Below are 50955 nucleotides of genomic sequence, written 5' to 3'. Positions count from 1 at the left end.
GACGGGGACTGCCGGGGCGGCGACGACAGGGACGGGGCGGCGACGTGGGCGTCGACGAGGGGTGGCGACGGGGGGCGGCGGGCGACGGGGCAGAGGAGAAGAAGCAGATGAGAAACTGAATTTTTTGATGTGTTTTCTTATATAGGATGGGCCTTTAGTACCGGTTGGAGCGACCAACCGGTACTAAAGGTCAATTTTGGCCAGGCCAAGCGGCGGGAAGCACCCACCTTTAGTACCGGGTGGTGGCTCCAACCGGTACTAAAGACCCTCCCTTTAATACCGGTTTGAGCCACCACCCGGCACTAAAGGTGGTGCGCTGGCGCAGGTGCGGTGCGTCATGTTTAGTCCCACCTCGCTAGCCGAGGGGCGTCCGCACTGGTTTATAAGCCCCAGTGTGGTAGCTCTCTCGAGCTCCTCTCCAAAGCAGGCGTACTGGGCCTAAATGTTCTATGCTGCCCTGTGGGCCTACTGGGCCTTTGCGGGCCTGCATCCTGGCCCAACAACAGGTTGAGTTTCTAGTCGTATGCAGGCCGCTGTGGCGCAGTAGGCGGGCTTTTTTATTTTCTTATTTTTTTTGCTTTATTTTTTTTGCTTTATTTATTTTTGAGTTGTTTTTTGTTGTATTTAGAGTTTCTTTGTGAATATTTTTGCTTTAGGTACAAAAAATTACAAACTTTCTATTAGGGCCGGTAGTTTACAAATTTGAATAGTTTACATTTTGAATTATTTGAAATTTGTGTGAATCACTAGTTCGTGAATAAATTAACTTTGAAAATAGATTTTCAATGATTCTTTTTTCTTATGTTTAATATTAGTGTGTTTTATCATTATATTCAATTTGGTAATGCTTAGGTTATTTAAAAAATGAAATGCCTTTGTAACGGATGAGTTTTCGTCCGAAACCCTGATACTTCGAAAGAGATTGTCCATTTTATACACGAAGTGCATCCAGTTTTTGCGGTAACCCTCTCTACTTTTTTGCACATGCTATGTGGGTGAAATTATGATACCATGCCAACTTTCAACCTTTTCTGAGTTCATTTGAAATGCTTTTCAATTTCAGGGACATTTAGCTGAAAAAATCAGTAAATGCATGAAAGAATTTGTTTGCACATAAAATTTCTTCGCGTTTCAAATGCCAAAACACATAACTACCCTAACTATTACAGAGATTCCCTCCTGGGTGTGAAACACAGAAGAAAGTGATGATAGTGAAGCCGATCACATCCCAGATCTTTGGGTGTGAAACTTTTTCTTCGCGTATGTCCCTTTGCGCCGTAGCCATGGAAAATCTTCATCATTTAACTGGATGCTCGGGTCAATATTCACTGTGAATGGAGCAATTTCATCAAACTTTTCATAATCTTCTGACATGTCTGTCTTGTCATCCACTCCCACGATGTTTCTCTTCCCAGAAAGAACTATGTGGTGCTTTGGCTCATCGTATGATGCATTCGCTTCCTTATCTTTTCTTTTTCTCGGCTTGGTAGACATATCCTTCACATAGAAAACCTGTGCCACATCATTAGCTAGGACGAATGGTTCGTCTGCATACGCAAGATTGTTGAGATCCATTGTTGTCATTCCATACCGCGGGTCTTCCGTTACCCCATATCGTGTCATATTGACCCATTTGCACCGAAACAAAGGGACCTTCAAACCACGTCCATAGTCAAGTTCCCATATCTCCTCTATGTAACCATAATATGTTTCCTTTCCCGTCTTGGTTGTTGCATCAAAGCGGACACCACTGTTTTGGTTGGTGCTCTTCTTATCTTGGGCGATCGTGTAAAATGTATTACCATTTATCTCGTACCCTTTGAAAGTCATTATATTCGAAGATGGTAACTGGGACAGCGAGTACAGGTCATCTTCAATAGAGGCGTCATGCATCGTACGTGTCTGCAACCAGCCGGCGAAACTCCTGGTTTGTTCACGTGTAATCCAGTCATCAGACCGCTCCGGGTGTTTGGAGCGTAGAAAATTCTTGTGTTCGTCCATATACGGAGCCACCAAGGCGGAATTCTGTATAACTGTGTAGTGTGCTTCAGTGAGAGAATGTCCGTCCATACATATTTTTTGATTCCCTCCTAGCGTGCCTTTTCCATCCAGTATGCCCTTATGCTGCGATTCAGGAACACCAATCGGCTTAAGGTCAGGAATAAAGTCAATACAAAACTCAATGACCTCCTCATTTTCATGGCCCTTGGAGATGCTTCCTTCTGGCCTAGCACGGTTATGAACATATTTCTTTAAGACTCCCATGAACCTCTCAAAGGGGAACATATTGTGTAGAATACAGGACCCAAAACGTTAATCTCTTCGCATAGGTGAACTAGGACGTGCGTCATGATGTTGAAGAAGGATGGTGGGAACACCAACTCGAAACTGACAAGACATTGCACCAAATCATTCTCTAACCTTGGTATGATTTCTGGATTGATTACCTTCTGAGAGATTGCATTGAGGAATGCACATAGCTTCACAATGGCTAATCGAACGTTATCCGGTAGAAGCCCCCTCAATGCAACCGGAAGTAGTTGCGTCATAATCACGTGGCAGTCATGAGACTTTAGGTTCTGGAACTTTTTCTCTGCCATGTTTATTATTCCATTTATATTCGACGAGAAGCCAGACGGTACCTTAATACTGAGCAGGCATTCAAAGAAGATTTCCTTCTCTTCTTTGGTAAGAGCGTAGCTGGCATGCCCCTGATGTATGCCGTCTTTTCCATGCATACGTTGCTGGTCCTCCCGTGCCTCAGGTGTATCTTTTGTCTTCCCATACACGCCCAAGAAGCCAAGCAGGGTCACGCAAAGATTCTTCGTCACGTGCATCACGTCGATTGCAGAGCGGACCTCTAGATCTTTCCAATAGGGCAGGTCCCAAAATATAGATTTCTTCTTCCACATGGGTGCGCGTCCGTCAGCGTCATTCGGAACAGGTTGTCCGCCAGGACCCTTTCCAAAGACTGCCTTCAAATCCTTGACCATATCATGTACATCAGCACCAGTACGGTGGCAAGGCTTCGTCTGGTGATCCGCCTCACCTTTGAAATGCTTGCCTTTCTTTCTTACGGGATGCCTGATTGGAAGAAATCGACGATGTCCCAGGTACACATTCTTCCTACAATTGTCCAAATGTATACTGTCGGTATCATCCAAACAGTGCGTGCATGCGCGGTATCCCTTGTTTGTCTGTCCTGAAAGGTTACTAAGAGCAGGCCAATCATTGATGGTCACGAACAGCAAGGCCTTTAGGTCAAATTCTTCCCCCATGTGCTCATCCCACGCACGTACACCTGTTCCATTCCATAGTTGTAAGAGTTCTTCAACGAATGGCCTTAGGTACACATCAATGGCGTTGCCGGGTTGCTTAGGACCTTGGATGAGCACTGGCATCATAATGAACTTCCGCTTCATGCACAACCAAGGAGGAAGGTTATACAAACATAGAGTCACAGGCCACATGCTATGGTTGCTGCTCTGCTCCCCAAAAGGATTAATGCCATCTGCGCTTAGACCAAACCATATGTTCCTTGCGTCATCTGCAAACTCCTTCCCGTACTTTCTCCCAATTTTTCTCCACTGCGACCCGTCAGCGGGTACTCTCAACTTTCCGTCTTTCTTACGGTCTTCTCTGTGCCATCGCATCGCCTTGGCATGCTCTTTGTTTTGGAACAAACATTTCAACCGTGGTATTATAGGAGCATACCACATCACCTTGGCAGGAATCTTCTTCCTGGGGCGCTCGCCCTCGACATCACCAGGGTCATCGCGCCTGATCTTATAGCGCAATGCACCGCATACCGGGCAAGCGTTCAAATCCTCGTACTCACCACGGTAGAGGATGCAGTCATTAGGGCATGCATGTATCTTCTGCACCTCTAACCCTAGAGGGCAGACAGCCTTCTTTGCTTCGTACGTACTCTCGGGCAATTCGTTGTCCTTTGGAAGCATATTCTTTATCATTACCAGCAACTTTCCAAATCCCTTGTCAGATACACCATTCTCTGCCTTCCATTGCAGCAACCAGTGTGGTGCCCAACTTTTTCTTGTCAGCTTCGCAATTCGGGTACAACAATTTCTTGTGATCCTCTAACATGCGCTGCAACTTCTTCTTCTCCAAATCACTTGCGCAGTTTCTCTTTGCATCGGCAATGGCCCGACCTAGATCATCAGCGGGCTCATCTGATGCCTCTTCTTCAGCTTCTTCCCGCATTGCCAGCTCAGCTTCTTCCCAAATTGTTGTATCATCGTATTCAGGGAACCCATGGCCAGGATAGCTGTCGTCGTCCTCTTCTTCTTCATTGTCTTCCATCATAACCCCTCTTTCTCCGTGCTTGGTCCAAACATTATAGTGGGGCATGGAACCGGACTTAAACAGGTGGACGTGAATGGTTCTTGACGTAGAGTAATTGTGATCATTCTTACAGACTAAACATGGACAAGGCATAAAACCATCCGCCCGCTTGTTTACCTCAGCCGCAAGCAGAAAAGTTTGCATGCCATTAATGAACTCGGGAGAGCATCGGTCATTGTACATCCATTGTCGGCTCATCTTCATTACACAACACCGAATAGACCAAATTAATACAAGTTCATACATAAAGTTCATACAAGACTTAAATGCAACAAACAAATAACTCTCTAACTAAAGAATTTAAATGCAACAACAAATGCGATCAAGATCGCAACTAAGGTAACAATTGATCCAACAGCATAATGATACCAAGCCTCACTATCAATGGCATATTTTCTAATCTATCTAATCTTCAAGCGCATTTTCTCCATCTTGATCTTGTGATCATCGACGACATCGGCAACATGCAACTCCAATTCCATCTTCTCCCCCTCAATTCTTTTCAATTTTTCTTTCAAATACTCGTTTTCTCTTTCAACTAAATTTAACCTCTCGATAATAGGGTCGGTTGGAATTTCCGGTTCACAAACCTCCTAGACAAAAATATCTATGTCAACTTGATGGGCATAATTTGTCATAAACACGAAATGCAACAACTAGTTTTAAAAGAGAGTATACCACATCTGAATCATAACAAGGACGAGGGCCGACGGGGACGGATATCAAAACCATGGCACTATGTATAAATAACAACGTACGGGTAAGATAATTATACGAGTAACTATATATCCAAATCACACAAACATCAATTTGGTAATGTAAAACATTCATGAACAAGAGGCTCACCACAAGGTGGTGCCGGCGACGGAACGGTGCGGGCGATCGACTGTGGTTACGACGGAGATTTAGAAGGCACTAAGTAAACCACACCTACATATGCAAACTAAGTGTTAGTTTTGACCACAAATTGCATATAAATCAAATACTAGCACATATATTTTCTACCAAATTACTAAACTCATAAATTAATCACTATACAAAGCATTGCAAGAGCTAATCTAGCAATGAGAGATGAAAGGACAAAGTTGCTAACCTTTGTGGTCATTTGAATGGATGGGGGCCTTCAAATCTTGACAAATTTTGGGCAAAATGTGTGATGAGCTCGAGAGGAAGAGGGGAAGAATAGAGAGGAGAGGGGAAAGGGGAAGAACAGAGCGAGCTCGGGTGGACGAAGGGTTTATGTAGGACGACCTTTAGCACCGGTTCGTGCCATGAACCGGTACTAAAGGTGCTGGAGGGGCCCCGGACTGACAACATCCTGCCACCACTCACTTTAGTACCGGTCCGTGGCACGAACCGGTGCTAAAGGTCGGACACGAACCGGTACTAATGAAAGCGGCTGGCTAGCCGTTGGAACCGGCACTAATGCACACATTAGTGCCGACTCAAAAGCAAACCGGCACTAATGTGCTTGACATTTGACCCTTTTTCTACTAGTGAGTGGTGTCTCCTAGATTGGTTAGGTGTCTCTTGGGAGCCTCCGTCAAGATTGTGGAGTTGAACCAAGAAGTTTGTAAGGGCAAGGAGATCGCCTACTTCGTGAAGATCTACCCGAGTGAGGCAAGTCCTTCGTGGACGATGGCCATGGTCGGATAGACAAGGTTGCTTCTTCGTGGACCCTTCGTGGGTGGAGCCCTCAGTGGACTGAAGTCTCCATCAATGTGGACGTATGATAGCACCACCTATCGGAACCACGCCAAAAATCTCCGGGTCTCCATTGCGTTTGCACTCTCCAAACCCTTCCATTTACCTTCATATGAAATGTTTTACTTTCCGCTGCTACACTCTTAGAAATGCATGTGTAGGTTGATTGCTTAACTTGTGTTAATTGCTAACATTTGCCCACAACTAAAATTGGGAAAAAGTTAGACCTTTATTTAGTCAAGTAGTCTAATCATCCCCCTCTAGACCTACTTTCGATCCTACAGTTCTCCAACTTTGCATCCAAGATACTCAAATAAATTTGTGAATCATTGGGCGCGTAAGGTAGGTAAACAATTTTGTACTTTCTGGCCTAAAAAATTCCTGTAAAGCCCCAAAATCATAGAAAATAGAAACTGACATTTGACACTGGATTAATAGATTAGTCCAAATAAAAATAATATAAACTGTTGCCAACATTATGTAAAACTGTATGATAATAACATGAGACAATAAAAAATTATATATACATCGGGGGCGTTTCACCCCCTAACCCCAGAACTGGGCAGGCGCTAGCTCCTCAAGCATTACGCTCTTGGCTCAAGGCCGGGTGAGGTAGCCACTAGCACAACTGGCCCTGACCCCATCGCGAGGAGGACATCGACAGCAGCAGCCCCGGTTGTGCCCTCGAATCGGCCCGGAGAGCCCCGCTGGTCCCAGATCTGAACTGCATTGAGCAGCCTGTTGGCGAGCTCCCAGGTCAAGGCGCGGTGCATCCCGGTTATCCTGGCCAGGAGCATCACCACCGGGGGGGCGCGAACTTCCATGAAATGACATGAAGGTCCTACCAGCGACACCCATGCCACCCGTAAGCCCCGGACAACCGGATCTAGCCCATCCAGATCGAAACCGCTGTCGCCATGGGCGACCACACCACGCAGTCCACCGCGTAGAGACAACCATTCGCGACCCTGCCGTTGCGTACCACGCCTGCGCGCGGCCACCACCTGACGCCGCCAATCCACGTGAGTCGTCACCGAGCATGGGGAAAGGAGAACCCGCCGCGGCTGGCGCCGGTCGGGCTTTCGCCCGGTGGCGACCTGGAGACGGAAGGGGACGGAGGCCGATGGCTCCGCGACACTAGGTTTTTCCCTCCTGGTTGCTCGCGGAAGCGTCGCACACTTCATACTTACAGTGTAAAAATACCTTTAGGAAAATATTCTTTGCTTTTCCTATGATACAACCAATGAACCAATCAGACCAAAAATATGGTACTCCCTCCGTTTCACAATGTAGTGCGCCAACGCATCCCGAGATCCAAGTTTCACAATGTAGTGCGCCAACGCATTTTCGATATAATTTTTTCTCCCGCCGCGATTGGTCTCGTTGGTTAAATTTATGATCAAAGTTAGATCTCGGAAAACGTGGATGCACTACATTGTGGAATGGAGGGAATAGTACTATATCGAAAATGCTGGAATTAAAATCTTACAGCTTTTCTATTTATGCGTTTTGGAATCTTCAAATGAAAGAGACCCTTTTCCGCAAAAAAAATGACAGAGACCCTAGGTGTAGTGTGATTGGTGATGATAGATGGACGCGGAAATATCTGCCTGCGCCAGGGCCCCGGTGAGAATCAATGAGCCGAAAGTGGTTAAATTTCTCGAAGATAAGGATGCCGTGTAAGGCAAGGGCCGCTGTGGCGAGGCTTGCATGCCGGACAACGCGATGGGATCAGGAAAATGGTCCCGCGCCTCCTTGGATGCATCTGTGGTGTGATGGTGACCTCTGAAAGCAGGAGATTTTTGCCAGTGGTGCTGCCGATATTAACGGCTCTATCATCGAAAGTCATCTTTTGATCCCGAGCTCATATGCTCCCGCATAAACAGTAAAATCGAAAAAATAGGAATTGATCCCGAGCTCATATGCTCCTGCATAATCGAAAAAATATCAAAAAAATTCAAAAAATTCCAAATTTTTTTTGGGGGAAATATTGACAAAAGTTCCAAGTGCCTGCAAAAATTCGTCGTGAAATCACATTTCTAGAAGGCATGGCAAAAAAACAAAAACAGTACTCTGAAAAAGCTACTTTCAAAAGCATTTTGAAGCATTGAATTTGTTTTTTTTGCCACGCCTTACAGGAATGTGATTTCATGATGAATTTTTGCAGGCACTTAGAACTTTTGTCAATGTTTCTTTAAAAAAAATTGAAATTTTTTGAATTTTTTTTTTCGATTTTACTATTCATGCGGGAGCATATGAGCTCGGGATCAAAAGATGACTTTCGATGATAGAGCCGTTAATATCGGCAGCACCACTGGCAAAAATCTCCTGCTTTCAGAGGTCACCATCACACCACAGATGCATCCAAGGAGAGCGCGGGACCATTTTTCTGATCCCATCGCGCTGTCCGGCCTGCAAGCCTCGCCACAGCGGCCCTTGCCTTACACGGCATCCTTATCTTCGAGAAATTTAACCACTTTCGGCTCATTGGTTCTCACCGGGGCCCTGGCGCAGGCAGATATTTCGGCGGCCCAGGTGCCGTACGTCCTAGCTGGAGCCCTCCGCTTCCACACACACATTCCAATCCGACTCGGCCCTGGTTTTTCACAGCGTGGATAAGGATGGGTGCAGTGGTCGTGGTGGTGGTGCACTGGCGCCCGTCCCTGTTTGTTTGAAAATGCTAGTGGTGGTGGCCAGGTTCACCCCCCGCATTCCTCATCTGGAATTTACCAAGTTTGTTTATGAACCGGGGGTGCGGTCCTGGATCAACGATTTTTATAAGCAAATCAGTGGGCTCGTGGATTCTCTGGTCGCCGTCTCCACGTTTTCTTTACCACCATTGGCGGCCACGAGCGAGGTGTACGGTGATTCGTCAACCCCCACGGACTCATCCATGTCACCCCCACGGACCCGTCCATCTCTTTCCCCCGCTCCCGTGAGCAGTGGAGTCCCCTCGCTCCGGCCACACTCTCTCCCTGACACCCCGACCCCTTTCCATCCACCGAGATAAACAGGAGAAGAGACTCAAGAGAGACACGAGGGAAGGCGGAGGAGAGGACGAGGCTGGTGGGGAACTGGGGATGGCGCGGCGCGGGCGTGTGGAGCTGCGGCGGATCGAGGACCGGACGAGCCGGCAGGTGCGCTTCTCCAAGCGCCGCGCGGGGCTCTTCAAGAAGGCCTTCGAGCTCGCGGTCCTCTGCGACGCCGAGGTCTCGCTGCTCGTCTTCTCCCCCGCCGGCAGGCTCTACGAGTACGCCTCCTCCAGGTGCATGCCGCTCGCCGATCCCCGCACTCTGTTTTGTTTACCTGCTCCAAGTACTTACTCGTTACTCCTCTGCAATTTCGCCCAGTAATTAGGATCGCTAGATTCGCTCCGATTCAAATGTTTGAATCCTGTTCTCCCCTTGGGCCTTGGCTTCTCGTAATTGGTAAACCAAGGCTGCATGCCTACCACCTCGTACGAACCTGCTTAGGATCTGGTCTTTGGTTGGTTTCTCACACTGCTAGTATCGGCACCACCACCTTGCACATGAGCAGGAGCTCTGCTTTCTAAGTACTCAATTACTAGATAGCAGCAGTGTTTTTTTTAAGAAACGAATAGCAGTAGTGTTTTTGGTTCGTTCGGGAGAAAACTAAGCGTGGTCTTGTACTGCTCCGTGGAAGCTTCTCTAGTGGCACTTGCTCCACCGCGCAGCCGCATGCGCCGGAATACTATGTCCGTTTTCTTAAAGTCAACTTTTTTATGTTCAACTAAGTTTATAATAAAATATGTTAACATCTACAGTCCTAAATAAAGAAAATGTAAAAAATATTGACCAATCTCGTGATCATAGTGATATTTTCTCTATAAATTTGAACAAAACTAAGAAGCTTGACTTTTCAGAAAAACAGTATACTATACTTTATATTTGGAGTGGTGCATATTTGATTGTATGTGCCGAGTGAAAGAACCAAGTTTTTTTTTAGGGGAGTGAAAGAACTGAGGGGAGTGAAAGAACCAAGTTAACGCCAAGTCTACTATACGTTCTACCAAAATGAAAACAATACTCTTTCGCTACATTGAGTGTAGTAAATCGGCATATGAGATTAAGATAAGTGACTTGCACACGTAAAAGAAACTAAGGATGTGTTTAGTTCAGTTGTGGATTCTATGAGAAAGATGTTGTGAGCTAAGAATTATGACAAACATGAAAGATATTTGGGGTTTTCTTTTGAAAAGAAGTATTACCCTCGGCGTCTACATCAAACGATACACACAGTCATTTTTATTATATTATTCAACAGAGTCCAACAAAATAAATATATGGATCAACTCAAGGCCACCTTTATGAAACCATAGTTGCTAGACGGATTGTCCCATTTTCCCCTCCTCCTCTGGCGCCCTCGGGGCGGCGGGGGAGGAATCCTAGCCGCTGGCCGCCTCTCCCCTTCCCCTCCCCTCCTCCCACTCCTGATGCCGCCAGAGGGCGCGACCGGGCGTATCTTGATCGGCGCCGGCGCCGGCGGGGATTCCTCATCCCCTCGCGCGGCAGGGGCTGGCGTGGGCCGGCGTCTTCGTGCATGGGCGCCGCGATGCGCGGGTCATGGCGGCGCGGTGGCAGGTCTGCGTGGCGGCGACCTCAGGTCTTGTCTGCGGCATGGTAGGCTACGCTAGGGCGGGGTGCGCCCGGTCATGCGCTGGTGGCAGCTGACGCAGCTGTGGCCAGATCCCTCAGGCGGCGCGGGCTGGGGCGCGTTGCGGACAGCGTGGGCCACGGTCGGCCGTCTCTGCAGTGGTCAGTGGAGGTGCCGGCGTGGTGGAGGTGGAGTTCATGCGGTGGGAGTGTGGCGGTCTCCTCCCGCGGGCTTGCAATGTACGATGTGCTGGGTTGTGTGGTGGCCCTCGGCGTTGGCGCGGCGGTGGCAGAGCATGCTGTGGGGGACGACAGAGGTGATGGCGATTGGCGTCCGGAGGTACTAGCTGCCACATGGCGGTCGGAGGTGCCGGATGCCGCGGTATTCTCCGCATCTGGATCTGGACAACCAGATCTGACGGGGCGACGCCTGCACCTCCTGGTAGTGTTGGCTGGCAGTTGGCCGCCGGCGTGGGCTGGCATGCCGGGCCAGGGGTTGACACGGGTCCCCTTGGTCGGGGCTGGTTGCTCCTTGTGCTTGCTCCGGTCACATCCGGTCATGTCGCGACGGAGTTCATGGGTTGCTTGGGGGTGGCGTCTGCTTGTTATAGAGTCAGTGTTGGGATAGTCCTTGGATGCCGGGGTGGCGGCCTCAGAAGGTGGGCTACATGGACTGCTCTCCGGCGGGCTCCGTGATGGTGGTGGTGGCTTCGACTCTTGGTCATCTGGGCGGCAAGGGGAGTGTGGTGGATGGCTCTGGCCTGCTCTTTTCAAGCGGAGGTGGTGGCGCCCAAATCTGGTTTGATGGGCTGATCTTCATCGCGGTGCCTGGTGTCTCCTAGTGGGGCAGAGGAGTTCCCAAGCGAAATCTTCGCGCTTTTGCACCGACGACGGTGACGCCTGTGGGTGCCGTTACCCTCTTGAGGACGTTGTCGCGGGCCTCTTCCCTGTACCTGGGTACCGGATGAAAATCCATGTCCACGGACTCGACAACGGCGACGCTTGGCACCGTAACCCTCTTGAGGGCGTTGTCATGGAGCTATGACGCCGGCTGTCGGGCCATGGCAATGTATTATGATTGTTCTATGCTTCATGTTGTATCTTTAGATTTTCTTTGTTAAGGGCTTCCTCGCTACCATGTACCGTTCGGCTGTGTACCTTGTTGTGTTGTTTGCTTTATTTATAAAGCGGGGCGAAAGCCTATTTCAAGAGAAACCATAATTGCTACACCTATAAGCTTGATGATGTGCCTTGATCTCGCACTAACACACATCATCTAATCCGGTCTCATCAAGCCGTCCACCGGCGAGCCGAGAGCATCAATCGGTCTAGCAGACCCTCTGCGCACACTGCATGCACACGCTCTAGAATCGGCTGCAACCATCTTCCGACATCCCACCTTCAGGGGCGATCAACGCATTCACCTTGCCAGGCCATTTTGTTGTCGACGCCACCACGTCGCCAGACAACGCCACCATCCTACACGCGTCCATCAACATGCGTCTGTCGCCGAGAACCGCCGTCGTTGCGGTAGATGCAACACCACTCCTCCTTTTGTCACCTCCACACAGTACCTACTCCAAAACGATGCCCCCAAGGAGAACGGCCTTGAAGGCATCTCCATCGTCCAATTCGGGAGACCCAGATCTAGGTTCCCCCCGGAGTAGTCGAGACGAGGTGGCGACGATTGCAACCGACGATGCCTTTGACAAGGAGACGACGCCCAAGATGCTGCCAACGTTAGCCATGACCAAGGTCGACATGGTTTTCACCAGCATTTGCACCACTCCGAACCAGTAGCTGCCCGGATCCGCGTGCAGCTACCAAAACGCTGGCAGGGAACCAACACCCCTCGCTGACCCCTCTACCGACGACGGTTCTAGGTGGAGACCAGATCCATGGCCGCCGTCGCGCCTTCCATCGCCAGAGAACACACGGGCTCCTACGAGCCATGTAGGCAAGCACTGCCTCCGCGCGACAATGGAACGTCGCCCTGGCAACCCCCATGAAAGAAATCGACACCATGGCCGCGGGGTCGAGGCGCTGCACCGATGTTGCGACAACCCAACAGCCGACCAAGTCATCCCATCTGATTGCAATGCTGTGCTCCAGTTGCCCACTTTTAGACGACCACGAGTCTAAAGATCCGCATCTCCATCTTCGGGTCGCCGTACTTGTCGAAGTCTTGCTCATTGGCGACTCCATCCATTCCGATGATCTTCCTTTTGCCTCTCCTCACGACAACACGACTAGGCTTTGACGGGTCGGTAATGAAGAAGCATTGGTCCACTTGGGAAGCCAGTACCCATGGCTCATTTTTCGCGGTGATGTTTGCGTCCGCGGTCTTGGATTTGGCTTCGGGTATAACCATGGTGGTGAAATACCGGTCTTCTTTTAGGACGCTCTTGGCCCATCTGACACGGAACATCGGGACCTTCTCTCCAGCATAGCTCAGCTCCCAGATCTCCTCGATCCTTCCGTAGTATCTGTCCTTGTCGTTACCGGTGTAGGATTCCATCGTTACCCCGGAGTTCTGATAACCATCGCTCTTCATGTCCTTTCCCTCGGTATAGAATGTGTAGCCGTTGATATCGTACGCCTCATACGTCATCAGGTTGTGCTCGGCGCCCTGTGACAAGGCGAATATGAGTTGTTCTTCCGCGGAAGAATCCTCATGTAAAGGGTACAACAAAAGCTTCTGCTTGAACCAACGCGTGAAACATGAGTTGTGCTCTTTGATTATATCTCCGTCCGAACCAACGCGTGAAACATGTAAAGGGTACGACCAAAGCTTCTGCTTGAACCAACGCGTGAAACATGAGCTATGCTTCCCTCTGGACGTGACATGTTGCGAACATATCCTTTGATGACACCATTCATCCTTTCGAATGGCATAATGCTGTGCAGGAACGTCGGCCCAAGTTGGATGATATCCTCCAAGATATGGACCAGCAGATGCACCATAACGTCGAAGAATGCGGGCGGGAAGTACATCTCAAGCTCGCATAGTATCACCACGATCTCTTCCTGTAGCCTTCTGAGTTGCCTCACGCCAACCGACTTTCGAGAGATGACGTCGAAAAAGTTGCATAGGCCAAATAGCGTTTCACGGACGTGCGCGTCCATGATCCCACGGATTGCAACTGGAAGTATCTGCGTCATCAGCACGTGACAGTCGTGAGACTTCATCCCGCTGAACTTTTGCTTCGCTGAGTCTAGGTATCTGATTATCTTCCCCGCGTAACCGTAAGGAAGTTTTACTCCTACGAGGCAGGTGAAAAACTGATCGATCTCCTCCTGACTTAGAGTGAAGCACGCGGGAGGGAAGTCATTTCCGGTCTTCTTGGCCTTTTTGCCTTTGCGACGACTTTCCGTGTCCTGCTTCGCCTCATCATCATCATCATTAGCGTGAAGCTCCTCCCTGATGCCCATTGATTTCAAGTCTGCCCTTGCTTTCGGCCCATCTTTGGTCCTCTCTGGCATGTTGAGCAGGGTACCAAGCAGACTCTCGCACACGTTCTTCGTGATATGCATGACATCAAGGCTGTGAGGCACACGGTGGATCTTCCAGTACGGAAAGTCCCAGAAAACAGACCTTGTTTTCCATACCTTCAGCAGCGGCTCTTGCGCCTTTTGCTTCTTTCCTGGCTCTGGCGCCTTTTGCTTCTTTCCCGGCAGTGGGCAATCTTTCTAATTTTTCAATAGCTCGTCTATTTCCTTGCCGCTCCTCGTACGCGGGCATCTTCGGGTTTCGGTTTCACCATCGAACAGATCCTTGCGTTTCCTCCATGAGTCATCATCGCGAAGCCACCTTCGATGTCCCATGAACATGGTTTTCGAAGACCCGGGATCTCTATCTAGCTGGCGATACGTTGTGTCATCCATGCACCTGACGCATCCAGAAAATCCGTGGACCACCTGCCCCGCGACATATCCGTAACCGAGATAGTCGTGCACCGTCGTGAGCAGTGCGGCTCTCATAGGGAAATATTCTTTCTCTGCGGCGTCCCGCGTATTGGCTGGCGTTTTCCACAGCGTGTCTAGCTCCTCTTTCAGCAGCCCCAGATACATATTGATGTCGTTCCCTGGTTGTTTCGGCCCTTCAATTAGCATACTCATGTGAATGTACTTCCTCTTCATGCACAACCAGGGGGGAAGGTTGTACATCCACACAAACACAGGCCAGGTGCTATGTGTGCTTCTCTGGATGCCAAACGGATTGACTCCATCGGTGCTCGTGCCCAGCACGATGTTCCTTGGATCGTTCCCAAATTCTGGGTGTTCGAAGTTCAACGCTTGCCACTGGCTCCCATCCTTAGGGTGACTCAGCATCTTGTATTTTTTATTTATCTCCGGATTATTTGCGTCATCTTCTCGCTTCTTCTCCTCCCTATCCGCGTGCCAAAGCAAGAGCTTTGCTACCTTAGGGTCCGCGAAATACCGCTGCAGACGAGGAGTGATCGGAAAGTACCACACCACTTTTCGAGGAGCTTTCTTCCTCTTCTTGTATCGAGTGACGCCGCACACCAGACATATGGTAGACTCCGCGTGCTCGTCCTGATAAATGATGCAATTGTTCATGCACACATGGTATTTCACGTGCGGTAAATCCAGAGGACACACGATTTTCTTCGCCTCCTCGAAACTGGTCGGGCACTTGTTCCCCTTGGGAAGACGTTCGTGCCAGAATGACATGTTCTCGTCGAAGCATGCGTCGGTCATTTTGTGTTTTACCTTCATCTCTAGAGTCATGAGCGTTACTTTCAGGCGGGTATCCTCGGGCCTGCATCCTTCATACAATGGAGTAACCGCGTCTATCTCCAGTTGATCCAGCTTGGCTTTCTCTCGGGCGGCAGCTCTTGCGTTATCCGTCTGCTTGAGAAGCAGCTCTTGAATATGAGGGTCCTGCACCCAGCCCATCGATGGTCCATCGTCGTCTGCTCCGGCATCTTCCTCATCATCATGTCCGGCATCTTCTACATGATGACTGTGTACTGCATCTACTTCGTGATCATGTCTTGGACATTCTTCGTCTTCTCGCCCGCCCTAGCCGCGGTTGTCTTGCTGCCCTTCCTCATTTCTTGCCGGCCGGCCCCCATGGACGACTTCATAATCATCTTCATCACCTTGCCACCGATAGCCATCCATGAAACCACGCAAGAGCAGGTGGTCCCGCACCTGTACGGAATCCGGGTCCATAAGGCTCCTCAGCTTGCATCTTCGACACAGACATCTTATCTTCGTCTCGTTCTTTTGAAGCATCTCGGCCTTCGCGGAGCTCAAAAACTTATTCACGATGCCTTCGGTCATCGTGCGGACCATGGTCGCCTGCGGGGTAGAGCAAAACGATATTTTAGAACCAAGAAATAATTTGGCATGACTTTGCCTAAAAATAGGACCAAAAAGAATGCATAGTGCCAAAATTCTCGCCGAAACGGAAATGAATCAACATTCCGGCAAAATATTGGCAACTATCGCATTTCAAATACCGGTACCTGCAAACACAAACATATATGCAACACCACAAACATATGCAACACCACAAACATACATAGATCTAGCTAGGCCATAAAAAGTGCATGTGCACGTTGTTGGAGGGAGAAAAAAGTAGATCTACAACATAAAGAAAGCTTTCCCCTTACTTACCTATCAAAAAGGGTAATTTAACCACTTAATTTGGATGAATCTATGGTGCAAATGAGGTGAGGAGGAGGAGGCAGTCGAGACAAGCTTGGAGGAGGAGGTGGAGAGAATGAAGTGTTGGGGAACGTAGCAGAAATTCAAAATTTTCTACGATCACCAAGATCAATCTATGGAGTTTACTAGCAACGAGAGGGAAGGAGTGCATCTACATACCCTTGTAGATTGCGAGCGGAAGCGTTCAAGAGAACGGGGTTGATGGAGTCGTACTCGTCGTGATCCAAATCACCGATGATCCTAGCGCCGAACGGACGGCACCTCCGCGTTCAACACACGTACGGTTGGGAGAGACGTCTCCTCCTTCTTGATCCAGCAAGGGGGAAGGAGAGGTTGATGGAGATCCTGCAGCACGACCGCGTGGTGGTGGAAGCAGCGGGGATCTCGGCAGGGCTTCGCTAAGCTCAGCGAGAAGGAGAGGTGTTACGGGGGGAGAGGGAGGCGCCAGGGGCTTGGGTTGCGCAGCCCTCCCTCCCCCCTCTTTATATAGGGGCCATGTGGGGGGCGCCGGCCCTAGAGATCCAATCTCAAGGGGGGGCGGTGGCCAAGGGGGGAAACTTGCCCCCCAAGTCAGGTGGGGCGCCCCCCACCCCCAGGGTTTTCAACCCTAGGCGCAGGGGGAGGCCCATGGGGGGCGCACCAGCTCACCAGGGGCTGGTTCCCTTCCCACTTCAGCCCATGGGGCCCTCTGGGATAGGTGGCCCCACCCGGTGGACCCCCGGGACCCTTCCGGTGGTCCCGGTACAATACCGGTGACCCTCGAAACTTTCCCGGTGGCCGAAACTGGACTTCCTATATACAAATCTTTACCTCCGGACCATTCCGGAACTCCTTGTGATGTCTGGGATCTCATCCGGGACTCCGAACAACTTTCGGGTTACCGCATACTAATATCTCTACAACCCTAGCGTCACCGAACCTTAAGTGTGTAGACCCTACGGGTTCGGGAGACACGCAGACATGACCGAGACGACTCTCCGGTCAATAACCAACAGCGGGATCTGGATACCCATGTTGGCTCCCACATGCTCCTCGATGATCTCATCGGATGAACCACGATGTCGAGGATTCAATCAATCCCGTATACAATTCCCTTTGTCTATCGGTATGTTACTTGCCCGAGATTCGATCGTCGGTATCCCAATACCTCGTTCAATCTCGTTACCGACAAGTCACTTTACTCGTACCGTAATGCATGATCCCGTGACCAACCACTTGGTCACATTGAGCTCATTATGATGATGCATTACCGAGTGGACCCAGAGATACCTCTCCGTCATACGGAGTGACAAATCCCAATCTCGATTCGTGCCAACCCAACAGACACTTTCGGAGATACCTGTAGTGTACCTTTATAGCCACCCAGTTACGTTGTGACGTTTGGTACACCCAAAGCATTCCTACGATATCCGGGAGTTGCACAATCTCATGGTCTAAGGAAACGATACTTGACATTAGAAAAGCTCTTAGCAAACGAACTACACGATCTTGTGTTATGCTTAGGATTGGGTCTTGTCCATCACATCATTCTCCTAATGATGTGATCCCGTTATCAATGACATCCAATGTCCATGGTCAGGAAACCATAACCATCTATTGATCAACGAGCTAGTCAACTAGAGGCTTACTAGGGACATGTTGTGGTCTATGTATTCACACATGTATTACAGTTTCCAGTTAATACAATTATAGCATGAACAATAGACAATTAACATGAACAAGGAAATACAATAATAACGATTTTATTATTGCCTCTAGGGCATATTTCCAACATGAAGTGGGGAAAGTGAGTGTGTAGGTGGCTGTCCAAAATATCTAGCTGGTCCCAGGTTACTAATGGCGCACCATCCACAAATGCGCCATTAGTAACCCTGGTTACTAATGGCGCACCAGCTGGCGGTGCGCCATTAGTAGTTTTGCAAAAACTAAAAATGATAGTAGTGGCGCACAGGGTGACTGGTGCGCCATTACTAGTTAAAACTAGTAATGGCGCACTGTGCCCTGGTGCGCCATTAGTATTTTTGGAAAAAAGAAAAAAAGTTGGTTAGTAGTGGCGCACGGGGTGACTGGTGCGCCATTAGTAGTTTTGGAAAAAAAAAAGGAAAATTTGTTAGTAGTGGCGCACCATGGCTGTGGTGCGCCATTAGTGTCATAGGGCGCACCAACACACGGTGCACCACTGCTATATAGTAGTGGCGCACCGCATGTCTGGTGCGCCATTAGTGTCCATATTATCTATAACCCTTTTCTTAGTAGTGTACATCTCAGAAACCAGAGAAGACCACATGAATAGCATCAGCTTCCTCTGGATGCATCTTTTGATATTCCAGCGACGTCCTGCCCCCATGTTATGCTCCTCTCATCGTCGCCTTCCACGATCCCCACCCAATGTCGTGCACCTCCTGACTCAGCCTGGTTCCAGCGCAAAAGGGGCCTTTAGGCTCTCCCACAGTTCTTTTTGAAATTTGTCCAACAGTCCCCCGGCAGATCCTTGGATATCTTTATCCAGGCTCTCAGGTATCCATAGATTGGTCCCAGGACCTGTTTCATGGATATCCATGAGCATCTATTAAACACAATAGCATTTCTTGCATACCATAATCCCCATAGGATTGCGGAAGTGACAAAATTAAAGTGTAGATTTTTCTTATTACATAGCCAGCGTCTAGTAATCGATTCAAAATCTACCACATCTACCTGGAAGATTCTTTTAACAATATTCCAGACATTCCTCGCTACCACACATTCAAAGAATAGATGATACACTGACTCTATCTCTTTACAGTGAACGCACTCTAAAGGTTTCGCCATCCCTCTCCTCCTTAGGTTATCACAGGTCATAATCTTGTTATGTGAAAACAGCCACAAGAACCCCTGAATTTTTGGAGGCACTTTGATGTTCCAAACAGCAGGTAGAAACACTGCTTGCACCCCCCCCCCTAAAATTTACTATAGCATATAGAGACTTAGAAGAGTACACCCCTTTCGACTCATACTGCCAGATCAAGTTATCCTCTTCCTCGCCTAAATGAGTCATCTCAACTACACTACATAAAGATCTAACCATTGCTCCATCAGATCCTCTGAAAAGGTCCTTCTAAATGTACACTTAAGCTCTACCCCATCCCACAGTTCAGCAAGAGTTTTGTTCTTTTCCTGAACCAAGAAATACAGATCCCAAAATTGGGTAGCCAGAGGAGCATTTCCATGCCAAATGTCTTCCCAGAACCTAACTGACCTCGCATTCCATATCTTCCATTTATAACCAAACTTCACAGCCTGTAAAGCCCACTGGAAGCTCTTCCAGAATTGTGATGGATGGTTATCCTGACAGCACAGGATATTAAGATTTCTAGTATTGTATTTACCATCTACCACTTTCTTCCACAGGGACCCCTCTCCTGCAATATACCTCTTAACCCATGCACCAATCAGACACAAGTTCATATCTTGTAGGTTCAGGACCCCCATACCCCCAAATTCTTTCTTCATACAAATAGACTCCCAATTAGGTAGGTGAATCTTATGAGCCCCTTCACTATCACTCCATAGGCAGTTAACCATATGAGAGTTAATCAGGTTAATAGCCCATTTGAGAAACTTAAAAAAGGATAACAGATATAATGGGTACTAGCTAGACATGCTTTAATCAGAGTAATTTTCCCTAAGGCCTCGTTTGATACAAGCGGATCGACAGGGTTTCTAGAGGATTAACCCCGCGGGGCACAGAAACCTCGCTAATCCTCGTCGGCCCATTTGTTTCACGAGGTTTGCGCAGCCCAATCCCTTCGACCCCCTTCGTTCCCCTCCTATCCACGCGGTTGTCGAGCCTCAAGGGCACCCGCGCGGAACGGGACGCGTGAGACAGAGCGTCGCCCAGCCGTTGGATCTTCAACACCCCGCCGCCGCCACTGAGAGGACGAGCCCCGCCGTCGGCACCGAGAGCAGGTGCCTCGCCGCCGGATCTTGAACGCCCTGCCGCCAGAGTGTCGACGTCCCCCTCCGCCGGTTCTTCCCGAGGAGATTCCTCTCCTCTCCTCCACTACTTCACCCCCTCTGGAAACCCTAGGGGTACGGCCGGACGCCTTCTTCCTCCCGAGGTTCACTGTGTTCTGTAGCAGTTCGCAACAGGAGTTCTTGTGACAGTTTGCTGCGTCCATCACCGGAGCAGCAGTACTTTGACACCTACTGCGTGGTTTGGTACCAAACTGAACTCGTCTAGTCGGCGGCGGCATTGTTGTGTCTACTTGTTGGAATCTCTACTTGCTAGTTATTGGTGTTGAGCTAGCAGATTATGTAGGAGTAACCCATCCATCCTGATTGGTAGGGTGTGCTCTCGACCAATGGTTGATAGAACCACCTGACTTTCTAGTCTAAGTTGGTTGTCGTTTAGGTGCGTGCATGAAAAACATCTGAAAACCACCTCACTCAACTGTTGCTCTGTACTGTATGATGATGTTTCTCTTGTTATTTTCAATCTTCCACTCCCAGTCATGAGTTGAGCTCAGTGGATTGTGATTTTTAGGACAGCTTGCTTGGTGCCATACATACATAGTTTAGTTTTCATGACTGTCCAGTGAGAGATGGTTCAGTGGATTGTGATAAGATATTGTCTATCTTGTAAAGATTGCATTTTTACATGTTTGCACTATCTTATCTGAATATGGTAATCCTTGCCTATCAAACAAGTTTTCCATACGGAGGGGATTGTGGCTGGAGGGGTTTGGAGGTTTCAAGGGGATTTGAGAGGATTGAGTGGAAGGAAGGGATTCACAAAATCCCCTGAAATTCCCACCTCCCCAATCCACTTCTACCAAACAAGGCCTAAGTGTGACAATAACTTTCCTCTCCACCCTGCAATCCTAGCCAGAATCTTATCTATCAAATATTGTAGATCCTCTCTGCTCGGTCTATTAAAATGAAGAGGTATACCCAGATATTTAATTGGGAAACCTCCTACAATACACTGGAAGATCTCAACAAAGCTCTCCAGCTCTGTGTCCTCCATATTAATTGGAACTGAGGCACTTTTATGGTAATTGATTCTCATCCCAGAAACTTGTTCGAAAAATCCACTTCAAATTAAGGGCTACTCTATGATCATTTTCTAAAAACAAAAGAGTATCATCAGCATATTGCAAGCACATGAGCCCCCCCCCCTAATAAGTTCAGGGCATAAGCCCCTAACTAAACCAGTCTGTGATCCCTTCATCAGCATCCTACAGAACACATCTACAACTAGATTAAAAAGAAGTGGGGATACTGGATCCCCTTGCCTCAGTCCTTTTCTAGTGAGGAAAAAATCACTCTCTTCACCATTTAATTTGACTCCCACAGGCCATTTTCAGTCAGACTTCTAATCCATCCCAGCCACCTGGGCCCAAAACCCCTAAGAGCTAGGATTTCATAAAGAAAATCTAAATTCACTTTATCATAAGCTTTTTCATAATCAATCTTAAACACCAAACCTTTCCTACCAATAGAGTGTACAACATTCACTATCTCATGAGTTGTAACTACACTTTCCAGAATTAATCTACCCCTCACAAAGGCAGACTGAGCTTCAGAGATCAGTCTCCCAATTATGAGGGCCAACCTATTAGTCAATACCTTAGTGAAAATCTTAAAACGGCAGTTTAATAAACTAATAGGTCTAAACTTATTCATAGTCCTAGCCTCATTTTCCTTAGGAATCAAAGTAATCATAGCAAAATTAAGCCCAAAGATATCTAATTTACCATCAAACCAAGCATCAAAGATCTTGACCAAATCATCTTTAACTATATCCCAGAATTCCTGATAAAACATAAAAGGTAAACCATCAGGTCCAGGAGCACCATCAGAGTAGGAACTAAAAACAGCATTCCTAATCTCCTCTTCAGTAAATCTAGCCTCTAATCTAGCATTTTCCTCTATAGTAACTTTCTCACCTTCAGTGAAAAAATCAGCCTTCAACGTAATGTTAGGTCTAGGCTCCCACTTGAATAGATCTTTATAATAACTCACATCAATCTTAGTCATCTCCTCATTATCTGTGACAGGGCAATTCTCCCCTTCTAACACATGGATCAACTTTTTCCTTCTTCTCTGATTAGCCACTGCCTGAAAAATATGCAGTGTTTCTATCCCCCTCTACTATATCTCTATCTCTGGAACGTTGCCTAGCTTTAATCACCTCAACTTGCCACAGCTCATGGAGTTCTTTAAGGATGTCAATCATCCTATTATGCTCATCTACAGACAACTCTCCAGCCACTCCTTTGAATTGGTCTTCTTATCTTTTTCACCCCATTGACTTGTTGACCATGTTAGGTTATTTTAATTTTGTTGTCCTACTAAGCGTGGGCTTGGACGGCTAAGTAGGACCCATAGGTAGAATTAATTATTATAACAAAGTCATCGTCTAGAAACCCTAGACACCCAAATGAGACATTTGATGAGGACAAAGACCCACGAGCCCCTTAGCACTTTCGCATAGGATGCAATTGAGATGGTGTCGGGGCGGGGAAACTTTGCTCAACACGACACCATCGACACAGTCTCTGACTAGACTAACCAAAAATCGTGTTTTTAAGGCGCCCGTAAGGCATCGCGTAGGCGACGGTTAGGCTTCAGGGCGCCCTCCAAGCTCAAGGCATCGAGCTTGCCTTAGATAGTTGTGTAAGACGTCCACCTTAACCTTTAGAGCATTTGATGCGCCCTCTTAGGCGTCCAGGTTGGCGCTCTCATACATACTGGATGCCTTGAGCTTGCCAGGCAAGGGAGAAATTTTCCCAGGCGGGAAACTGAGTCTTGGCTGGAAACAAGGGAGGATGTTTGTGCCAACATGTAAGAGGGGGGAGAGATAGAGGGAGAGATAATCTCCAATCCACACACTCCTCCCCCTCCTCTGCAGTGGCTCCTCTCCAGTAGATCTATTGCCTCCTCTCAAGCAGATCCTATTCGACAGCTCCTTCCTAGTACAGCAGCAACGAACAGCAGGCAACGGCAAGGAGCCAAGGATACAAAGTGCCAACTGCCAACATATGCCTCCCCCATCCTTTACCCCTCTCCAACCCCCTTCCCCCACCCTCCTTTGCTCCCTTTCTTCCATGTTCAGTTGTTCCCTGCTTGTTGCTTTGTTGGTTGCTCACGGCCTCTCTACAACCAGCAGCAATTGGCCTTACAAACATTGCGTAAAACTATGTATTTGCTTGATGTGGGGAGGCGGAGCTGCCACTCCTTGCTGCAGTCGGAGTGGCAGATGGATGGGAAGGAGCTCACAAGCTTGCCTACGGCCGAAAGTGCGATTAGGTTCGCCCTCTTTCCGCCTCCTGAGAACCACTACCTTTCTATTTGTGCCATACACCTCCTGCCTTTCTCTTAGCTTCATATTACTTACTCTACTCATCATTAGAAAAACTCACACACATTCATGTCCTTAAGTAGAAGGACAAATAAGAAAATTAGTGCATCATAATGTGTTAGAAAATTCCTTTTATGCGAGCAAATTCCTTTTACTTAGCTAGCCGCAAATAACTAGATTTGTACCTAAGTAGAAAACACTTACTTTACTCCGTAGATTCAAACCACTTTAGTAAAACTAAACCACTCCGTAGAACCACTTCAGTAAAACTAAACCACTCAAGAAATTTGAGTCTAAGTACTACCTATGTTTCTAAATATAAGACATTTTGCCAGTTTAAATTGAACTGCCAAAAAGTCTTACATTCAGGAACATAAGGTGTAGAAAACACTCATATTCTACTCATTGTTTAATAGAATACAATCCATAACTACATGATAGCTATCTATACTATTTGATATCCCTTATATATCTCACTAACAAATATGATTGTTGCCATCCACCCTAGTGTTGTGTGACCGGCTTTAGTCCAAGGTCCATGCCCATCCATGAAAATATTTAAAGCCAATAAATTTTCATCTACATGTAAACCCTTCTCAGGGCCTAGACCTAGGTAAATGTTTGTGTCTTTGTTGATTAGAGGAAACAGTTATTGTATGCCTATCCATATTAATGCGATATTAATATTTTAGAAATATGAAATCATCGTTGTATCACATTGGACACTACAACAACAATAACAAAGCATTTTGTCCCAAGAAAGTTGGGATATATTAGTGATGAAACCCAATAGAAACATGTGAGAACCCAAAAGGGAATACTGAAAGTACAAGTAAACAAAATGAAGGCAAGTAAATTAAGTATTTGATACATGGAATGCCGACTTCCATGCAGATATTCCAAACCACCTTAGTCGGAGTTCAACAAGCTTCAAGTTTCTTTTTATATCCTCCTGCCATGTCAGCTTTGGTCACCTTACCCCTTATATTATTTTCGCTACTCTTCAGAATTCCACTATTCGCTGGTGCTTCTACATGCTTTCATTGGATATTCCAGACCACCTTAGTCGGAGTTCAACAAGCTTCTCTTCAATCAACGCCACCCCTACCTCATCATGTATTCACTCTTCATAATTAAATCCTTTATTGTAGGGCCACGCATCCACCTTAGCATGTGCATCTTAGTGACACATTTATTGGATGTGGTGTCTCTTAGTAGCCCAACACTCTGCTCCATATATCATCACAGGTTCGTTCGATGTCCTAAAGAAATTACCTTTTAACTTTTTTCAGACCTTCTTATGACGGAGAATGCCAAATATTTGCTGCCACTTCATCCACACGGTTTGTTTTTGTGGCTAACATGCTCATCGATAACACCATAGTTTTGCAACATTGGCCCTGAAGTATCGAAATGTGCCCCTCTCAGGCACTACATGTCCCTCTAAAATAATCTCTCCCTCGAACGTAACACCTAAAGTCACACCTCATACACTTGGTCTTGGTCCTACTAAGCATAAACCACTTGGACTCTAAAAGACTGTCTCCATAACTCTAATTTCCAGATGACGACCAACCTAGTTACTTCAACCAAGACCACATCATCAACAAAGATGATACACCAAGGGATATCTCCTTGTATATCCTTTGTGACATTGTCGATCACTAAGGCAATGCATGGGCTCAAGGTTGATCCTTGGTGCGGTCCTATTGTAATTAGGAAGGTAGCATCTTGTTATCACCTGCACGAGCACTTGTCACACCGTTATCGTACATATCATTGATGAGGGTAATGTATATTGTTTGGACTTAATGTTTCTCTAGCACCCACTGCTTGACTATCCTTGGTATTGTCAAGGGGAAGTGGATACCAGACTTCTACGTGTTGCGCCTCCCGTATTCAGGTCGTAAACACCCCATATTGGTAGAGAGAGGGGCACACCCCCGAGCCATCGACTTCCATCTACATGTCATCCTAGGTTTCCTTGCAAAGGGAGATTCAAAGCATTATGACTCCAAAAATGGGACAAAGAAGAAGACTGAAGCGGTAACGGACTAAGCAACCAACCAAGATCGCAATAAATAGGCATCCACCCAACGAGAGTAAGAACATCTTCGGTTGACGCCAAGATCTACAGAAGCCCAAGGTTCGTCATATTAGCTAGCCAAGAATATCCGATCTAGACATCCCGCCTAGATCATCCACCCCAACTCAATGGGTTGACCCCAACCCATCGAACACCGTCTGTAATCAATCATTGTAATCATTTCCCATATAATTCTAGACAAGAAAAAGTAGGGCGGTGGCAGCTTGAGGAGGATGCAACTCTCCTTGTGTCCCCTCACCTGCCTGCTTTTATAACAAGAGGAGGGACCGAGGAGTCGCACCCCACAAAATGTCACACGTCAGACCTTATGCGACGTTCTATAGCGACAGTGTGGCATCCCATGCTAGTCACACCTCCCTCATTTCGACTAATCGCTTGCTACAACACATCATGATTACCACGCATAGGGAACTGGCATGAGTTTAACCAACATAAGCTTCTCCTCTCGTCGGCCAATAAGCGAGCAAGAGGGAGATAGTGGAGATCCCTCCTACCCCATAGTTGTTTGACCAATAACCGCCGGCATGGCTCGGCGCTTCATCCCTAGCGCCTGCCAAAGCGGCGCAGCTAAGGACTCATCCGGAGCTATATGCGTTTTTGCCCTATCTCATACATCACCTTGTGATCGAGCATGGCTCCACGCTTCACCCCTAGCGCCCGACCAAAGCGGCGCACCTAAGGACTCATCCAGAGCTGCGGGCATTTTCGCCCTGTCTCATACATCACATTGTGATCGAATATACTCGAACCAAGGACACCCATGCGTGCCCCCGGCAAGCCATGAGTCAGGAACCAAACTTTTCAGGTACATTCTTGTCCTGAGCATCATCTATCAAAACTCTGCCTCCTCACAAGCGCTCGCACGCCCCCCTTGATAGAACATTAGTTAGGGTTGACCCTCTCAGGCCCGCTAGACATCGTTGGGGATACTAGCGGATCCCCTCGCGTGATGAATAGTTTTAGAGCCATGTAACCTTATTTTCTCTTTGTGTTCTTTATTGAGATTTCACGCATGGCCTCCCAGCAGATAAATTGCGCGACACTTGCGGGTGCTGGGGAGGATATGATACTCGCGCATGCTTGCAAGGTCAAGGTATAGATGCGTCCCCTACCCAAGCGTTGAGTCACCCTCTTGAGTCCAATTGCCAGCAAGGCGCTCGCCGACTTGGGAGGCTAGGAACTGCGAGGCTACCCACACACGACATGGTCTGGCAGGACCAATGAGCACGAGCCCACCTATGATATGACCCTAGCCATGTAACCATAGCTCGGCCAGGTATATAAGGTGAGCTAGGGGCCTTCTCGGGGATCCAAGGCATTCTCGTGCCTCCATCTTGATCTGTCGCCGCGCCCCTCCAAACAAATATGTCGTCGCTCGACGCCACTACTGGTCTCATGAACTCTAACATCATTATCATAACTCTTACACAAAAGAAGGGAGAGGACGAGACCCTTTACGTCGCGTGCTCCTTCTCAATTGTCAGCTTCTCGGCGGCCAAAGCGTTCACCGATGACATGAGGACAGGACTGGTTGCCTCGATGAAGGAAACAACCCTTTCTCGACAGGTCTCGACAATGGCATACTCCACATCAAAAACTTTGGGTCTTCGTCCCTCAACCTCCTATATAACCCGGGTAGGAACGTCGGCAACGACACCACTGACTCGTGCCATGGTAGCAATAACAACGGCTGCAGCTATTCCTTGAACCCGAAAAGCAAAGTTGGCTTTAGATCCAGAGAAGGGCTCGAGCACTAGCTTGGACAGGCTCTCCAAGATGCTAGGAAGATCCGCACGAAGCAACTTCCTAACCTCCAACACAAAACAAAGTCCATTCGGGCGATTACATGTCGAAGTCAGGACCACATGATTGAGCCTCTGCCAGTAGGAAGAAGAGAGTTCGCGCTCAACGCGAGCTCGAGTTTTGGCTTTCTCCGCCTTCTATCTCACCTCCCGAAGCCTCCCTTCCACCTCAATGGTTTCAGCATGGATGTGAGCACATGCGACCCAAACTTCATTGGGCCACGATGAAGGAGGTATTTAACCCCCTTCACCTCACACATTGCTGCGTGATGGAGCTCAAGTGACTCATGCAAAATAACGGAAGTCACAAGGGCATAACTTGCATCCATTGATAAACCTCCTGCTCACAACGACTACATTGCAAAATGATAGAATTGTTACATCCATCGATAAGAAAGACCCCGTCATGGATCACAGATCTAATGAAGAGGACATGGGGGAGCAAGACGGAAACCCTAGGGTGATGGGAGAATAGGCAGAAGCGGGGATCAAATTTGGCTATCCCCCTTCCTCGGGCAAAGCTCAAAGAAATGGCAAAAGACATCAAGCTCCATTGGGCGGTCAAGAAACGCCTCACACATACTCCCTCCATCCCAAAATTCTTGTCTTAAATTTGTCTAAATACGAATGTATCAAGTCACATTTTAGTATTAGGTACATCCGTGTCTAGACAAATCTAAGACAAGAATTTTGGGACGGAGGGAGTATGAACAAACCGTTCAAAACAGTGATGGAAGGAGGCATCACATGCACCAACTGAATCTAGTAGAAACAAAGCAATTTCTCCATAAAGTCCAAGAGGAGAAAGCCAAGCGCGTCACCAAAATGGTCCGGCATCACTAACGTCTCTCTCGGCATTGGGAGGGCAATATTACTAGTGAGATTTGGCAGGCCAGCCGCATGGGGAGTAAACCTTAATAACGAAGCCAATGTTACCTTGGTAACTCATGATTTGGGCCACAACGAGACCCGGGAGAAAGAAGGGTATGGCTGCATGAGCTTCCTCTGCCCATGGATCCAAAAACCAAGAAGAAGGCACAAGGAGGTTGAGAGCAGCGAGCCCCAAGGAAAGGAGGTTAACCGCTTTTACTACTTTGTTAGCCGACTTCAACACCACATGTTAGCCGACTTCACATGCACAACGAGACCCGGGGGGAAAGAAGGGTCTAATGCGTTCGAACGACTTCAACACCACATAAAACTATCATGGCAACATGCCCACAACTTCATTTCGTATAATGATGGGGGCTTAGCTTAGGGAAGTGTATTTCCCCACTTCTCTGTGGTGCCTCAATTATTTGAGGAGTAATAGCCCATTTTGGTACGACGAGAGGGTCCACACCTGGGTCACCAACGTCCACATATGTCATACCCCATGTTTCCTTGCAAAGGGGGATTCAAGGGGTTTAGGACTCTAAAGACGAGTCGAAGGAGACCGAGGTGGTGATGGGCAAAGCCAGCGACTTCCATATATGCAGCAACCCATGTTTCCTTCAAAGGGAGATTCAAGGCATTCAGGGCTATTAAGACAAGACAAAGGAGACCAAGGTGGTCATGGGCTAAGCCCCCGACCAAGACCTCAATAAATAGGCATCCACCTAAAGGGAGCAAGGTCATCTTCAATCCGCGGTAAGATCTCTAGAAGCCCAAATTCACCATATTAGACCAGTCAAATATATATGATCTAGACATCCCACCCAGGTCGCCTACCCCCAGCTCGGCAAGTTGACCCTGACTTGAACGCCCTTTGTACTCAACTATTGTAATATTTTTGTCATATAATTCCACACAAGTAGCAATAGGGTTATTACTCACCGCACGAGGGCCTGAACCTGCGTAAAATTCGTGCCCCATGTCCATCAGGATAAGGTGATGTCCCACTATCGTACAAATTACGTGCGGTTATGCTTGTTGTTTGGTACTTTGCTGAAAACACCTTGAGAGCTATCTTGTCATATGCCTTATCCAAGTGGATGGAAGCCATATGTGGATCCTTCTTATGCTCCTATACCTTTGCATAAGCTGACATAGAAGGGAAATCACTTCTATTGTCGATCTCCCGGGCATAAAACCAAATTTGTTTTTTGTGGCATTTCTCTCACTTCTAGAGCGATGTTCAACCACTCTCTCCGAAAGTTTCATGGTATGACTAAGAAGCTTCATTTCTAATAAATACAACTTTGAATATCTTTTTTATTCTAAAGATAGGTACTAGTGTACTCTTCCTCCACTCTTGGGGCATATTGTTAAAAGAAAGGGCTAAGTGGCTTAATAGCCATACTACTACCATGTCCCTAAGACACATCCACACCTTTATAGGAATACCATCTGGCCTCAAATCCTTTCCTCATTTCATCATTTTCAGTGCCTTCTTAAACTCGAGCTCATGAACCTCCTCCCAAACCGCCTACTTGTGTCATCAAAGGAGTCATCTAGCTCAAGCATAATGTTCTCATTCCTACCATCGAACAACTAGTTAATGTATTCTCTCCATTTGTTCTTGTTCTCCTCATCTTTCACTATGGGTCGATTTGCCTTCTCCTTGATGCTTTTAGCTTGGTGATGTCCCTTGTCTACCTCTCACGAATTTTTGCCATCTTGTAATCATCATTTTTTCCATCCTTTGTGCTAGCCGCTGGTATACCTCATCATAGGCTTGCCTACATACTTCACTTACAAGTCACATTGCACTCTTTGTATTTATGAATGATCCTAGTGATTCTATGATGGTGCCAACTCTTGCAACACTCATTGATTTCCTTCTGGACATCATCATTCCACCACCACGTGTCCTTAGGTTCTTATTTCTTACCGTTCGTCACCCCAAACACCTCCCTGGCTACCTATGATGAGCGTCCTAATTACAACACCAACTAACTCCAACAGTCTCCCATCAAGGATCCTACATTCCAACTACTCACTCGAATAAGATTTTCCTCGGGTAGATTCCTTGCCCTTCGCATACATAGAGTGGAATGGGCTCCGAAATAGAGAGTCACTAAGAGAGCTACTCCCTAGCAAATTTCTATTCGGTTTCATAACCTTAAGCATGGCTGATTTTTACATAGGCTCGTCAAGCGTAACACAACCCTCCTCCTTTACCCGGGCTTGGAACCGGCTATGCTTAAAATACGTAGGGGGGTCATTTTGGACACTAACCTGTGAAAAAATGGCATGTAGATGCACACATAATTTAGTATAGTTATGTAAATTATTTGAAAGTAAGCAGACTTGATTTAATACAACTTTTGGGTGAATTAAATGCATTATGGACTTGAAATGATAAAATCTACAAGAAAGCTAATTCAACTTAGTTGAACTAATTTGACCATGATATAATATGGTAGAATATTATATTTTGTAACGATCGAACCAGTTAGTTATTCTTTGATGGGCCGCCCATCTTTATCCGTTACCCATACAGATTGTGCCTTTCCGTTGATGCATGAGCTTTCCCAACTATACCTCTTTTCTGTAACTAGGTAGAAGACAATCTTGCTAGATCCTCGTTCCTGTTACACTAAGTCAAATATAAAAAAGTTATCTTCTATGCTTGTGAATGCTACTCGTTTATTGTTGAGTAATCTTCTATGCTTCGGAACATTTTTAGTTTCTTAGTCATTTTATTGTTGTGCAGTATACTATTTTGGTGTGCTTGTTCTCACAATATCCGAAGGAAGATTTCAAAAAGCAATGTCATGCAAACTGTGTTTTCGATAATATTGTGTTGTGATATGATATCTAGGGCTATTGCTCATTAGTGATGATTTTTTATGCACATTTATGATCTTTCTATGGTACTTGTGATTTCTATAGTTTGATGATTCATTTGCAATTCTTTGCCTAACTTGGTTTTAAAAGATGTGCATAGGAATTTCTACTTCGATAAAAAAAATGCTCTCAGGTTGGCATTGCTGCAACAACAAGATTTGCAAGAATTTTCCTTTATATGGTTTTGATGGTGCCTATAGTGATAAACAATTATTACATTTAGATAATATTATGATTCATATGATTGTTCGGTTTTTGTAAACTTGTATATCACATGAATATAATTTTCGTACTTCACTGCGAAAGTCCTTCCCTATTTTAAGTATGGATGTCATAAGATTTAGTTGGTTTTATAATTTTAAAGGTAACTTTAGTAATGGAAGTTAAAAAATCATATATTATCCCTATTATGAAGAGTCATCTACGCAACCTTTTAATATTAACAATATTCATTTTTAGCGCTTTTTTGAGAATTGTGTTCCAAAATATATATTTGAATGCACTAATGATTTCCACTATGTTCACCAAATTTAAATCTGGTCTTGTCCTATTTTAAATGCACTAGTATTCAAGGTTCAAATCATATATTATTCCTCTTGTTTCAGTTTTTGTTGGGGATTTCCATCAAGTCTACAACTTCAAAACTAAACTTGTATTTATATGGAGAAAATATACTTCTAGGATGTGTTCGTGTGATGGCATGTTAAGGTTTACCTTACAAATGCTAGTGAATATATTCTTATAATCGACATGTAAACTCTCATATTAACCTCAATTGATAATTTGATGTTTGAGAAGGTGGACTTTTGATCATTGATTTAGGTTATTTAGTTTGAGTTATATCTCGTAGTGTCACTTCATCTCATGACTTTACTTTTTTTTGACCCATATCTCATGGGGTCACTTCAATCTTCGACCTCACCCCTCTGTGAAATGATTTTATCTAGAAGTAGGACCAGTTGTCACATCTCATTTTTGGTTCTTATCCATTTCCTCTTAGTACTACCTTGTCTTCCATACCACAACGACCTTTAATTGTCGATGCTTGTGATGTCCAGAAATCTATGTCAAAACACTATGAATGTCCATGAGTCCCAACCATTAGCCTCATCGTGGTGTCCTCCTCCTCTCCACTCACCTAGTGTGGCTATTGCCCATGCTGTTATGCATTCCTCCCCTCTTCTTCAATCCAAGCGGCACACAATGGCATTGAGTACAAGGTGTCACTAAATTAGTTTAGTTAAGATAACAACAATTGACACTTACATTCCATCCTTGTGTGCTACCTTCACATGTACTAGGTTGGTGGCAGGAGTTGAAGCTCCCATCTGACAAGTGATAAAAATGAATGTATGAATGCTCAGTAACCCTTGATAGTCAGTATTACATGGTTTGGCCTCCCATAACATTCTTTGACTCATTATGCTCCCTCTATCTTAAAGTTCTAACATGGCCACTATTTGCATTTGATTTTTCTCCTTGTCATATCCCTTGTGAGGAATGACACAATGGAGCAGGGGTGATGATGGAGCCATGAGTAGAGTTTTACTTGAGAGAGGGAGGAGTCAAAAAGTATAGGGAGATGTAAGAGAAAAAGAGAAACATGAGGGAGAGTCCACTAATAGATGGGGACACTACCAAAATCTAGGGTTTATCCCCTATGATGTTCCTTGAGTGCCTTATAGGCCGAAACCGAAGGCATTAAGAATTTTGGGAATGGCCAATTTTCTTGGCAAATGATTCTAAGATGATACTGGAGTTGGGATTGCAAATTGAATCGAAGGAATGAGCTGAGGTGCCAAACATAGACTTTGGATGCAGAATACAAAAGGGGAATCAAGATTGTAAAGCACACCAGAGCAAAGAGTTGAGGGACTAATAGCCAATTTTATCGTAATGGTTGCATTCACACTTGACAGATCATTGTAGCATAGTGTAGATTTAGGAGCCCTCTTTTTGCATTGGCATGGGCTCCAGTTACTAGATGATAGCAGGTAGGCCTGGGGTTGGTTCTCAGTTCTGGTGTGATGAGATAGATTGATGTCTTTTATTCACATGCATAAAGGTAATGACTGACAATGGTCGTAACACACTTGTTTTGCATGACTAGTTACCTTGTGGCTTTTTGAATGATTGTTCCCCTAGATTGTTCAAGATTGCCAACAGGAACTGAAGAACCGTAGAGCAAGAATTCAAGAATAATAACCCGATCCATTCTTTGCCAGGATTACTGAAGTGGCTCAGTTGAAAATAATTTGTTCATATTTGGGAGGCACCACAAGATGTAGTCCTTTCGTTGTACTAAGTTTACCCTATGCGAGTGATCCGTTCCTCATATGGGGTGTATTCGACAAAATCAACCTATTTAGTGTAGTTTTTTTGGTTTCACTTCTCCATTTGAGGTAGTAAGATTTGGAAGGCCAAGACTGAGCCAAAGTATCAATTCTTTCCATGGTTAGTGTCGGTTCATATTACGGTATATCCCTCGATAGGGTGTCGCGACTAGCTGGATAGCATAGATGGGGAACAGGAGGCGAGAGTTACCCATGTTCAAGCTCTCGTGGTGAAGGTAAACCCTACTTCCGGCTCTATCTTATTGATAGATGGGGTGTACATAGTACAAAGGTTGCGATCTCGAGGATCACGTATGTATATTGACGGTTTGATAGTGGATTGTGTTGCCTCTATCAACTAGCCTGGTGTTGCCTTATAAAGGTCGAGGAGGCATAGGGTTACATGATTTCCTAGTCGACTGCAGCGGCCAGGAGTCCTTGCATGGTCTCCTAGTAGGCTTGACTTGGACGCCAGGTTGATTCATTCCTTCTTGGGAGGCCGTGGGCATGGTAGCAGCCTGTGCCCTATCGCAGCCGGGTTGGCCGACTTCCAGTGGCCTGAGATACCCCCGGTACATGGCACCACCAATTAGCTATTCATAATCATGTCCTTACCTTTGACAACCTTGAAAGGCGTGGTTGGCCCTACGAGCAAATTTATGTGCTTTGTGGTTTGAGCCAGAGATATTCATCACCTTTGATTAAGATGCTACTTTAGCCATGAGGAGTTGTTGTTAGTGAAGAGTTGGAATGGCATCCATGTTGCCAACCATAGCATGTCCTCTATATGGCTTCATGGGACCTTCTCTTATCGGCCAATGTCAAAGAGTTGTGGAGACGTTATAACTAATTAATCAGTTATGCTTTCTAGAATATATTAGAGGAACATAGTCGGCGCATTTTTTTCAAATATCACGCTCTCTGTCCAAGTATAACCCTCCTTGCTCATGAATATTCCACACAATGTGGTTTGTGGTCATCAATGGATAATTCCTTGACATTTCCTAGGTGGTCGGTGCTATGGTTGAGGAGGGGTCTTAGTGGTAAGTTTGTTTTTCTCCTACAGTAGTCAGTGTTCTTATGCTTCATGCTTGCTTAATCAGTGTTCTTATGCTTCATGCCTGTTGAAACAAGCTTCTATAAACATAAAACTCTCTTCAGTTTGATGGGAGGGTGGTGTTCCTGACCGTTTTCTCAAGAAAACCCTTTAGCATTAGAGTGAATGATGTGTTGCTATAGGATTTCATGTGTTGTATATTTTTGTATTCATGTTTTTCTTTACCCTTTTGCTATTTACTTATGCAAATGTTTGCTATTCTACTTACGCAAATGTTCTACACCACCCAAGGCATATCTAGTTAAGGGAACTAGTCAAATTTCTCGCCAAAACCACGCGCGAGGACCAAAGGGGTAAGGGGTAGCCAAAGTTCATAGAACATGAGGGCCATGGAGAGTGATATATCTTCTCTAGGGTACTTTGGTTTACCCTAGAATGGTATCCCCTCGCGGGTCCCACTTTATGAGGGCTAAGCCAACTCAAGTCCTAATGGGTATGGATTGACATAATGCTACTTTGATCCTTTCCCAAAGAAAAGTTTACCTATTAGCATCTCAACTTACAAATAAACGAGATGCCTGGCGGTGTACATCAAACTTGTAATGTTTCTTTGTTACATATGGACAGTACCTTGGTTCATGAGTCTGTGTTTAATGCCATCTTACATGGTCCTTTGTTATTGTGTTTGTTTATAAACTGACATGTCCACTGAGGTTGCTTTATGTATGTCGGTTCCTGATACTCAAGGACTATAGTTTTTCCATGGTGCAATTAACTACAAACTTTTTGGAGAGTGATTTTCCTTAACGTATTGGTGGAGGAGCATTTCCCAACTTCAACCTAGCTCCACTCCAGCTTGTGTAGCACTAACATTAACGTTTGGGGTGTATAGAAGCTTTCTTTGTACAAATTTTGATGCCATTTATTCTCTTGTATGTGTCCTACTATAGAATAACACGCTGGACACAAGTAAAAGATAGTTAGGATTTTTCTACCACTAATATGGCCCTCCCATGAAAAACATGGTGATCCCAGTTGCTAAACATAACATGTCCACTACTTCGTTTTTCAATATCAGGTATGGGGATTGCATTGATGTTGTTCAGCACTTGGGTAAAGTCCTAAGACTGTATGACATCATAACCCATAGCTCAAGAAGTAACACAAAAGTTTACAAGGGCATATATATACCTCCATTTTGGGGGTGGGGGTGTCACCAAGTTGAACGTTGGACTCATCATCTACCTAACGACATAAGGATCCAACCCAAGTATGGCATGACATGCCTAAATACATCAATGTAAGCTTTGATTGATGGAGAAGACATCGACCACATCCCATTTCCAATGATTTTCCTTGGGAGGTCGGAATTAAACATATATTCTGCTCCCTAAGAGGTGTTACTTAAGGAACTTCCTAATATGTGTATTGTTAGATTCTATAAGCCGTATTGCTCCAAACCCCATGCCAAGGGGCGAAAATGCATGTTTTTGTCGCTTACCCCTTTGGCATGGATAAGAAAAGGAACCACACCATTCCATTCAAGGGGATTCATCTTAGACACCAATTAAAGTTAGCAGACATAACACTCTTTCGCGGGTGGATATATGGTATAGAAAGTCCACTAACTATAAGACCGATATTGCCAGATGTCAAATAATTGGACCACTTCGAAGCTTGATAATGGAGCACCTTAATAATGTGGGGATAGCTCAACACACCACCACATTCAAGCAAGCACCACAATTATGCCTCGAAAAAGGGACCAAGAAGGCGCCTCTTGGTGCCATTGAGCAAGAAGTCGAAAGGTCCTAATGCTTTGTCAAAGGCATTCAAAGTCTTCCTCACCAGCCTTTCCCATTGAGTCATGGTTTGTGATGTGGGCACTTGAGCTTCTAGAATCAAGTAAGTCCATTGCATGAGAGAGCTATGTAAGGTATAAGTTTAGTTTTTCTAGCATGCTCCATTATTTCTCTCATCAAGGATCTAGCCTATCACGTTTGGTCAAAGGTTTGTTCCACGTTTCCTATTTGTGTCCATGATGATGGTCTAAGGATAACGGTTTATGCTGGAGCCAAATGTTAATGCTTGAAGAAGACCAATCTGTCAACTCACTTTGAGAGTTTGTTCAGCGTTGGACGGACAAACGTGAGATAATGAGGGGATAACTTCTATTCTAGATTAATGCTTGAAGAATACCAATCTGTCAACTCACTTTGAGAGTTTGTTCAGCGTTAGACGGACAAACGTGAGATAATGAGGGGATAACTTCTATTCTAGATGAACATTGATCTCACAAAACCAATTTTACTTCCAATTTCTTCAAATATTCTCCATGAAATCTTCAAGCATTACTTGGTTGGATAATGATCCCTTGAGGGGCTATGTCCAGGACGGTCTTTAGTTTTGGAACGGGGTAGTGGAATAGTTCCTAAGGTTTGTTACCTCCCACCAATCTCAAAAGGTGCCTCGAATGAAACATGCCTTGATCAACTTCCTCAATGAGGGTTCAATATGAAAATACTCTGATGCAATTGTTCCCACAAGTTCGCTTATTACCCTATTCTAGGAATTAAAAATTCAGCCTTGCATGCATTGGAATTACATGTTCCACCTTGAAGATTGGTTGACCACTTTAAAGTATGAAGTCACCACCCACAAAGCTTGTCCTTTCACATCTCCCTTGGGGTTATTCCCAGGGACTCCTTTGATAGGATGCTCTGTGTTAGGAAATATGCAACTTTTATTTTTTGGGGTCAATGGCTAGTATATATATACATGACATGTGGTAAATATGCAGGAAACCCCTCATACAACAAAAAATATACAAGCTATACTTGAAACATAATATAACTCTAACACTCCCCTAAAACACAGGGTGGATCCACAACACTAAGTTTGGGGAGATAAAATCCAAGTTGTGTTCTGATACCATGTAGAGTTGCATGCACCAACCAGTTCACCCAAAATCTCAAACTAGTGCTAGGTAGCAGAACTCTATGTGTAGAACTCATCAACCGTGGAGTCACCCTACTGAAGAGCATGCTCATGGCGAATCACAGACTGGTATGAGGCATCACCAGAGGGTTGATAGCGATGCCCAAGATGGGTCCGCATCTCAAATGTAGCGAGGCCCATAAACTCAAATGCAAACCGAGGCAAGACACTAAGTGAGAACAGCCGCAACACACATCTTCATCAAACTACTAAGTGTAAGCAAAGTGAACCTCATGCTAAGTGGCAAGACCTCCCCATAGGCCAAAACCCCTTGATCATAAGCACAAACCGCATCCTCGTCAGCAAGCTTAACTGCACCCTTAGCAGCCCGAGGAGCATTCGCAACAAGAGACGGTGGCGTCGGCTAAGTAGGAGCCACAAGAGGAACCATATGTGGCAAACAGGGGGCCATACCAGAAAGAACACACATAGACGAATCCACGCATATGAATGCGCATAAAGGCAACGAACTGGGTGGAATTAGCACCATAAAAAATTACCGAGCACCAAGGAATGGTGACATAACTTGACGATGAAGACATTGTACCTCTTTTTTTATAACTTTTTTACTCTTCTTTTGAACCAATGCCCAACTCAACAGATAACCAAATCGATTCGGCGGTAGATCTGCTCGTGGAGGGGCCGGACCGGTGGTCTCGCAAGAGGCCGGTAGACCAAATCACGGCCTTATCGACCACTCAGTCCGGCAACGGACCAACGGGGCGCGGTAAGTCGGCAGCTCTGCCAGGCGGACGTCTGGGGCGGGCATGCGGCCGGATCGAGTTGATGGCAGGCGGACCAATCAGGCGGCAATGTGGCCAAATCGAGCTGGCGACACAACTAGGCGATGGCGGACTAGGAGAGGCAACATGCCGTTTGAATTGACCCGGCATTGACCAAATCGAACGAGATCAAAGCGTTTGGCAGGTGCAACGGAGCACTTGGGCGTGCGTGGACCAACAAGAACAACAACGTTGATCAACGATGAATTGATCACATCTTGATAGGTCAACTCAGATCGAAGGCAGCAACAAGGAGAGAGTCGATGGCGGCAGGAGAGACAGGGCAGGGTCGACTAGAGAGAGAATGATGGTGCACGATGGTCAATCAATAGCATGAATTGCACGTACCAAAAAAACTAGGCTCTGATACCATGTCAGGAATATGCAACTTGTGTGTCAGGAATATCCAACTTGTGTTTCCTGGGGCCGGTCAATGACCAGCACATATATATTCATGTATAGGTGATAAGTATGAGCAAAAACCTCATAACCGGGGAAAATATACATGCTATACATAGAACATAATATAACTCTAACACTATGGACCATCACGCTGGTGATGCTTCCATTACGTGGCAATAGATATAGGAGTCTTTCCTCCCATTGTTAAAGCACCTTCATGTAGGCCTATTGCTCTTGCGCTCATCTTCATCAGAAATTTGCACAACTAAATAATATAGAGTGATGTTGTGACCCGACCTCATCTAATGCATATGTTGCTTGATAGTCATAGTTGCTTGTGTGGTGGAGTGTGCACATCCAGGGAATAGCTCTGGCATCAACCTTCCTCAAAAGTCTTGCTTATCCTTTATGTGTTTCCTTAAGTCAAGGCTCATAACTTAAGTAAGATTTCTCGTTTATTAGCAACACAAGATGTTTGAACATTTGAAAGAACACCAATAGGGCATACGGCTTTGCAGGAAGAAGTGTGGTGTAAAGCACCCCCATGTCATATATATTCTTTTTTGCCAGCATATAGGGTGGAACCCCTCATGATGATCCCAGTAGGTTGTGGATCAAGAGATATACCCCCTCACACTCTGGTCTCATGTCAGTAGTTCTTCGATATTGCCTTCTAAATGTGTGATGGGAGGGGGATATATACATGAGTGATATTGTATGCCTTTATTCACTTCATGATCAAGTGAGGCCTTCTTATTCTACCCTAAGGTTTCCACTATGCTCCAAATGAGGAGGTACTTTAGGCTCTACCATACTATTGTCCTATGTCGAGGTTCTTTATAGTGATAGCCTTCATATGTCGAAGGTTGAAGGATGTTGGTGTGCTACTTGTCAAGGTTCTTTATAGTGAGGGCCTTCATAGGTCGAAGGTTGAAGGACACTGGCATGCTCCGTCGAGCAAGACGACCCTAGGATAACATGCTCTTATAGTTATCCCAACTTTACGATGCCATTTTAGAACAAGGGCTTGAAGGGAAGCTTCTTAGCTACATCATCGTCACCTTCATGGACAATATCATCATTTGTTATCTTTGACCCACACTTATTAAGGCTTAAGATCCACCTCTTTGATCCTTCTAGGATGTTCTTGCACAAATTGATGGCCCAAAGGGTTTAAATTGTGCCACAAAAGCAAACTAAAATCCTTGAACAAGATCTTGTATGGTACCTTCGATAATGGCAAAACTCCTAACCGTTATGTGCATCTTTCTTTACATGTTTGCTTCCTCGAGCTCTTTGCCCGGTAAGAAAAAATTCTAGGGAACTTCTCTTGTTTCTACTTGTTAAACGGAGAGAACATTAGCAGCTGGAATTTTTTCCGAAGTTAGTGACTTATGGATTACGTCATTTGTGGATCTTTGAAGGATGCCTGCTATTGCAAGAAAGTATGCTTCTACTCGGCATTGTTGCTTACAGTCAGGAACTTCCACCATATCGTATACATGACCTTTCAGGGTAGCGAAGATGGGGTATGCTAAAGCCCTAGAGGGGCAACACGCGATGTTGTGTGCATGACCTAGTAAGGCTTGTTAGACTCTATGGGCTTCCCCTGCAATGAAAGTGCCTAAAAAGCCATTGGGGCCATCTTGGTGGCCCATTTCTTCTGAGGTAACTTAAGTAGGAAAATTGAGGGAAGATGCCAATGTTCGCGACCGGATAGTCAATAGGATGTGTCTTGAAGTAGTAACATCAATTTCAGGAGGCCATGGTCATCGTGTTCTTGAGCTATGCAGGGGCTTTCCTGGATGTCATATATTGTTCATTATGCTTCTTTTAGGAAAAGTGAATTGGGCCATGATCATGGTCTACACAAAAATATTGGGCTCCTCCATTCAGTAAGTTAAAGGCTGCTTGAACTTTCAATGGGAACCTTTCCAGATCAACCACCTCTTAGGCAATTAATAGGTCGGTCTTGTTCAGGCCCCTAGCCCTTATCTTTCTAATTACTCGACCCTTTCTCCAAAAATTAGTGCAAACTATGATGGAAACAAAATAATCTATATACAGGTAAAGTCATACTACCTGAAATTGAACTCAGTAATCCCTAATTTGTAGGTTGTATAAGCTTGGTGAAGTCATACTTCTAAAAATCCTATCTTCATAAAATCTCTATTTGCATATGCTCTCCAAAATTATTGTTATTGCAAGTTCTGAATAAAAAAGGTAGATATTGTTTCTGCAGGTAGAGACATAACCTATATACAGGTAAGACAGAGAGACATGAGTTCTATTTTACTGTTTTCTCATAGTACTAAGGACTCTGTTTAAAATTGCCAGCCAGAGCCTAAAGCTTGAAAGTACAGTTTCCAAACATTAATGTTATCCATTTATTTTCAGCATAGAAGGTACATATGACCGCTATCAGGCATTTGCAGGAGCCGGAAAGGACGTGAATGAACCCGGTGCAAGTAACAACAATGTAAATTAATCACTATAGCTTTTCTTATGCATAGCTTAGAGCTAGTTTATGTGTGGAACATTTAGCTGCCAAGCATCATACTGTGAATTTAATAGGTCTGTATTTCTGAATTTACCATGGAAATGCACTATGCAAGATGAAGTGTTTGTTATCAAGAATTATGTTGCTTATGCACAGGACCAGCAAAATGAGTCAAATATGATTATTTTCATAATCTAAGTCTAGGTTGTAATCACCCCATTTTGTATCCGGGATAGCCAAATTGTATAATTGTTTATATACTCCTTTTAAGCAAGATTGTCTATATCCCCACATATCTCTGACATGATATGTTGGTTCTGAACCAGGATGGAGATCCTTCAAATATACAGTCAAGGCTTGAAGAGATTACTTCCTGGTAGCCCTTGAGGCTTTACACCATATCTCCTAGTATGTTATTTACCGCGTTTAGTGCAATGCTGATTATGTGCAATCCTGAAGGTCTCTTCAAAACAATGCTGATAACTCAGATGCTAATGAGCTAGAGAAACTGGAGAAACTACTGACAGATGCTTTGAAGAATACAAAATCCAAGAAGGTACACCTAAATGACTGTTGATATTTGTAACCAACTTTCGTAGCAAGGAATCAAGTTTCTGGTTCCTGTTGCGCCCTTGCACCATCAGAAAATGCTCTGTTTTCGGCCATTTTCATTAATTAGGCAGTTCACAGTTTTAGCATGATCTTAGTTGCTGCAGTCTCGCTATTGACGCTCCAACTAGACATAAGCAATCCATGGTTCCTTAACAAAAACAATCTCCTACCTAATGGTGTACGGCATATATTTTTCATTTGGATTGACTATTCTTAAGCACAACACACAGTTCAATGATGTAGTTGCATCCGGACTCTTAAAAGAATGGTCCTCAACGTGTCAGTTCCTATATCTTGGTAAATGATAGGTAAAATACATTGAAAAAAAAACTCATTGGCTAATTCACAATACATATGGCTGTGTTTGATAGTTTCACTGTTTCAGCATAACTCAGAGGAATTAAGCTGCTAGTACATTTTCTAACTTCAGCAATAAAGGTAGATGTGCTACTGTGCTATAGACCTGCATTGTGTAGAACTGTACTTGGATGAACTGTCCTGTGATGTGAATTCAACAGATGTTCTGGCTATACAAGAATCGGGCTACCATTGATGTTTACCGTAAGAGAGCGACAAGTTGGTTCTGTTGCCATTTTTTCTGAGTATTGTGTAGCTTATTCCATGGCATTAGTAAGGCTGTTTGTATTGCAGGCCGCCTGAAATGACAGAAAAAATGGAGACATCAGAATATATCCTGTCAGTCCTGCACACACACAGGAAATTAAATTTTGAAACAGAGCCTGGCATCAGAGTTCAGTCAACACAAAGACTATTATAAGCCTATTTGGCGTGTAAACTGAAACTGGATGTTACTGTATCCTCTGAATCCATGTACAAAGAGTTATTTACAAGCTTTGCTTTGTTGCCTCTGGACTGCAGATGTTGGCGCAACAAAATAGCGATGCCGGCACTAGTGCGAGCGGCGGGAACTCCAGAAGGACTTGAGCAGCCATGTGATGTGCATGCATTTGGTTCAAGCAAAGCTCTGTGGCTGATGCCACACTCTTCCCCAGTTACTGAAAGAGTTGTGTTTGTAAGGTGCAGCAAAGGCACGAGGGGCAAATTCAATAAAAGGGCGGTGGGTTAACACCAACAGTGTGTGTGTGGGTGTGTCCTTGTTAAGTTATCTGTTGCTTGCTCTGTTGCCTTACCTTTTGTGCTTTGCCAAGGCTGTGTGTGATGCTCAGATTAACATATCAGTCTGTTGTCAGTCTTATATACGCAGCTGAGTGAGAAATCAGGTTATGTGGATGCAACTTATATATAACCTGACGCAGATGCTACCTTTCAGACTTGTTTCTAATTCCATCCCATATTGCTGATTTATCAAAAAAAAAACTCGAGTAGTATAATTTTTCAGTCTGTGGCACTAAAGAAAAATCCTAAGGCAAATATAGACGTATGTTGTGATCGTATAAGTTGGTTCAATTTGAACTGCAAAAAAGTCTTATATTAAGGGACAGAGGGAGTACTACAAAACAACAAGCAATGACCTGAAGCAGTCAGGCATTCAGTAGGCAGAGTTTGATAATCGACCCACCCTTATAACTGTAATCTCACCAATCAGTCTGGAACCGCAGGAATCTTGGCAAGCGTCTTCCCTGCGATGGAAACAGCACCGACGAGAGATGTCAAACACAAGCCTCAAGAAAATTTAGAACAGCGAGGGACGAGTACGGGACGACAGCAGGAAGAAACCACACCTGAGATGTAACACCGGCGCGGCGGACGCCCATCCAGCCAGCCAGCCAGCCTCCGGCAATGGCGGCACGCGAGGTCGCCAACCGCGGATGCATGCCTGAGATGAATGTAATCTGTCTGAATCAGCTAGATATAAATCGACCCATCGATCCGCCGTTGGCCGGCGCTCGCTGGAGCGGGCCACCGCCACACGCCCACACGGCGCCAGCGGCGGCGTACACAGCTCGGACAAGCACCAGGAAGGGGGAAGGCGTCGTCCACTTCTACCCTCTCCGTCTCCGGACTCCGGTGGTTTCGTTGGCCGCGTAAAGCTAAGCAGCTTGGGGCGTCGCGCGTGGCGTCCCTCGCGGACGGAAACGTCACGCTGCCTGCGTCATATCACCCGCGCGGGCACTGTGCTACGCCCCATATCGGGTAGTATGTCCTCTCCTCGGGTCAGTCAATGACTCGCCTTTTCGGCCAGTGCCTTTGCAGAGCCATGGCGGCGGGCGGGCGGGCAGGCGGGCGGCCTTTGACCCTTGGGGTGTGCTGGGGGTCAAGCCGGCTGGAAAAGTCTAGAGCATGGCAGAAACGGGTGGTAACAACTTTGGCATGCACACGTACAATTTGCAGGAATCTCGGTAGCGGTAGAAAACGACGCACCTGGTGGAGAAACAAAGCATCGTGCACTGCGACCTGCCGCCTGCGGACGGACGAACGGAGGCTAGGCGAAGCATTGGTGTCCGGCTCGGCTGTTCGAGCTCGATCTGCTTCCCGCCTACTGGAACGCGCGTGCGGCGCCGGCCGGACCGGACACCACTGCCGACGCTGGCATGGCGCCCGGTTCTGACTGGCGCGCCGGCCGGCACTACATCAACAATGTCTGCTCCGCCATCCAGCCGGCAGCGCTCGCCCGACGACGACGGACGCCCATCCCTGCGCCTCTCCCGGGGCCTCCACCTATCGGACGCCCATGTACCCAGATATGTGTTGGGTAATCCGTGTACACGCGACGCAGAGAGCCGGCTTCAACTTTGTTGGCAAAAACCTGGCCGACATCTAGACCAGCGAGGCCATGTAGTCACGTACGAACGACGGACCATGGGACGAAACACGATCTCTCCAAACGATGCAAAGCAAGTTGAACACAGAACGCGTCGAGGCAGCAGCAGAGCAAACAGAACTGGAGGAAGGTGACAAAAAGAAACAGGAAGGAAACACATCAGCAGGGAGGAGAAGATATTTGGCTTACCACAAAGCCGGCGACGCCTGGACGAAGGAAGGGAGTGGAGGCGAGCGTCGCCATTTGGCTGCCTCGCGGCCGCTACCTCCAACTCGAGAGGCAGGCTTCGGCGTTTCGCCGCGTTTTATGCTTGGCCCCTCACCACAGGCCCGGGAGAAGAGCAGCAACGCCGTGTCGACGGGCCATTGGCCGGAGCTCCTGGAGGCCGTCCTTTTTGCTCCTGTCACCGCGTACGGCGCCTTGTGCAGGCTCGCGAGGGCGCGGATCGACCGCCGCGTATACAGCTTTGGGGTTTGGTCCAGCCGGAGTACAGGGGCACGCGTCGGCACACACGCAGGGCGCTCCGTGGCAGTTAGTGGCCGGGGCCGGTGCAGGAAGAACGTCACGGACCTGCTGTGTCCCACTCTCCTAAGAGCATGGTTAGGACAATCACCCACAACCGTTTGGACCGCACTATTTTGATGTATTTTATTATCCAACACGGTTTGTATTGATTTGTTTGATGGTTTGGATGCATTTTCACAAATCGGAAACAAGTTGGGGCTTTACAGTGCCCGGACCGCTGTCACCCACGTGTGACTAACCTAGCCCATCAAAAAACCATTCCACATGCCGGCGCGCTTTTCCATAAGAAGCCAGCTGCCCACATTTATGTCAACCTAGAGCGGACGCGACTACTCACTGGAGCCCGCATTGAAGCGGCTCGTCGACGGAGAGCGCCGCCCGCTAGCTACGCACGCCTTATCTCCCTATTGAAACAACATCTGCTCGCCCGCCCGCCTACCTCCATTAAACTTACGTGTGTGCCGAGGAACCTACTCCGACGGTTCAAGCGCCACACGTTGTTACAGTGCCGACCCGCATTAAACACCTCCCCGTCTGGCTCCTCGCATTTGTCCGCTATATAAACGTGTCTAGGCACCGGGCAAGAACTAGATCTTACCTCTAATCTCTCCATCTCCTCGTTGTACAACACTCGTCATGGCCTCCAATAAATAGAAAAAGGAGTTCTCCGGCATTGCAACTGTCTGGGTTGCCCAGCAAGCCAGGCTGATACTGGTTGGCTTGCCGGCGAACCCTCTGGATCTGGCGCCACCACCATCGCCATCACCACCCATCCTCGCCCGTTCAGGCTAGACAACGTCGTCTCCCGACAAATCCGTCACGAGTAATGGCGGCAACGCGTCAGGCAGGTGGGGAAAGAAGCCATGACGATGGAGGCCGGCACGTCCACAACCACCGTAGACAGCGAGGAAAAGCAGATCATGGGAGGCCGCTATTGGAGATATGCCCTAGAGGCAATCGTGTATGATGATTTTTCCTATGTGTTTATGAATAAAGATAGTCCTTGGACATTGTCGGTGATGTGTATCAACAAGTACGTGACTTGTTTGTGGGACTATGCATCGTATGATGACTGTCCTAAAATGTCCCTGGTCGAAAGGGATGTGTGGATGCGCAACCGAATAGACTAGCATATGACACGGTCGATGGCTTGGTCTCACTAGCCATGGAGCATTGGATGCTAACCGGATAATATGGACTCAGAAGGATCTGGTCGGATTCGATGTAGTCGGATCCGAGTCGAGATAAGGTCCGAGTTGGACAGACCCACCTATGAGACGCAGTGATGTCTGCTAGGACTACGTCGGTATTTCCCCAAAGAGGAAGGGATGATGCAAGACAACGACGGTACATATTTCCCTCAGTGATGAGACCAAGGTTATCGAACCAGTAGGAGAACCAAGCAACACAACATAAACAGCACCAGCACACAAATAACAAATACTCGCAACCCGACGTATTAAAGGGGTTGTCAATCCCTTTCGGGTAACGGCGCCAGAAATTGGCAAACGGACGTGAGAGACTTGTAAATATTGATAGACCGAACGCCAAATAAAATAAAGTGCAGCAAGGTATTTTTGTATTTTTGGTTTAATAGATCTGAAAATAAAAGTAAAAGAAAATAGATCGCAAAGGCAAATATATTAAAGAAGAGACCCGGGGGCCGTATATTTCACTAGTGGCTTCTCTCAAGAAAAATAGCGAACGGTGGTGGGTGAACAAATTACTGTTGGGCAATTGATAGAACTTCAAATAATCATGACGATATCCAGGAAATGATCATTATATAGGCATCACGTCCAAGATTAGTAGACCGACTCCTGCCTGCATCTACTACTATTACTCCACACATCGACCGCTATCCAGCATGCATCTAGTGTATTAAGTTCATGGAGAAATGGAGTAATGCAATAAGAACGATGACATGATGTAGACAAGATCTATTTATGTAGAAATAGACCCACTACAAAAAAATACACTTCTGTGATGATACGTGTTTGTCACAGTAGGTCACGTTTTTGCCATGCATGTACATCCATGACGATTTTATTACAGAATCAAGATAGTCATGCCTGTGCTATCTTAGAAGTGTCCCATGACAGTACCAAAATTATCATCACAGAAGTGTCCACTTCCATTAAGGGAGTCCTGAATTCAGGGGTCCTCAGGTGTCCGGCCCAGGAATATGGGCCGGGTTGGATGGGCCGTACAAGATCAAGCTGAAGATCATCCAGCGTGTCCGGGTGGGACTTCTCCATACGTGAACGGCAAGATTAGAGTCCGGGTGTATCGTTTCCTTCCATGATAAACCGACCTTGTACAAACCCTAGGCCTCTCCGGTGTGTATATAAACTGGAGGGGTTAGTCCGTAGGGGCTATCCTCATTACCATCATCAGAATATTTATAGGCTAGACATCTAGGGTTTAGCCGCCACGATCTCGAGGTAGATCAACTCTTGTAATCTCTATACTCTTCGAATATAATCAAGCAGGAGTAGGGTTTTACCTCCTTCAAGAGGGCCCGAACCTGGGTAAAACATTGTGTCCCTTGGTCCCCTGTTACCATCGATCCCTAGATGCACAGCTTGGGCCCCCCTACCCGAGATCTGCCCTTTTGACACTGACATTGGTGTTTTCATTGAGAGCTCCGTCGTGTTGTCTACAAAAGTGATCTATGGCTCGCCTAGTCATCAAGGACAATATCACTTCTGGAAGGAGCCTCGCTTCTAGGCAGACCCTCCAGCTCGGCGGTTTCACCGTAGGAGCTTGTACGACCATCTACCCCGCAGCACCCCTACGGCCGCCGAACACCGTCTTCGCATCGGCCTCGAGTACTCCGAAAAGATGGATCCGACAGATGTCTTGTCTTTAAACGAACTGTTGGACCGCATCGCCGCCCTGGGGGCTCAACGGACTATGATTGGATCGGTCTCAAGCCCGGCCAGAGAGAAATTAACCACCCGCCGATCACCCACCTCGTAGCGGTCGTTGAAGAACCGTCCGAAGAAACTTCCCTCTCTATGTTGAAGACCAAGTATGTTCGGGTCTCCGAATCCCTGAGCCGGATACTCTTCCTCCGGATGGGACTTCACGCCCTCCGGACTCTAGCTCAGGTATAGGACCGCAGAAGCCCTTGGACTGCCCCGGACCCGAACTGGTCGCCTCAGAGATCTTTCAAGCTCCAAATGCAGATGTGGGTCTGGATCTAAATTTTAAACCACCCACCCACCACAATCAATATTCTCCAAGCAACTCAGGTTCTCCAGATATAGACGACCTGATGTATGTGCGGTAGCAACCTCAGGAAATGGTCCACCACTTTTGGGCCAGATTCCTACTTGTTAAAAACAAGATCAAAGACTACCCAGACAAACGACGTAGTTTCGGTCTTTCATCATAATTGCACCGACGAGGGAATATTGAATGCCCTCGACCGTCGCCACATACAGAGCTTTACGGAACTATCACAGGTAGTGCAAAAGTACTATGCGATGGAAAGCACATGGAGGACCCAGAAGACTCAACTGGAGCCCGCTGCCTTTAAGCAGTGTGCGACTCGGACTAAACGGATACATCCTGGCGGGTCACCCGGCCACCAGTTGATGGGTAGGAAAAATAAACCCTTCACGGGGCACAGGTCCGTTCTTGACGAACTCCTTGACAGGCCCTTGTCGGCGTTCTGGGAACGGGGGTCCCCAGACTTGCCTGCATGCGGCCTGTGACGTGGCGCTGTCTGCGGGCCCGTACGACCCATCTTCACCAACAAGCACTCAAGACCCTCGCGAGGCGGACGACGCAAGACCCCCTCAGGAGCGGCCTCACCAGGCAGGCTCGCGAGGGACGGAGAGATCAAGGCAAGGCAAACCTCACGAGGTTCTCGTGATGTGAGCCATGACGATCGAGATCAGGCGGGCGCCAGGCGGGCGCCAGCACCCTCAGTGTACTTGTTTCCTCTTTGGTGCTAAGGAGGCAAGCGCAGGCGCGGAGTACCAAGGCATCAAGCAAAGGTTTCTATATCAGTGCAACGAGACCAAGACCAGTAGGACGGCAAGACGGAGGTCACAATGGAGCCCAAGGCGTCGTCACCACCAGAGCCTTTTGCAGGCGAAGACTGCTTTTGTCAGGATAAGCTGTACTAGCTGTCCCCTTTCAAATTGGCCGTTGTTGGCTCCCTTCCCGCTGAATATTTGAGGAGAGGACCAGAGCCTATATAAGTAGAACTAGCCACCACCGTAGGAGAGGACGGATTCAGAGGCATCTCATCCGATCTTTAGCTGATCCTTAGCCACACACCAAGCACAAGAACACCTCGACCTCAGGAGGCCGTTCTTCCCCTTGTACTGTTCATCCTCAGCCCGAGAGGCAATCCACCACCACCACACTGGAGTAGGGTATTACACCACGACGGTGGCCCGAATCAGTATAAATCTTGTGTCCCTTGTGTTGCGAGTTCGTTGAGTTAGCCCTTGAGATCTTAGCGAAGCTAGGACGTGGATCGGTAGGGGGGAGATCTTCGTGCGCACCACAGTGTTCGAACCTTGAGGGTTTTTCCGGAACCCGTGATCCGACATTTGGCGCGCCAGGTAGGGGTGCGCCGGAGCTCTTCTTCCACCAGCCGATCCGCACGTTGGCCCTCCGACAACTCCGCCACTCCGATGTCCGGCGACCCAAGAACAAGCACCGAACACTGGGCATCTTGGCCGGCCAGGGCGGCGCCGCCTTCCCAAGAAGACCTCAACCCCGCGCCTCAGGTAGCTCGTGCACCGCCAAACACTGCGGGGCGCGGGCGACGCGGCCACGCGCCGTCCGCCCTTACCCCACGACAGGTGCGGGCGGCCGCAAGGGCCTCAAGCCACGCCACGGCCACGGCGCCGCACACCCGACGGGAGCAAACAAACATGAGGGCCGCGCTCATGGTGGCACGGGAGCTGCTACAATGCCGACTGATGGAAAGCGGCAGGGATGCGCTGCTGGAGCGCGTCGCCGAGCTGCTGGACGCCACGGTCACCGGGGTGCCACCCTTCTGCTCCATGCTTCTGCCCCAGGCCGGGTCGCACGGCGGGCCACGTCACGCCCGTACCCCCACTACAAAAAAAGACACATCCGTGACATTTTGGGCCGAACGATTTTTTTTCTGTTATACATATGACACTTCTATGACGATAATTGTGACAAAACCCGATATCATCATAGATGTGGTGGGCTCCTACTTCTATGACAAAAAATCATGACAGAAAATGGGCTTTTCGTCCTGGGCGGGCCGGAGACGCAGCTGCATGACATTCTTTGGGCCGTCGATGACGGAAAAAACCGTGGTAGAAGCGAGGGCGAGGAAAATTTCGGGGAGTTCCCGGTTACGGTGGGAGGTCGGGGGCCGAGCGATGCGCGTTTCTCTTGTACACGTATGCGCGTGTGTGCGAAGCGTTCGCTCTAACTGAACCCGAGCGAGGCGTTGGGCTCTAACTAAACCCGAGCGATTGCACTGCAGGCTACGCGTTACTGAACCCGAGAGATCGATCGATGGCTGTTAACTGAACCCGATCGAGCGATTCCTTCGCTACTGCTGCTAACTGAAGCCGATCGATGCTGCCTCTGGGATGAAC

The 50955-nt window shown here is 46.9% G+C and overlaps 1 protein-coding gene across 1 annotated transcript; it reads left to right on the top strand.

Moving 5' to 3' along the window:
* Nucleotides 1-8869: 8869 nt before the first annotated feature.
* On the top strand, nt 8870-43346 carry LOC100859946 (MADS-box transcription factor 51). Its single transcript, XM_044503244.1, has 5 exons — nt 8870-9331; nt 41370-41451; nt 41799-41848; nt 41932-42028; nt 42964-43346. Exons 1-5 carry the CDS (start codon nt 9147-9149, stop codon nt 43027-43029), a joined length of 480 nt encoding a protein of 159 aa, XP_044359179.1. The 5' UTR covers nt 8870-9146; the 3' UTR covers nt 43030-43346.
* The last annotated feature ends 7609 nt before the right edge of the window (nt 43347-50955 follow it).

The sequence above is a fragment of the Triticum aestivum genome, chromosome 3D, assembly GCF_018294505.1.
Source record: "Triticum aestivum cultivar Chinese Spring chromosome 3D, IWGSC CS RefSeq v2.1, whole genome shotgun sequence".
Lineage (NCBI taxonomy): Eukaryota > Viridiplantae > Streptophyta > Magnoliopsida > Poales > Poaceae > Triticum > Triticum aestivum.
This window is presented reverse-complemented; position numbering and strand designations above follow the sequence as displayed.

Coding starts and splice junctions, on each gene's coding strand:
- LOC100859946 (XM_044503244.1), top strand. CDS start 9,147: ATGGCGCGGCGCGGGCGTGTGGAGCTGCGGCGGATCGAGGACCGGACG. Junction 41,452..41,798: donor CCGGTGCAAGTAACAACAAT/GTAAATTAATCA, acceptor GTTCTGAACCAG/GATGGAGATCCTTCAAATAT. Junction 41,849..41,931: donor CTTGAAGAGATTACTTCCTG/GTAGCCCTTGAG, acceptor GCAATCCTGAAG/GTCTCTTCAAAACAATGCTG.